We start from the raw sequence: 72089 nt of genomic DNA, 5'->3' as shown, positions 1-72089 counted from the left end.
GAAGGCTGATCAAGGGAGGACACCAGCCTGCCTTCTGGAGATCGATGGGCTGGCCTACAACGAGGCCTATCCGACCCAGGATTTCCTTGTTGTTCCTAAAGTCTACAGTAACAAATTTGACTCGGTTGCCCTTGAGGAACTTCTTAAATTCATCGCACTCAACGTCGGCATGGCATATGTGGTAGACCAAGCATAAGTCATGCACGCAAACCTGGATCACGGCGGGCTTCATCTTCTCTGCCTCCTTTAGTTTCTTCTCGCTTCCCAGGACTGGTGTACTCAACATCTAGCCCAGCAATCCACTCATCATTTGAGTTTTCGAACATGCGTTTGAAGCGAGCAAGGCATTCTTTCACCGTTGCGGAAGAATGGGTGTAGATGACGTCGAACTCATCGCCAGTGATAGTTCTAACCTTGTACTCACCGCCGATCATGGAGATTTGTGACGCCATGGATATGGGAGGACGGGACGACTAGGAGCGGTTTATCAATTGTAAAAATGTCGAGTGGGGGGCGCGTGCGAATGGCAGGGTAGTGGCTTGCCTGGTGGATAAATGGATTCATGCACAGTACTATGGGGGCCCAATTAGATGTCATGTCTACTCGACGCCCAATTAAATGGCTTTCGATGTCATGTCAAGTGTCGGGAAAATTATAGGTGATACAATCGTTGGGCCCAATTAGATGTCATGTCTACTCATCTTCTCACGTCTCTGTCGAACCGACTAGGCGGAACTGCCCCGCCTACCGCGCGGGAAAAGCCCCGCCCTCGACTTTTAAATAGTACAGTATACTAATTTTGTATCCATGGATTGCACCATGGAGCAAAGCCTCAAGAAAACGGCGGTACACATGTATGGAGTATACAGCACGCCCATCGCATTCGTGTCGCACCCCAGACGATCGGTCGGTCTGGCACGCCGCTCTCCGAATGGAACGCGTGTCATATTGCATTTGCACACACATTTTTTCTTGTCATGTGGCATTTTTTCGTGTTATATGTTATAATCCGGTGCTTCAGATCAAAATGACGACAACTGCGCCTCCGGGGCACGTGCATGAAGACTTCTCGACGGTCATTGGCAAGGTCAAGCCGGCTCCGGCGGGTAGACAAAAGAAAACTAGTACTCCACTATATAGGCAGGAGCCTCCGCGCTTTCATGCTAGTGTTGCTCTCTTCACACTGTCTCGTCCTCTCCATATCTAAACACGACAGCGGTGGCCACACTCTCTCTCTACTCACCGCTGGTCACAGATCCAGCTGGATCCTCTCCGCCTGGCAATGTTCACGCGGTCGTCCTCGGCGACGGCTCTTACCCACTGCTGGCGCATCCCGATCAGCGTGCCTTGCCGTTCTCTCCAAAGCATCGCCGGCGAGGGAGGGCCTCCCACCCCTTCTTCCTTGCTGCCGTAGTGTGGGCAGATCCGGCCTCCCGCCGCCCACCTAGCGACATCCCAGTGACCCTCAGGTATAACTTCCTTCGAAACCGGCCTTGCTCTACTTCCCGAGCTCCTGACATCACTGCATTTGTATCTTTTACTATTTCTCAGGCCCCCTCGTGTAGCTACGATCGATCGGCTGTTCGAAAACCACCTAATTTTTTACTGTTAAGAGGTAAAACTATTCATGCACTCGAATCTAGTAGTACTTGGTTCAAACAAGGAAGAAAGGGGGTGGGGTGGGGGAAGATTTGTTACCTGAATCTAGGACTTGGTCGAAAGAGGAAATAATGGGGGCGAAAAGTAGCACAGACTGGCTATCCAACTGGTCTCTAGGTCTAATAGGGAAATAAAGGGAACGCAGTACAAACTCAATATAAACCCGATCTATTGGTTGAAGAAGGAAAGAAAGTGGGGACTGGGGGGACAAGTCAACAGAGTAAGTCCAGCACTAGATTTGCTAGCCTCACACAGTATAAGGTGCCTATATACCGAACAAAAATGGGACCAACCCAGATATCATCTTCTGATGTTTGTTGCCCCGAGCCGGTCTTATGTAATGCCACTGGTAAAATGTAGCAATCGCACTATTAAAAGTAAGGGCACGTTAAACCAATGTTGTTTTCAATGTAATGCCTCCAGTAATATGAATCAATGGCACTTTTTTTCATGTCCTGCTAAATTTCCCATTAAGATAAGTTGCTTCTCTTCGTTAGAGATGCAACTGTCCTGGTCCGCCTACTGTCCAGGAGCTTCACGACCAACCTTGATGTTGCTCAATTTTGTTGCAAATAATGAAGAAGAAGCTCTGTGGGTTTCGTTTTCTGATGGAAATGGAACCGGGGCTGGAGCCCTTTTCCTAAAAAAAGAAGAAGAAGAAGCTGCTAGCTCATGGGACATTGCTTCATTTTAGGTGAACTGCACCAAAAGGTCCCATGAATTGAATCATCCATGTTGGTGACTGGTGGCATCCCTTCTACGATGGCGTTGACTGCAGATATGGTTCCCATCACAAGGTATGTTCCTTTTTGGTCTGACCGTTTGCCAAAGATCCTGCATGTTGATCCTGCTCTTGTGCTACTGATTTGGCACTGCCATGATAAGGCAGTAATGTTATTATTTTGCACCTTAATCTAGTGGCACTATTAATTTGAGGCATTGTTTTGGCACCGCTAGTGCCACTGTTTTTTTACTTATCGAAAGAGGGGGTTCCCTTCGATTTCATTAAAGAAACCCAACCATAGAGAACCATTATCCGACAACATCTCAGTGTAAATGGGTAGTTATGCAACTACTACTAGAACAGACTAAGTACTAGCAGGAGACAAGTTCGCCACATAAGCTAGGCAGGTAGGGGACACAGCACCAGCTCGACCAAGTTTGGATTACAACCCAAATGCTACCACAGAAACATCAGGGGGAAGATAGGGACTGAAAGAGCCAGCTTCAGCATCCCAGTCTAAGCACCCCCGGCCTTCATCCTTGCGACGCACGGTAGACCTCGTTTGCCAACTGCTCGACCCTAGTGTCATTGATAAAATGAAGTAATAATACAGTTAAAATAGAGCGAGTGTCCTCTCTATCATTTCATTTCCAATGTAGATAAAGAAAGTGCTTCTCTTTGTTAATGTATATTTCATCAACTAGTCCCATTGTTAACGTTTAAGCGTTTCTGCAAACTGGGGTGCTTAATTTTAGTTGATCTGCACAAAAATAGAGATTTGAATGTCTCAAGGCCCCTCCTTGTACTACCGCTGTACAGTGATGTTCATCACTGGTAGAAGGTGTATCGGGGAGACTTGGGTCGATTTCCAGTATGATGTAATATTTTCTTCTGTTTATTAGTGTATGTTTCACTCAACTAGTGCCACTATAATGTAATCACGCCTTTTCATTATCTGTGCAAACAGGGTTATTCAGCTGCATTTTGGTGGAACTGCACAAATGTAAGGATGGAACCGGCATATATGCAGAGTGCGAGGTGCCAAGTAAAAATTACCGTCACCAACCCTGCTCCATCTAAGCATTGGCATCCACCACCATCAGTGGGATGTGTGGCACTCACTGTGGACGGATCTTTCTCGGCAGAAAATCCTCTAACCAAATACTAGTAGCTTAGACTTAAAAAAATACTAGTAGCTTATATTGGCAGTTTTCTAGGGGTGTACTCTTTTCTGAAAGAAGCACCAATCTATTTTTCTTTATTTGTACACAGTGTCACAACTTTCACGCAAAGGTACAGAGCTATTTTAGGGTGATTGGCGTAGTACTCGGAGACTGATTGTAAGCATGATTTTTATTAGTTGTCACACTGATTGTAAGCATGAGCAGATGGATGATTAGGTTAGTGCGAAGCTTACCTTAAACCCTACCGACACCGTTGAAACGAGGCGAGCATTGAGGGAACCGTGGAGAACGGCGGGGAAGCGACGTTGTGCCATCCGGCCTCCTCTTGCGGTGGGAGAACGAATACTCCTGTAGCTCCGGCTAGCTCTGCACCCTCACGAATGGCACACCGTACTCGATCGATTCGTTATCCTCTGGGTGCTTGACCTTCGACCTGTATGCCCACCACCTCCGCCTTACTTTCGCCTCGGGCGAATCTGTCTGCTCCATCGCCCAGAGGAGATACTCAATGAAATCGAAGGACTGCGGCGTGACTGCCGCTGAGGAGTACATCGCCGCCCTCATCGTCGTCGTCTCGCTCTTTCGTATACATTGCCACATGGCCCTCACCGTCCTCGAAATCTCCCACTCATTGTCAAACCAAGTAAGGATCTCCTTCAACCTGGATAACTTTGCCTGGTCGCCGCCGGCGATCTGCCTGATTCGCTGCTGCATCCCCTCCATAGATGTCCTTCTGAGTGGTCCGGTGCTTGCTTTGGAAGATGGGAGGAGAGACGGTGGTCTTGCAATAGATAAGAGGGAGAGGCGAGACGGTGGTTTCGGAATGGAGATGATGCAGAGGAGAGGGGGTGGTTTTGAAATGGAGAAGAGGGAGAGGTGAGACGATGGTTTTGGAATGGAGATGATGGAGAGGAGAGGTTCCCCTGCCTTTCGGTCGCTGAGAGGTGGGCCCCACGCTTGGTGGGACCCATGCGTCAGTGTCTCAATGGCAGGATGGGCTACGTCAGGGGATCCTCGTCCGAGGAGAGAGGGGCTGGTTTTGCAATGGAGAAGAGGGAGAGGCGAGACGGTGGTTTTGGAATGGAGATGATGGAGAGGAGAGGAGGTGGTTTTGCAATGGAGAAGAGGGAGAGGAGCGTGCGGCAGCGATTTAGGATTGGATGAGAGGGCCGGCGCGCTGTGACTGGATCACAATCAAAATCAATTTACCCTTCAAATAAGAAAGAGACCCCACATTAACTAGTCTCCCTTTTATTCTGGGTCATAATTGACCATGATTTTCGCAAATAAAATATATTTTATACGTTGCAAAAATAATATAACTTGAAAGTACATTCAGATACGAACCAAACGATACAATTTTTGGTGACATGCATTCACATTTTGCTTGTCAAATACAGTACGTGGTCAAACTTTGACCCAAAATACGCAAAACTAAAAAAAACTTTCCAAGACCAGCGCCGCTCTTCCGCTCTTCTCGTCTTAAACCACCGCCGCTCCTCTCCTGTTCCAATCTAAATCCAGCGCCGTTCCTCTCCTCTTCCATTTCAAAACCACCGCCCCTCCTCCCCTGTTCCAATCCAAAACCAGCATCGCTCCTCTCCCATTCTAAACCAAAACCAGCGCTGCTCCTCTCCTCTTCCATTAAAAAAACCACCGCTGTGAAGCTAGATCAATGGAGGAGTACAACCGATACGTGAGGATCACAGACGGCGACCCTGTGAAGCTAGCTAGGATGTTTGAGATACAGTCTTGGTTTGACAAGAAGGACCAACTAGCGGCGACGGCGACATCCATGGCCAAATATTTGCAACAGGGCGAAAAGGTGGCGATACTCCCGGAGGGAGTCGCGCGGGAGTATATAAAGCTGCTCGTTTGGGCCATGGAGCAAACAGATTCACCGAATCCGATCATGAGGGAGCGGTGGTGGGAGTATCGATCCTAGATGGAGCATACGCCAGAGATTGAAGGATCGAGCATCTACAGGGTGCCGTTTGTGAGGGTGTCATGCTAGAGCGAGCCGGTGGAGTCTTTGTCGACCGTGCCCAACTGCAAGAGAAAAACAGTTGGCCCGACGACGCTTCCCCGCCATCCTCTCCCTCGCCGTTAACATCGTCTCACGGGGCGGCTGTCTGCCACCGAGGAATAGGAGGGATTGCCCCCCCACACCAATAGTCGGGCAGGTTGTGAATTGTCAGGAGGAGCTTAGGGTTGTTAGTATTTGCAGGTTGTGAATTGTGTTTTGTGTTGTGTATTTTGAGAGTACTTTCAGATATGAATGTCTTTTGAATTTCAGATTTGCAGTATTGAGCATATGAAGTATTTTATGAGTTCTAGAGATCTATTTTTAGCACTTAAAAAATATAGTTTCATAGGAGTATAAAAGTGTAGACAATGTGATTCTTAGAGAAGAAACTGCAAGTTTCAGTTTCAGATAAGAAACTCCAAGTTCAGTTTCACATAAGAAACTGCAACTTTCAGAGGCAGAGCATTTATATGAACACGGACTTTTCAAACAGTGTTAACATCATGCTGGAAGTTTTATTCATGGTCGAAACTGGTACTACCAGCCAGTTAACATCATGCTGATCAACATTCATGCATAGCACATCTTCATATGACGCACAGTCAAAAAGATATGCTATTTTCAAGATGCCCACACAATGTCGAGTGTGCGAAAAACAGAGAAAACAAGGGACGAAGTTTTGGCAAGTGTTGGACGTGGTGTGCGTAGATGACAATTGGGGCCCACATGTCAATAAAGGCAGAGGCAAAAATTTTGGAGATATTTTCTCTGCACAGGTGGAATCGAACCCGGGCGGAACAACTGTCGGGTAGTGTCACTCGGCCACTAGGCTAGTTCAGTTGTTTCGTTACTAATAAGGCACTTTCTCAGGTGGTCGGATCTCCTCCTGCGCCTTTGTGCGCTTGCCTCGACGCCGCTGTCTGCCGTTGTGAACATGCTGAACAAACAAGAGGAATCTGGAGAGGACTGTATGTGGAGAGGTGGACAGTCGGGACCCACCAGGTCTATGGCCGTACGCAAGCAAGTGCCTCATCGAAAAAATACTTCCTCCTAATGCTATACTGACGTTGGGGCCCACGGGTTTGTCAACATAGTTACATTTTTTTAGGTGCTTCAACATAGTTACTATAGGAGATAAATTCACAACGAAGCCGGGGAGCTGGCAGGTATCATTTATTATCACTGGGGCAGCAAGTATCAGCTGGGTTTTGGGCTGCCCCGTCTAGGCTTTCTTTTTTAACATGTGCAGCCCACGACCTCGGATGGGAGGTCCATAGGCCTATTTGTATTTTCTTGAGGGCCGTCATGTATCGACCGGCCTATGGACCTCCCATCCGAGGTTTTATTTTTCTGAAACATCGGCAGCCCAATTTATGTATTTTTTTAAAGAAAACGCAGAGGTATGTTCTATTTTTCTATATAAGAATAGGAACGCCTGGTCCAACTTATGTTTCCCTTCTAACTATATTATATATATTTAAATTATTTTATATGTTATTATATATTATTGTTATTGTCATCATATATTTAACAGATACTTACATATGTAAGAAAACAATATCCCACATCTTATTAACTTATAAAAATAATTTCTTAACAATAAAATCCTTGATTTTTTTGGCAACAAAAACCTTGGTGATTGTGTACAAAAGCTTGGTAAGATTTAAGGACCAATGTAATAATAAATCACTTATTATTTAAATATATATATATATAACAAAATGCTCAGCCCCTATTAATTTTTGATAACGCTGCGCCCACCCCAACCTTATAATTAGAATAAGCCCAGCAAAATCGTGTATTTCGAGAAAGTGCAAATGGCCTGTAATTTTTTAGGAAAAACATAAATGGGCCGCATGGACGCTACATTATTTGTTCACCCAGCCCAGCTAATGGACTGAATTAAAAAAAGATCAAATGGACTATAAATTCTACCCCACAAAAAAAGACTGTAAATTCTGAAAAAATGGGTTGAATACGTGCCAGATTATTGGATGCTGAAATGTGGGCCAATAGGTCGAAGCCAATGCAAGTCGTTGTCAACTTAGTCAAGAAATGATACTGACATCATTAGCCATTGGATTTACATCCAACGACCGACATCCATCTTCAATCTCTCGTCTTCTTCCCCCAGCGCCGCCGGGACCACCTGCTCCCGCCTCGTGCTGCTAGCAGCTCCGCTTAGCACGCTTCGCTGTGAAGCGCTACTCCACCATTGGCCAGGCCATCCCTCCACCCCTCCACACCTCCTGTTCTTCTCCACTGACTGCCGAACCACACCGCACCAGAACCAGTTAACCCTCGTACACCTCTCCGTCTGCGACTCTACTCCCGCGTCTTCCCATCTCCGGCTCGTTGCTGTCCGGGGCCTCGCCGTCATCCACCACCTTGGATGCGCTCGGCGCGGAGTGGTCAACATGGTCAACGAACAACACCATCGGAACTAGACTGAGCATGGAGAAGCTGACAGCTGGGTCCACGGCCGCACGCAAGGAAATGCCTCCTTATTACGCGGAAAATAATGATTCCTCCACCTGACAGCTGGGACCCACCGGAAGGGCCTCTGTATTTCGCGAAAAATGTTCCCACCGCTGACAGGTCAGACCCACCAGCTATATCTTCGCACGCAAGGAAGTGCCTCCTTATTACGCACAAAAAATGAATACCCCCTGCTAGCTGGGACCCACAATAGTGGGAGGCTGACTTGTGGGCCAACTAAGTTGACGGGGACGGAGGGCTTTGTCAACTTAGTCAATATGAACGATTCTAGCTCCAATGACCGTACCATGTCCATCCAACGGCTGTAGTGCTTCTTCAACCTCTGATCTTCTTGCTCCAGCCGCCCAAAGCAGCGTCGGTCGTGCCTCGTGCTCCTGCCTCCTGTGGCCGGCTGCGATGCTGTGGAGGCCTCAACGCCCCCTACTACTCCCACTGCTGGCCAGGCCATCCCTCTACTCACCCACACCCCATGTTATTCTGCGGTGAGGGCAGCTTCACACTGCAGCGAACAAGTGAACCCTCAAACTCATCTACGCACAAAAAATGAATACCCCCTGCAGCGAACCAGCCTCACACCACTCCCGCGTCTTCCCCGGCTCCGCGTCGTCCTCTTCCTAGGCCTCGCCATTGTCCAGCGCCCTGGTGCTCTCGGCGCGGCGTGGTCAACGTGGTCAAGGAATGGCTTCCATCGGACGTGGACTATACGTGGAGAGGCTGGCAGCTGGGTCCACGGCTGCAACAAGGAAGTGCCTCCTTATTACGCAGAAAATAATGATTCCTCCACCTGACAGCAGGGACCCACCGGACGGGCAACCGTATTTCGCGAAAAAACGTTTCCCCCCTGACTGCTGGGACCTACCAGCGACATCTTCGCACGCAAGGAAGTGCGTTCAGGCAAAAAAAAAACAATTCGCGCCCCTGACTGCTGGGACCCACCAGCGACATCTTCGCACGCAAGGAAGTGCGTGACAGTCAGGACCCACCTGGTCGAAGCGTACGTAGCATTGTCATTCTGGCCGCGAACGTGTACGTACATACTGGTCGATGTAGAGGCGCGCACGTGTCGTAGTAGAGGCGTGCATGTAGCATGTACACGTACGTACAACGGCCAGGGTGCAAGAAAGTAAATACGGCCACGTACGTACATACGGGCGGGGTCTCGAACGCCTACTCGCGCGTACGTACGACCAAGGCTCATGTACATGGCTGGGTCAGAACAGAGAAACTGCGTCGTCGTCGTGTTCATGGGGAGGCAACGGAATGCGTCGTGTTCATCAGGAGGCAATGGAATGCGTGGGAGCCAACCGGCTTGGACAGAACAGCCTATAGAAACGAGGCCTGGCGTACCGCAGAACGGAGGAAACGGCCTTGTGTTCGACCAACCACATTCGAAATGGGATCCTGTTCATCGGGAGGGGTCTGGCGTACCGCAAAACGGAGGAAACGGACCTCCTATGGTTGAAACGGGGGTCCTGTTGATCGGGAGGGGTGTGGCATACCGCAAAACGGAGGAAACGGACATGTGTTGGAGCGCTACGGTCGAAACGGGGGTCCTGTTCATCGGGAGGGGTGTGGCGTACCGCAAAACGGGACTGCACGAGATACTGTTCATCTCCACCGTCGAACCCCTCCAGCCTCCACGGGCTACTGTTCATCCACCGTCGACCTCCTCCAGCCTCCACCTGCGACTGTTCATCCACGGGCTCCTGTTCATCCAGCATCCACCACGCGCTACTCCATCGGCTACTGTTCAACCAGCCCTCTCCACGGGCTCCTGTTCAACCACCCCTCCACGGGCTACTCTTCATCCAGCCCTCCACCGTCTACTGTTCTTCCTGCCCTCCAATGGGTGGTCCTGTTCATCCAGCCCTGCACGGGGTCCTGTTCATCCAGCCGCAACCGGCTCAATCGATCGGGGTCCTGTTTATCCAGAGGCAACACCACGGAGTCCTGTTCATCCACCCCCACCGGGAGCTGTTCATCCAAACCCCCCCAGCAACGCTAACTGTTCATCCAGAGGCAGCATCAATCGGCTTCAGTTAGCAGCAGTAGCGAAGGAATCGCTCTATCAGGTTCAGTTAACAGCCATCGATCGATCCTCGGGTTCAGTAACGCGTAGCCTGCAGTGCAATCGCTCGGGTTTAGTTAGAGCCCAACGCCTCGCACCCACGCGCGTGCATGTATGAGAGAAACGCGCATCGCTCGGCCCCGACCACCCACCGTAACCGGGAACACCCCGATATTTTCCTCGCCCTCGCTTCTACCACGGTTTTTTCCGTCATTGACGGCCCAAAGAATGTCATGCAGCTGCGTCTCCGGACAGCCCAGGACGAAAAGCCCAATTTCTGTCATGATTTTTTGTCATAGAAGTAGGACCCCACCACATCTATGATGATACCATGTTTTGTCACAATTATTGTCATAGAAGTGTCATAAGTATGACATAATTTTTTTTCGTTCGGCCCAAAATGTCAGGGATGTGTCTTTTTTTTGTAGTGGATGGACCTCGTGCTAGGGGAGGAGCACCGCCACCAAGCCTCGCTCCATGCAGCGAGGTACCAGCAGGTGTTGTGGCGGTATCACTGTCGCATCGTCCGCTCCAGGACTCTCGAGGTGGGTGATCTCATCCTGAGGCGGGTGCTCTCCAGGGAAGGGCTTCATAAGCTCTAGCCCATGTGGGAGGGCCCGTTCAGGATCGCCCGTGTCTCCAGGCCTGGCACTGCGTGCGTGGAGACGTAGGACGGGGTCCCCATCCAGAACGCCTGGAACGTCCAGCATCTCCGGAAGTTCTACCCATGACCAAGGCCATGTGCCTGTGAAGATCTCCGCTCATGACACTTGCACATAATAATGAGTTGGGGTTGTACATGCCCCGGACTCTCCTGACTGCCGCCCCTGGGCCTCACGAGGGCTCCCACCCACATCCTAGTGGAGGCCCCATGCTCCGCGCTGGTGGGAAGACCAGAAGACTAGTCTAGGTGCCGGACGCGGCTGTTCTTTTTCTTGCTTTCTGCAGCTGGTTGTCGACTTGTTGAATGAAATTTGGAGCTTTCGTGTATTTCATTCGCAAGGGTTGGGAAATCTCTTTCTTTTCTCTCCCCACAATGTTCGCCCTTTGAAACCTTGTCTTAGGAAGAGTGGCAGTTGCCCGTCGCTCTTCCTCGCGCATCCCGCGCGCGGGGGCTGGGTACAGTGTGTGCACCTGGGCTCGCCCGCGACCACACCCCACCAAAACCTTGCTGCCCCAGCTTTGGCTCCTTAATCCTCGCGGGACGCTCTCAAACGAGCTCACGGGCTTGTGCGCCCTCTCGAGTCCGTGCCTCTAGGCATCGGGAAGTGGCGTACTAGTCGCGACCAACCCGCGCTAGGGGGCTTGCGTGAGGTATGGCGCCTCATAAGGTCTACTAACCCTGCAGCCACATGACGCCTCTGGAGGCTCGACGATTCTCCAGCTTTCAAGAAGGAAGCCCTTGGAAGACGCCCCTGAAACAAGGGGCACATAGGAAATCCAAACCCTGAAAGGGCATGCCCTCGAAGCATGGGAGTCTACCGCGAGCACATCCAGCGAACTCACCCTAACCACACCCAGTAGCAGTGCGGATATCACGACATAATATAAAAATAACAAGCATAGCATAATAGCACAAGCGCCATGGTTCATTACACGCCTCGATGGGGCCTTCTACTCCTATCTTGATGCAGGAAAAGAAAACGGAAATGGCTACGCAACCACAGAGGCTCATGAGGCCCGGCTCCAGCAACACTCGAGCTCAGTCGGGGTCCTCCTCCCGCTTTACCGGAGCACGAAGGCGGCACAGCTTGTCACCCTCCTCAGTTCGAGTCGAGTGATGCAGAGGCCTGTTGTAGTCACCGTCGCTGGTGCTCTCCCCGGAGGAGGAGCTGCCATCACTGGACGCGACGCGTCCGTCGTCAAGGGCAAGCTCGCCATCGTCGGCATCGCTGTCGCTTTCCGGGCAGCACCCCAAGCACTGGTCGCCTTCCCCGAACACCCTGACGTAGAGGGTCACGACGCTGTCATACCTGAGGTGGAGGGTGCATCTCCCGTGCATGCCACACGCACAGGCGAAATACTGCCACCCGCGGTATAGGAACACGTTGCCAGTGGCGGTAACTTCAACATCCACCCATGAGGCCCTGCTGCAGAAGCCGTCGGCCTATAGCCAGAGGCCACCAGGCCCCCCGCCCGGCAGCGCGCTCGCGAAGAAACGCGAAAGCTGTAACCAGACGCCCGCTGGCCTCCCCTACCACACGACGAATTCCGGAGATGCGTTGGCTGAGTGGGAGCACGGACGTGGTGGTTGGGCGATCGGCACGCACCTTCCCCATTCGCAGAGATCACCCTGTCCGCGGCAGCTCATACCGCGGGAAGAAGCACCACCGCAGCAGCCCAAGGCAATGCTGGCCGTTGAAGGGGCACGCCCGCGCCCCCGAGGAACCGCCGCTGGAGTCGCCGCGTGTTTTCGGGGCCGCCCACGTCCTCTTTTGGGTGGCGGCGAGACCCATGTTTGTAATTTCTCGCTCCTCGGAGCCTAATGAATAAATACTTTAATCGTAGAGTTTTGTTGTGATGCCATGTTGTATTTACACATATCGAGCATATTGTGTGTATGATTGAAATGCTTGGTATGTGTGGGATCCCACAACCTAGTTGTTTATCCTTGGTAGCCTCTCTTATGGGGAAATGTAGTCTTGTGCTTCCATGAGCCATAGTAGTCCGCTACAGCCCGGTTCACCGGAGTGCTGGTAGCCCAGCACTACTGCTCCGGAACACTTGACTGGCCGGCATGTGTTTCACTTCGTTCCTGTGTCTGTCCCTTCGGGGAAATGTCAAGCGGTGACATCCGGAGTCCTGCCTAGCCTGCTACAACCCGGTTCACCAGAGTCCTGTTAGCCCAGTGCTACAGCCCAGATTCGCACGCTGCTGACCGACATGCTCGATGTTGATTCATGTATGCCTGTCCCCGTAAGTTAGTGCCACTTTGGATTCATGACTAGACATGTCGGCCCGGGTTCTCTATCATATGGATGCTAGCGACACTATCATATATGTGAGCCAAAAGGCGCAAACGGTCCCGGGGCCAGGTAAGGTGACACCCGTGGGAATACCGTGCGCGAGGCCGCACAGTGATATGAGGTGTTACATGATAGATCGGTGTGACTTAGAATCAGGCAGGCAGGCAGGGAGGTGACGCCGGCGTGCGCGAGCTCGCCACGGCGCCAGCTGCTTGCCGTCCGCGCCCCTGGACACCTGGGCGAGCTCCACGTCACCGCCCCGGCCCCGCAGACACCTCGCTCACTCCCCCGCCTCTCTACCTCGCCCTCTCCCACCATGGCCGACCCTGCCGTGCCCACACCACCGTGAAACTCGCGTCCACCGTAGTCCCGAGCGCTCGCACGATCTGCTTCGTCTTCTTCGACCTCGTCTTCACCGAACACCGCCGGAGATCCCCTTCGCCGTCACCGCCGCACCAGCTCGTCCCTGACCTCGCCGTCTGCTCCGCCGTGACCGCTCTGAGCTCAGCTACCTCCCCATCCTTCCTGTTCTCGCTCTCGAGCCCTGCATCGACTGCACCGAGCTCGACCACAGCTACGTTGGATCGATTCCGAGCACGCCATCGTCTCCGCCGCACTCGCAGGAGCCCGTAGCACTCCCCACGCACCTCGCCGTGCCCCCTAGCGTCGGGGCCAACCTTGCCCGAACTCCGGCGACCGCCAAGGTCTTCGCCGGTGACGTTTCCGGCTACCCCAGCTCCACCCACCGCCACCACCCGACGCGGCTCACTCCCCGCATCACGTAGATGTGCTCCGCCATTGTTTTGGTCGCCGGAGCATGAATCCCGCACTGCCCCACCGCGTTTGGCCTCGCCGGCAGCTAAACGCCGGCGAGTTGACCCTGCTGACCGAGTTTGACCCCGGGTGGACCCAGTTTGACCCCTGGGTCTATGACAGGTGGGACCCGCCTGCTAATTAAGTTAGGATTAGGACTAACTAAAAATTAGATAGAATAATGACACTGACCCGCGGGACCAACTGGTCAGGTTTGACCTGGACCGTCCCCATTGACCGCTGACGTCACCCTGACGCGCTGCTGATGCAATAAAGCATTTACTGGATTTATTCTTATATAGGAAATTCCAGAAAATGTTGCAAACTTCAAACATTCATAGAAATTAATCTATAGCTCAGAATGAAATAAATTATATATGAAAAATGATCAGAAAATCCAATATATCCATCTGTACTGGTTTCATGCATGTTTAAACAACTTAACCTTGCTGTTTAGATCAAAACATGATAATGCACTTTATAAGTTCTTAGTTTGAATTTGAATTTGAACCTTTGGTTCAAATCAACGCTAACCCTTCTATTCTCAGCTGCATTAGCTCAAATCACAGCATATTGACATGTCATGATCATGCATCATATTGTGCATTGCATTGATTGTGTTCTTTCTGTGTTTGTCGGTGGTTGTTCCCCCTCGGTAGACGTATGTTCCGATGATGAGTTCGATGACACCGATGAAGAGCTATATCATCTTTAGAAGTGCCAGGCAAGCAAAACCTTCTTGTTCATTCCGATACAATCCCACTCTCTCGCTCCTACTATCTACTGCATTAGGACAACATCGATTCAACTGTTACATGCTGCGGTAGCTGAACCCCTTTTCCTCTGCATGACCTGTCATAGCCACAGTAAATAGATGAAACCGACTAGCATGAGTAGGAGTTGTTTGAGCCCTGATGTGCCTACTCATTCATGCTTCTTTGTCATGCCTGCTACTGCTTAGAGTTGAGTCAGGTCTGATTCATCGGGGATGAATTGGAATGGTGATGAACATGTCCTACTGGGTGTGAGCTAAGTGTGTGAACACGATTTGGTAAAGGTATTGATGAGAGGCCATGTAGGAGTACATGGTGGGTTGTTTCATTGGAACCTTCCTTAAGCACTGAGATCTGTATGTGTGATTTAAGATTCAGCTACTACCATGCATTGGGCCCAAAACCAATGGACCCTCTCGACTTCTTAACCACCCTTGTCCTCTGTCCAGGGGTTGAAGTAGTTTCTGGTGTTTGTAGTATGCTGGAGGCCGTGCGCAGTGCTGACCCGAGGGGTGGGCTGTGATGCGGTAGGCACGTGGCCGGGCATGCCGGGCGCCCGTTTGGTGTCTCGGAACCCTGTACACATCGTTCGGAAACCTCTGCCGGACTCCCTGCGGATGGAACCTGAATAGGCGATAAACCTGGACTAGAGGCTTGAGTGTTTACGTAGGTTGTGGCCGACACCCTCGCTGGGCTTCCGCTTGAAGGTTCCCGAGTACATGTCGTGTAAACGGCGATAAGTGGTGAGAGCGTGTGTGAAGAAGTACACCCCTGCAGGGTTAACATCATCTATTCGAATAGCCGTGTCCGCGGTAAAGGACTACTTGGTTGCCTAACAGTTCATAGACAAGTGAAAGTGGATACTCTAAAATGCGCAAGATAAGCGTGAGTGCTATGGATGGCCTTCTCGTAGGGAAACGAGAGCGGATCCATAGTGGTGTATTGATATGGTGAATATGTGGACTCGTGTGCGCCACCTCAAAACAGTTACTTGCAGTCATAGTTTAGGATAGCCACTGAGTCAAAGCTGGCTTGCTGCAGTCAAACTCCACCACCCCCTTTGTTGATACTGATGCATATGTAGCTTGTTCTGATGTAAGTCTTGCTGGGTACATTTGTACTCACATTTGCCTATTTTATGTTTTGCAGAGAGACGTCAGTCTCGCTAGTAGTTCCGTGTGGACTTCGACGTTTAGCTTGATACCTCAGCTACGATCTTGTGCCCTCGGCAGGATCTGGTAGATAGTCAGGCTTCTCAGCCTTTTTCATTTGTAGATGTCTGTACTCAGACATGTTAAGCTTCCGCATGTGCTTTGACTTGTATGCTCTGAATGTTCGGTCATGAGACCCATGTTTGTAATTTCCCGCTCCTCGGAGCCTAATGAATAAATACTTTGAGTCGTAGAGTTTTGTTGTGATGCCATGTTGTATTTACACATATCAAGCATATTGTGTGTATGATTGAAATGCTTGGTATGTGTGGGATCCGACAACCTAGTTGTTTATCCATGGTAGCCTCTCTTATGGGGAAATGTAGTCTTGTGCTTCCATGAGCCATAGTAGTCTGCTACAGCCCGGTTCACTGGAGTCCTGCTAGCCCAGCACTACTGCTCCGGAACACTTTACTGGCCGGCATGTGATTCACTTCGTTCCTGTGTCTGTCCCTTCGGGAAATGTCACGCAGTGACATCCAGAGTCCTGCCTAGCCTGCTACAGCCCGGTTCACCGGAGTCCTGTTAGCCCAGTGCTACAGCCCGGATTCGCACGCTGCTGACTGACATGCTCGATGTTGATTCATGTATGCCTGTCCCCGTAAGTTAGTGCCACTTTGGATTCACGACTAGTCATGTCGGCCCGGGTTCTCTATCATATGGATGCTAGAGACACTATCATATACGTGAGCCAAAAGGCGCAAACGGTCCCGGGCCAGGTAAGGCGACACCCGTGGGAATACCGTGCGTGAGGCCTCAAAGTGATATGAGGTGTTACATGCTAGATCGGTGTGACTTAGAATCGGGGTCCTAACAAATCAGTTCGGTTGATGGAATCTACCTCTGTCTTGGTTTATTGGTCCCCTTTGTAATTTGTGTTAAATTTTGACCAAAGATTTAACTGACAAAATGTTAGTGCAGGTCAGCAAAAATTATATCGTTGGATGAGTATTTGAGCATAGTGTTCAATGATATAATTTTGGGTGACAAGCGTAAACATTTCTTTGTTAAATATTTGGTCAAAATTTGGTAAAAATTACAAAGGGGACCAATAAACCATGACGGAGGTAGTACGTCAATCACACACGATTCCCAAAATTGGAACCGTGTGCAATGACTTTCATTTTGTCCGTTGCATCAATCACACATGGTTGGCTCTAGCAAACCGTCGCCTCCAAAATTCTTTGTGGGACAAAAAACCCTCACCACCCAATTCAAAAAAGAAAAAAGAAAACCCTCACCATCCCCACATCACAAAAACCCTCACCCCTCCCGCCACCCCCTCCGATCCCCATTCACACCTACACAAGCTCCTCTGCGTCTATGTATTGCAGCGCCTATCGTGGCGGTAAGCACTTAGCTCGACGCCTGCCGCCGGCGCTAGGCCGCCGGTAAAGCCCACCGCATTTCGCCACTTCCACTCGACGCTGCTCGCGGTCGAACCAGCTTCGCTCGGTTAGGGAATCTGCCGTACTAGGGTTCTTTCTCATGGAAAACAAGGTAACTAATTTAATGAGATATTAACTCATCTCTTATCCCAGTTCATCTGCCTCCTTTAATCACCCGGCCGAAATCGCCGTGAATTCATTTTTATTCGAGCTTATTTGAGGGTATTCTTTCGTTCATAGAGTGTACAGTGCGGGGACACATCAGGACCTTGCAGCCTCCGCCAGACATTCCATCTCACTGTACCAGATGACTTGAGGATGCACGCGGTATGTTCAATCTCACCCTAAATCGGCTGGCATGGCCTACTTTCCTGAACATATTCTAAATATTACTACATTTGGATAAAAGGTTCCACATGCACCATATACGTCAAAGGGGATTTTCCTCCCTCTTCTTTCTATATTAGGCAAGTTAATGATGTATTTTTCTTTTGATTACTCTCATATTTCCATGACATCATGTTTAGCCTATCTGTTTAATTATATATTTTTGTCCTTGAATTTCGACTGTTGTACAGTTCGTTCAATTTGGGCCCATATTTGCATGTTACCGTATTTTATTTAACAATCCTACCATTTTCTACAGCGCATCCCTTGCTATGCAACAGAATCTGTAGTGCAAAATCTTTCGCTTCACATTTATCAAGAATGCTGCACACAAACCATGGATTTAGAATCGTTGCTACTGTAAGACTTGATGAACGTGGTGACTCCTATTTTGGCACTGGCTTTTGGAGAGAAATTTCTATGTTTTATGCACTGATAGCTGGCACTAGAATTGCACTACACATAAAAGGGCCTGGTCATGAGATATATGGTAACTTCCCCGACGATATCATCCATAGAGACTTTGTTCGAAGAAAGTTTTGTTTTCAAGTATCTGCATGTTGAGTTACCCAGCAATATCAAATGAATTGTGTAGTATTTAAGCAACCAACTATTATTCCCTTTTCTTACTATATTCCTACCTAATAACTTCTAGTGACCAATACACTTTTCTATTGCCCAGTTTTAACTAAATATTCCCTATACTCCCATTTCTATCAGAAAGCGCCGCTGACAAGGAGACACCGGAGGTGGAGAACGGGGCTACCAACAAGCCGATGGGGCGAGCTAGAACTGCAAGGGACTCCACCAGGCCTAGACTTCATCAGTAGCCTCCCAGATGATATGTTGACAGTCCATCTCCCTCCTCCCAATCAAATATGGGGCACGGACAACCGTCCTTTCCCAGCGGTGGTGCCCCCTATGGAACTCCAGCCCTGGCAACCTCATCGACACCCACGAGCTTTGCCATGGCTACCACAAAAGCTTGGATGCGTTCTCCAAGATCCTCGGCAGTCACCTTGGACCAACCACAGGCCTTAGAATGGGCAAGTTCCGTTCCAACGGCAAGGACCGAGCCAAGCTTGACGACTAGTTCCGATCCCCCGCCCTAGATCAGGTCAAGGAGCTCACTTTTGATGATGGGCATGTTGCGTTGCTGCCAACGTCCGCACTCTGGCTCGTGTCCACGCTGCGCGTCGCCAAGTTCAGGAACTGCCATCCCCCCTTAATGACGCGCCCGCTCTTATTCTACCATGACTGAAGAACCTCGAGCTCGTCACCATCTGCCTCTCAAACGGTGACATGGAGCGCCTGCTCCGTGGCTGTACTGCACTCGAGTACCTTCATCTTCAGGCGGTCAATGGGTTGAGTACCTTCCACATCACCTCCATGACTCTCCGGACTATTTATGTGTGTTGCTCGTGCGGCAGGAAGACATCACAAGATGTGTACCACGGTATGGTCATCGAGGACACGCCTACACTTGAGAGATTACTTGTAGTTGATCAAGAAGGTCCAACAAGAATCAATGTCATTTTTGCACCGAAATTGGCAGTGTTGGGCTACTTGTCTGACAAATACTCCATACTTGTTATTCGACCCACACCCGTTCAGGTACAACAGCTGCCTTCTACCTCTCCTTCTACAAATTAACATTATTTATAATTTTGCAGATGTTTGTTCGTCTGTCATTCAGAAAATGATTCCGACAAGCTAGACCCCGAAACTACGCACAGTGAAGGTCTTGGCACTAGAATCTATCGGCCCCAACTTGGAGCAAGTTGTCAGTTTCTTGAGAGGCTTTCCATGCCTGAAGAAGCTATATATTGAGGTGATGTTCCTTTCCTGTTAAATATTAACCATAAGGGAGTTCAATTTGTGACACCTTTTTCCAAGTTTACAATGATGATGTACTAAGGTTTCTGAACGATTCTTTTGGAGGATTTCAGTACATACATGCCCCCCCCATATTGGTTGCTTGATCCATATGGTTACAATCAATAAGCATTTCTCCTTTGGATTCATCTGTACTAGTTTTCTTAGGGAACTTTTCATCCACTCCAACCTCTTGTGAAGAAGGCTACATTTTTCTAGAATGTAATCAAATGCCCATGTTAATCATGTCAGATCGAAGATGGCATGTTAGTGCATTTTACAAATCCTGCAAACCAAATAGGCATGTAGTAATGTTCAAAACTGCATGTAGGCACTAACACGTTTTCTTCTTTTGTCGATAAGACTAGGCCCAGTGGTGGATAATGTGATACAATATAACAATCACGTCGAATGCCTAGATCTGCATCTCTCAGAAATTACTTTGAACTCCAATCGAGGGACCTTACCAGAGATTATATTTTCCAGGTTCTTTGTTCTCAGAGCAAGGGTGCTTAAGGAAATGAGGTTTTCCCTACATTTATTTCGCAAAAATAAATGGTTTGTTGATGAGCGCCGGCGCCTGCGGCAGAATGCAGTAGGCTCCAAAATGCTGAATTTCATTTTGGAACTTCAGATGACAGAGTGATCGGAAGTCATCGTGTCAACCCCATACATGACTTCTCAGTGGCTGACCCCTTTCCAAAAATTGTGAGGTTTCAAAACAAGACTTAGAAGTGGTAATATTAGTTTGAACCTCTCTGATATCCATGTTCAGCGGATCAGCATGAGCGTTTGCACCTGATGAGCTGAATTTCATTTCTAATATCAGTTTGAACCTTGTAATCTTTGAATTTGAGCCATATAACTCTGGAATTTGAACCTTGTAATATTTCAAGCTTTTGTGGTACAATCGTTGAAATGGCATCGTATGAGACTCATATATTGCTAGTACTATTTTGACCTTAATATGCAATGGTCTTAGATTTTATTAACCATTCTCGAATCTGCTTACCTTGTCGATCTCACAGCGCATGATCTGTATAGCTAACTCGACCGCGATCTTCAACATTATTGCACACAGTTGGTTTCTTCCTCCGTGTGCACTATAGAGCACAGAATTAATTATCGCACTCGAGTGTCCATCATCACCCTTTTGTGTAACTTTGGCCTCATCACCCACGGGTAAACTTATGACCGAAGTCATTCCACACACTTCAATTTTACAAACCTTTTTGCCAATAAACGCCCACAATTTGTCCCTCTTGTAGCCGACGTGTGGCCAAACTAGCCGGGTGGGAAGCTTGCGCGGTAAACAGCGCGGGAACAGGCTCACCGATGATACATTTGGCGCCTCTTCGAGCCCACGCATGCGGTGCGGTGTAGTCAAGCGTGCACTGGAATCCTCCGCTATGAACGCCGTGACAAGACGTGACGATTACAAGCCGGCCAGCCCCCATTTATTACAGCGGCCATTGAACCCTTGTGTCTCTTCAACATTTCCATCAAGCCCCACCATTTTAAGAAGCACACCCACCACGAGAAATTCTTAGAGGACATCCTACGCGGCTCCAATGGTACTCCGAGCGAATGCCGACAACGAGCAGCAGTTCACTATGCGTGCCATGGTGGACACCCACAGAAGGTTCATGGACCTCTCGGTGGTGTAAAGCAACGACCCGGTCTGGTTGGAGCACTCCATCCACATCGTGAAGCTGTTGCTTGCCGAGGAGAAGTACAAGGTGGTCGGGTTCGACCTCGAGTACAGCCACACTCGTGCCGGGTCTCGTCCCAAGGTCGTCGTTGCCCAGATGTGTCTACGCCACCACGTCCTCGTCTACCACTACTGCCTGGCCACAAAGGCCTTGCGAGCATTTTGCCAGGTTTGTCAACAGCCCCCACTACATGTTCGCTACGGTGGACATCACCAACGATGTAAAGGCGCTCGAGAATTCGGGCATCGCCTGCCAGAATCTTGTCGACATCCAGGGCCAATACAAGATTTGGGGCAGCAAGGAGCATGAGAAGGACTCACTGGTTTACCTCGCCGAGGCCATCATCGACCCCTACTACAGACACATGAAGGATTCGTGCAACAAGGACAAGCGTGCCTGGCACTCAGCCTGGCTGGAGAAACTACAAAGCTCACGTCGTGTACTCGGCCAAGGAGGCGTACCCGAGCTATGACATGTACATGCAGATCGTTGACATGAGGAAGTGCCTTCTTCCCCAAAACAGCCAGGGATCCAACCGGAAGCAGAGCAATGGCAAGCGTCGTTACAACAATAAGTTGATGATTAGATCCTCGTTTCTCCTAGTTTAGTATGCATGTAATTGATTACTTTGGTGTGTGGAAATGTTATGTGTGTAGTCACTTTTGTAATTGTATGCTTAATTTGGTTATGCAATCCTGTCTTTTTAAGTATATATGTTGATGCTCTGTAGACAGAGCGTAGATGTTGTGCGGAAAAAGAAAATCACATCGCACACGGAGTAAACAATGGAACCCGTCGGTGATGTTTTCATCAATCACTCACTATTGTATACCAGCAATCGTTTGCTCACAACACACACGGCTTGTTACCAGCAGTCGTCTGTGTTGTTATTGGTCTTTGCACATGTTTCCGATTACACACATGTTTGCCATGTATCGCACACATCTTGTTAAGTTGTACTGTTTCTGTTCTCTTGTCTCAACACAAACAGTTCATCCTAGTGAACCGCATGCCGTATATCGCACACACCTTGATCTGGTTGACCGTTTCTTTTGTGTTGCCTAATCACAAATAGTTCATCCGAGTGAACCGTATGCTGTATATCGCACACACCTTCATCTGGCTGCCTATTTCTTTTGTTCCTCCTCATCGCAAACAGTTAATTGAACTGAACCGTATACCCTGCATCACACACACAACTAAAATCTGAACCGTGTTTGATGCATCCTCCATCGCAAACATTTTACACCTTTTTTACGGTTTTTGACACCACCGTTTGCGATTATTGCATCGCACACAGTTTCGTCGAAGGGTCTCTGATCGTAGTGTCGCGTTAGCAGCATCTTCAAGTAGGGACTGTACCCACACCACCGAACCCATGGCCTCGGACTCCCATTCGGGTGGACCAATGACGTTCCGACAGAACTAGCCTATTGCCATGACACTCTCCCGGCCACTCTTACCAACTCCCCTTTGGGCAAAGTCATGGGTGGCCCCGATGCCACTCCGGACATCCAACGACCACCGTCGTGACAGAACAATCGTCCCAAACAGGGACATGGTACCAAAACAACTACGGGCGCACAAGGTTATACCTGCCTACTGGGCCAGGGTAGCACCAGCGAATAACCTTCCATCGTTGGAGGCACCGGCGAGAGGCATAACAACAGACCGCGAAAGGCCCCCCCCCATAAAGGCTAGTGTGGTTGCACTTAGGGAAGCTCCATTCGGTGGCACCATGACTTGATCAACAACATGTTCAAGTTGGTTTATTATCAGGTTTCAACTTGCAAATAAATTTACCAAGTCACGGTATGCCATGAAAATTGCACTGAACCATATATTCATCATTTTATCATAATAGGATATGAACTAGATCAAGCATATCATCACATTTCTCTACTGTATAGACTTAGTTATTCAACTAAAATGCTACTGATAACAGAACAATATAGCATAAACATGAAACTAGCGTCAAATACTTTATGTGAATTTTCTATATGCATTTAAAATAACCATATTCAAGTAAAAAATCATAGTTATTGAAAGGACACTCTTGCAAATAATTGTGATGGCTTGCCTTAGTGCAGAGGAGGGTCACACTCCCTCTCGTGATCTTCAAGGCAAGAAATCCCTTATGAATATAATTAAAATAACAAAAGGAAAATGTCACATAACACTATTTAATTCACCTGAAAATAATCACAGCAAGCAAAAATCTCATATTTTGCATACTGATAGAGAATTTCAACACAAAACCAATGCAAAAAGAATCAGGTCATGTGGACTTATAGAATAAAAGTTATAGCTGGTCAAAGTTAAGTCAATATTTTGAATTTAAATTGATTTTTGAAAATTCCAGAGAGGGTGACATCGATGGCGTACTTTGGCGAATACGCCTCCACTCGTGTCGGTGTTCTGGGAACCGGGATACCCAGACATGCCTGCCTGCGGCCCGTGGCGTGGATCCATCGACGGCGTGGTTCGACCCATCTTTAGCACAAACAACGCAAGACCCTCGCGAGGCGGAGGACGCCAAGACCTCCAGAGTTATGATTTGCTTACTTGTGTTGATTAATTCCTTTGATTTAGAGATTATATGGAGATGCTTATTAATCATGTTTTGCCATGTATAACATGTACTTTAATTCCATGCTTTTGGTTGCTATAATCTTGCTGTGTAGCATCATTTGTTTCAAGCCACCATGTCGGTGGGAAACGACACCTATGGGATCACAAGAATCCCTACTACGGTTGCCGGGGCGCAGGGTTGCGAGAAGAGCAGGATTAGTAAACAACACAAGGATCGTTTACCCAGGTTCGGGCCGCGAGGATGCGTAAAACCCTAGTCCTGCTATGGTGGATGTATTGAGTGTTCTTAAGCCCTTGAACTAGCTATGGTAGCTGAGTAGTTCCAAAAAGCCGAATCCTTCTCCAGTACGCCATGGGCCTCCTTTTATAGTCAAAAGGGGCTGCCACAGTGGCACACAGGAGGTGGAAAGGCGTACAGTGCTTCGAGCTTATCAATCGTATTACAGGACAAGACACATTTAATGCATGGCTTATGTGTCCCCTTGCTTTATTGGGGACGGGAACGAGGCCCATCCCGTCCGTCGCCGCTCCTCCTTGCTTCGACACGCGCCCTGGTCAGCGATGCATGTGGCGCCCTGTAGGCAGGCAGGCAGCTGAGGTGGCGTGGTGGCAAAGGCTTCACGAAGATCTGCATGCTACCACGCAGGCACTTGCTGAGTTGGCCTGGGAGATGCATGTTGCCACGCAGGTGCCTGCCCAGCTGGTTGGGCTGGCAGCTGCATGCGAACGGCGGTGGAGACTTGGCTGGTGCGGGCCTGGAGGTGGCCCTGCTGGCGCCTTTGGCGAGGGCCTTGCCGGGTGGCCCGGCAAGGGCCTTGCTGTGGCGTGCTTTCGTCCTCGGCAAGGATCTTGCCAGGGGTCTCTTGGCTCTCCTCGGCAAGGATCTTGCCTAGGATTGTTGTCTTTTAATCCTCATCTGATATTCAATATTCCTTGTCTTGACAAAGATCTGCATGCTACCACGGAGGTGCCTCCCGAGCCCTAGTTCCAACATGATTGGTTGAGTTGGAACCCGTGGGCTCAAGGGTGGCTCACTCTGTTGGTGAGGACGAGCCGCCCCGACAAGGGTCTTGCCGGGGCCGCTGAGGCTGCCCCCGGTAAGGGTCTTGCCGGGGGAACCTGCTTCGCCTCTCTGCTTCTTTGTGTTCTTGGCCTTGGCGTTGCTCTGGCTGTCTTGGGCTTTGGTTTTACCTCGGTTCACCTCCCCTGTTCTGCTTGGTGCGGCCGTGGGCGTGGCTCCGACTGCCCGTGCACAGGTAAAGGGGTACAAAGGTTCGCCCCTTCTTTTGTACACCGACAGGAGCCCCCGGGCCTGGACCACACATAAGCGCGACATGTTGTTGGGCCAGGCCCAAAACATTGCGCGGGCAGGAGGGCTGGTTTTTACCATGGTAATTTTCCGTCTGCTGCGTTTCCCCACGACCAGCATTGAATGTGCGACGTGGAGGGGTGCGCATGACGTGGGCCGCATGCGTGGGGCGGTTCCCGCATGCATGCGTCACATCGTGGTAAAGAGGCGGCTCGCGCCTTCCCCGTAAAAAGAGGGAGGCGTGGAGGCGTGACTTATTTACTGGATGGACCCGGGTCGCAGCCTTTAAGGCGCCCACGCCCACTGATCACGGGGCGGGGAACGGTCGCTTCACCCATCTTTTCGACCCTGCACGCCCGCCACGCGTCCTTCATGCAGGTGGCGATCTGTGGAGGCGGGAAACCGGGCCGTCGTTGGTTGGGGCAGCGTGTCGGTCCTGATTCCCTGCGCCTCCGCCGGCTGGATTGGTTGAGCGGGGCGGCCCGGTGTCGACACCGCCCCTTTATAAAGAGGGGGAGAGAGAGAGCGCCACCCAACATTCTTCAGTATCCATCACCCTTCATCTTTGCTTCTTTCTTCCATCTTCCATGGCGAGAGGAGGTTCTGGGCCTTCGACGGTGGCAGCGAGGGTCCCTACTCGTCAGCGCGTCCCTCCCTCCCTCGAGCGCGTGGCGGCGGAGCGAGCCACAAGAGGAAAGGGGAGGTGGCGTGGCCGAGGTCACCGCGGTGATCGGGGGAGAGGGGCACGAGGTGGCGCGGCGGTCGTGCCTCTGCCAGCGGTGCCTCCCGCGATGGTGGGTCACGTCGGGGACCGGCCCCGCGAGTTCTTCATCAGGCTGTGCCGGCCACCGCGTCGTCGTCTCCGTCTCCCCACCCCCTTCGCAGCGGAGATGGAGCTCGATCTGCCCCAGACCCTCAGGTTGCACATGAGGGGCTGCGGGACCGGCGGTACACGAGTCGACGTCGAATTCCCCGCCCCTCACGTCATGTATCTCCGTCGCAGGTGGAAGACGTTCGCCCGCATCCATAGCCTGACGATGGGGCTCGTCCTCTACTTCAAATTAATGGAGGGCGGCCTCCTCTCCGTCAAGGTCTTTGGAGATCTTGGGACTCGCCTAAAGTGCTGCGTGGAGAGCTCTTCCGACGATGAAGACTCTTCCTCGAGCGGGAGTGACGAGGAGGACAGCGACAGTGGCGACGAGGGAGTCGAGCGGCAGGATGCCGACTCCGACTTCGACTGACCGTGCCGCTCCTCCCTCGGTCATGCGCCCTGCCGAGGGTCATCCTCGCCAAGCTCTCCTTCGGGGTGCTCTTCGTCGTCTCCTTGGGCGGCTGGCGTAGGAGGGCCGGAGAAGACGAAGAAGGCGGGTGGCGGCCGTTAACTCGGAGTACGCGGGCATCGACGCCTTCGTCGCGTATTGGCGGGCTCACCGTGGTTGGATCCTTACGTCTTCAGCCCACGACAGCCTTGCCGGGGTCGGAGCGCCAGTTCCTTCCCCTTTTTCCAAGTGGCTCAGCAGACGTGCCCTGCGAACCAAAGAAAACAGAAAAGGCGCACACCCGACCTCTGGGATAGGAGTTAGTCGCCGCTAAGCACTATCAACCCTAACCGAGGAAGAGACTCAACCTAGGATGCATCCTATAACTTAGGATGCCAGCGCTTCATTTATTTATGCTCAGGGTCTGCGCCTGGCTTTGTACAGAGGGTTACATGCCTTGCCGGCAAAGCTTGTACAAAAGGTGGCTTGCCGGGGGGCCCAGCAAGCCGCGCCTTATGGGTAAAACTTGCGAAGATGCTCGCTATTCCAGGAATTACTCACTGGGACAGCATCTTCGGTCTCCAGGCGGACTGCGCCGGGCCTGGTGACTTGTATTACCTGATAAGGGCCTTCCCTCTTCGGTGTCAACTTGTTGGTATTCTTGGCCGACTGAACACGCTGAAGAACAAGGTCGCCCTCCTCCAAGCTTCGGGCATGAACCTTGCGGCTATGATAGCGGTGCAAGGCTTGCTTGTAGCGTGCTGCTCTCACAGCCGCCCGAAGACGATCTTCCTCAAGGAGCGTCGCGTCATCTTGCCGCAACTGCTCTTGCTCAAGCTCATCATAAGCGAGCACTCATGGTGACCCGTATATGAGTTCCGTGGGGAGAACTGCCTCTGCCCCATATACTAGGGCAAAGGGTTTCTGACCAGTGGCTCGATTTGGCGTCGTCCTGATCGACCAAAGAACCGTCGGCAACTCATCAATCCAGCGCCTTCCGCTCTTGTGCAGCCTGTCAAAGGTCTTCGTTCTCAGGCCTCGCAACACTTCAGCATTCGCCCTCTCCGCTTGGCCGTTGCTCCGGGGGTATGCCACGGAAGCAAAACAGACCTTGCTGCCGAGGTCTTGAATGTACTGCATGAAGGTGTGGCTTGTGAACTGCGTGTCGTTGTTGGTGATAATTCTGCTTGGCACACCAAAGCGGCAGACCAGTCCCTTGAAGAACTTGACGGCTGACTGTGCTGTCACCTTTCTCACCGCTTCCACTTCCGGCCACTTTGTGAACTTGTCGATTGCAACGTACAAGTACTCAAAGCCCCTGACAGCACGGGTGAAGGGGCCTAGTATATCGAGCCCCCAGACCGAGAATGGCTAGGAGAGAGGGATTGTTTGAAGTGCTTGAGCTGGTTGATGAAGCTTCTTTGAATGGAACTGTCACGCTTCACACTTGGTTACTAGTGTCGTCGCATCCTGGAGGGCGGTGGGCCAGAAGAAACCTTGCCGGAACGCCTTGCCGGCAAGGGCCCTCAACCCTATGTGGGAGCCACATATGCCTCCATGTATCTCCGCCAATAGCTCCGGTCCTTCCTCCCGGGGGATGCACTTCATTTTCACACCGTTCGGCCTCCTCCTGTACAGGACGTCATTGACGAACTGGTATAGGGCAGATCAACGGGCTAGTTTTTCCGCTTCTTCCTGCTCCTCGGGAAGCTCCCCTGTTTGGAGGAATCAGACGGTATGTTGTGCCCATGCCGGAGCCTGGGGCTCGATGGCAAGGATGAAAGGCATCTCTTCTGCCATGGGAGCGGCTGTCTCCACGGCCAGGGCTTGACACCCAGCCGGAGCGAGTTGCTCTTTGGCAGGCTCAGTGTGCACGGCAACATCCTTGCCAGCAGTCCCAGGGGGCTCGGCGGGAAGGTACTTGCCGGGACCTGATTTCCTCCGCTTGTTCTGCCCCATTGACGGTTCGACAGATGGTTGAGCTAACCGGAGCAAAAAGGTACCTGGTTCCATAGGTAGCTTGAATGCGGCACGCTTTGACAGGTAATCGGCGATGTTGTTCTCCACTCGGGGAACATGCTCCGCTGGGATACCGTCAAAGCGCTCCTCCAGCTTCCTCACTTCATCTACGTAGGCCTCCATCAATGGGCTCTGGTAATCCTTGTTGACAAGCTTGACGACAAGCTGCGAGTCACCCCTGACGATGAGCTTCTTCACCCCGAGCTCTGCCGCGATTCTGAGGCCGGCAAGTAGCCCCTCGTATTCAGCAGTGTTGTTTGTGGACATCTCCTTGGGAAAGTGCATCTGGATCACATACTTGAGGTGCTCTCCGGTGGGTGCGACAAGCAGCACACCGTCACCGGCGCCTTGTAGCGAGAAAGCCCCATCAAAGTACATGATCCAGTCGCGGTCTGCTTCCTTGCCAGGGAGAGCGGTCTCCTAGATTTCTTCATCGGGCGTTGAGGTCCATTCTGCAATGAACTCCGCCAAGACTCTGCTCTGGATTGTCGAGGTACTTTTCAAACTTCAACCCAAAACTTGACAACTCCAGGGCCCACTCCACAATCCTTCCGGGTTATGCAGTATCTGTTGCAATGGGAGGCGGGTGACTACAGCGATCTCGTGGGCTTGGAAGTAATGACGCAGCTTCCTCGAGCCCATAAGGAGGCCGAAGAGCAATTTCTCCACACCGGAGTACCTCGACCTAGCCCCCTGCAAGAGGGAGCTGACAAAGCAAACCGGGTGCTGCATCATCTTCTTCTTTTGCATCAACTCACTTGACTACGCGGGCAATGCCTTGGTGGCATCAGACTCTGCCGGGGGCCTTGCCTTGCCGGCACCAGGCCCTGCCGGGGGAATCTTTCACTTGCCATCCGCTGGTTCTGCTGTCGCCACTGCCTCCTCGTCGACCTCCCTCTGTGCCACCAGTGCGGTGTTGACCACTTGATTCGTCGTTGCTAGATACAGCAGCAATGGATCTTGTGGTTTAGGCGCAACCAGTATTGGCGTGGAGGAAAGGTATTTCTTCAGATCCTGCAATGCCGCCTCGGCTTCTGGGGTCCACTCCATTGGGCCTGCCTTCTTCAAGATTTTGAAAAAGGGAAGAGCACGCTCGGCGGACTTGGAGATGAATCGGCTCATGGCGGCGACCCAGCCGGTGAGCCGATGCACATCTTTGATCCGCTTGGGTGCCTTAATCTGCTCAATAGCCTTGATTTTTTCTTGGTTTGCCTCGATCCCGTGCTGCGACACGAAGAATCCGAGAAGCTTGCCGGACGGAACGCCGAATACACACTTCTCAGGGTTCAGCTTAAGGTTGATCTTGCGCAGGTTGGCAAATGTCTCTTCCAGATCTTGCACAAGAGTTGCCCCGTCCTTGGTTTTGACCACTATGTCATCCATGTATGCTTCCATATTTCTATGGAGCTGGGGTTCAAAACCAATTTGGACTGCTCTTGCAAACGTCGAGCCAGCACTCTTCAACCCGAAAGGCATCCGTAAAAAGCAATACGTACCACACGGGGTGATGAATGATGTCTTCTCTTCATCCTCTCTCGTCATGAAGATTTGGTGGTAGCCCGAGTAGGTGTCGAGGAATGACAACAGATCACACCCGGCCGTGGAGTCAACAATCTGGTCGATGCGCGGCAATGGGAAGGGGTCCTTAGGACAAGCCTTATTAATATCTGTGTAGTCAATACACAGCCTCCACTTCCCATTTGCCTTGCGCACCACTACCGGATTGGCCAACCACGTCGGGTAGAGCACTCCTCTCATCAAACCTGCCGCTTCCAACTTCCTGATCTCCTCTGTGATGAACTCCTGCCTCTCCAGAGCCTGCTTTCTGACCTTCTGCTTGACGGGCCGCGCATGAGGGCAGACAGCTAGGTGGTGCTCAATCACCTCCCTGGGAACACCGGGGATGTCAGATGCTTGCTACGCAAACACGTCGACATTCGCCCGCAGGAAGGTGACGAGCATGCCTTCCTATTTGTTGTCGAGGGTGGAGCCATTGGTGAAGGCCCCTCCCGTTCCATCCTCCCTGACGGACACCTTCTTGGTCTGCGGTGGCTCGGCTCTGGATTTCTTCCTCTTGCCGGTAGAGCTCTCTGGCACATCCTCGACGGTAGCGCAACACTCCAAGGAGGTGCGCTTGCCGGAGTGGGTGCGAGAGGTCTTGCCGGGCTTCTTCTTCCCTCCCGGGCCTTCAACGGCAGGAGCAAGTGCCTTGACGGCAGCTACTGCAACTGCTTCCTGGTAGAGTTGGTCGGTGCAAATCAGCGTGTCCTTCTTGTCGGAGGGGACGGAGATGATGGTCAACGGCCCGGGCATCTTTAGCATGTTGTAGGCGTAGTGTGACGCCGCCATGAACTTGGCTAGTGTCGGGCGGCCGAGGATTCCGTTGTAGGGCAAGGGGATCTCGGCCACGTCGAAGACGATCCTCTCCGTCCTGTAGTTCAACTCTCCTCCAAACGTCACGGGCAGTGTGACCTTCCCCTTCGGCTGGATCCTCCCCGGATTGACCCCTTGAAATGTGTCCGTTTCCTCGAGGTCTCCATTAGGAATTTGCAGCCTTTTGATCACGACGGGCAAGATCAAGTTCAGGCCGGCCTCGCCGTCGACCAACATCTTGTTCACCTTGAGGTTGCGTATCATTGGTGAGACCAACAATGGCAAACACCCGACCGCGGTTGTGCGGTCAGGGTGGTCCTCGGCGTCAAAGATGAGGGGCGTGCTGGACCACTTCAGCGGCTTCTGAGCGTCGAACGACGGCTCCGCTGTTGTAATCTCATGCGCCCACTGCTTGAGCTAGCGGTGAGAAGTATGCAGCGAGGCGCCACCATCGATGCACATGGCCTACGTAGCCTTCTGGAACTCTTGCTCATCGGACTCGTCGTCCTCGTCGTGATCATCATCTTCTTGCTTTTTTTCATGGCCCCGGGCGGGCCTCTCTTGCTGGTTGTCCTTGCCGGGGCGGCTTCCTTGGCCCTCACGCTTCTTGCCAGATCCCTCGGCACCGTCCTGACCTTTCTCCTTGTCCTGCCTCTCATACTCGGCCTTTTGCTTTTTAGCAAGCAGCTCGACTTGCCGGCAGTTCTAGAGGTCGTGGCCCTTGGTGCGGTGGATCTTGCAGTACTGCTTGCCGGAGCCCCTTGGCTTGTCGGCAGCTGCTAAGGCCCGGCAGGCGGCGCACCCGGCAATCTCCTTGCCCGGGCCATCTGCCTTGACCTTCTTGGCAGCACTGGTGTCATCAAATCCTTTGCCGGCAAGTACGACCTTGTCCTTACGGTTCCTGTTGCGATGCCGGCCCTTCTTCGTCGGGGCGGCGGCGTCTTCGTCGGTAGAGTCGGTTTCCGCGCCGGTGTCTTCGCCGGGGTATTTCCTTCCCTCTTCAGCCCGGCCGCACCTATCGGCCAGAACGTAGAGTCTGGCCACATCCTTAACCTTGGTCATCGCCACCTCTTCGCATATCTTGCGGTTGCGCATGTTCTGATGGAACGTGCTGATCACAGCGGCGGGATGAACGTCGGGGATGTTGTACTGCACCCGGCCGAACCTCTGGATGTACTTGCGTAGGGTTTCCCCTTCCTTCTGGGGAATGATATGCAGATCACTGGCCTGGCCATGAGCTTGGTGGCCTCCTGTGAAGGCGCTAACGAACTCATGGCACATATGCGACCAAGAAGAAATGGAATCTGCCGGTAAGTGCATCAACCAAGACATAACATTGGGCTTCAGTGCCAGCGGGAAATAATTGGCAAGCACCTTGTCGTCGCGAGCTCCGGCAGTGTGCACCGCGATGGTGTAGATGCTGAGGAACTCGGACAGATGGGTCTTGCCAGTGTACTTCTCGCCGACGTCGGGCTTGAACATGCGGTGGGACGGCCATTGGAACTGCCGCAGCTCGCGGGTAAAGGCCGGGCAGCCCACCTCGTAAGGTAGGCTGCCGGAGCCCCCCGGTACTGGGTGGTCCATAGCGGGTCCCGCCCGCTTGTCCGACTCGTAGCGTGTATCACACTGGCGCTCAATAGTGGTTCGAGCATCTTTGTGAGCTCGTTCTCGAAGAACTTGGCGCTGGTCGCGGTGGGTCCGCGGGTCAGATGACGCTATAGAGATGTTATCACAAGCGTCGTCACGACGGGCTGACGCCCGCGGCGGCTGGCGAGGAGGAGGAGAATGCACCTTGACCGCAGGTCCCCCGGTCCTCCCAGCGCAGGCATGTGGTGGCTCGGTGGAGCGCCGGCCCGAGGGTCCCGCTGGTCGCGGATCGTCTTTGTTGGTGATGGCGACGAGGCTCCCGATGGTGGCCCTCCACTCGTCGAGCTTCTCCGCAGCAGGAGGGAAGTCGAGGAGCAGCTGTGCACCCGCCAAAGCTTCTGCTTCCGTGGGTGGCGCCGGCAGCTGCGTAGATCGTGGCGCGCTTCGACTTCTAACCACGTTAGAAGGAGCTCCATCACGACCCAGCGGCTGCGCGCCATTTTTGCCAGCACTTCGGCAGGCATGCTGAACTCCTTCATCCCGCGAACGACACACAGGGCTCTTCCCACGGCGGTGCCCAGGGTCACTGGCGTGGTGACGCTGCTCGTCGCGCACACCATGGGAAGAGCGCGCAGTGGTCGCCGGCGTGGGCGTCTTGGAGGTTGCTGCGCCGCCCGTGGGTGGCACAACGACACTCCTGGAGGGCCCCGCGCCGCCTGCAGGGGGCCCAGCCCCATCTTTAGACTTGGTGGTGTGCGGCCCGTCGCCTGGCGCGCGAATGGCGCCGCTCGCCAGGCTCTGACTGCCAGGGCGATGTTGGTGCTCGCGGACCGCGGCTCGGGTTCTGTCCGCGACCGGGCCGCTGCTCGCCCGAACTGGCACGGGCCGTTCGGCCCCCGACGAGCCGATCGTCGTGGCCGTCTTCTTCTTGGGAGCCATGGTGATGAAGAAACGCTAGGCTAACTACTAGACCAGATTCTCGCAATTGCGCCCCCTACCTAGCGCGCCAAAGATGTCGGTGGGAAATGATCCTATGGGATCACAAGAATCCCTACTACGGTTGCCGGGGCGCAGGGTTGCGAGAAGAGAAGGATTAGTAATCAGCACAAGGATCGTTTACCCAGGTTCGGGCCGCGAGGATGCGTAAAACCCTAGTCCTGCTTTGGTAGATGTATTGCGTGTTCTTGAGCCCTTGAACTAGCTCCGGTGGCTGAGTAGTTCCAAAAAGCCGAATCCTTCTCCAGTACGCCATGGGCCTCCTTTTATAGTCAAAAGGGGATGCTACAGTGGCACACAGGAGGTGGAAAGGCGTACAGTGCTCCGAGCTTATCGCTCGTATTACAGGACAAGACGCATTTAATGCATCGCTTAGTTGTCCCCTTGCTTTATTGGGGACGGGAACGAGGCCCATCCCGTCCGTCGCCGCTCCTCCTTGCTTCGACACGCGCAGCGATGCATGCGGCGCCATGTACACAGGCAGGCAGCTGAGGTGGCACGCTGGCAAAGTCTTCACGAAGATCTGCATGCTGCCACGCAGGCACTTGTTGAGTTGGCCTGGGAGCTGCATGTTGCCACGCAGGTGCCTGGCTAGCTGGTTGGGCTGGCAGCTGCATGCGAACGGCGGTGGAGACTTGGCTAGTGCGGGCCTGGAGGTGGCCCTGCTGGCGCCTTTGGCGAGGACCTTGTCGGGTGGCCCGGCAAGGGCCTTGCCATGGCGTGCTGTCGTCCCCGGCAAGGATCATGCCGGGGGTCTCGTGGCTCTCCTTGGCAAGGATCTTGCCGAGGATTGTTGTGTTTTAATCCTCATCTGATCTTGAATATTCCTTGTCTTCACAAAGATCTGCATGCTACCACGGAGGTGCCTCCCGAGCCCTAGTTCCAACGTGATTGGTTGAGTTGGAACCTGTGGGCTGAAGGGTGGCTCACCCTATTGGTGAGGACGAGCCGCCCCAGCAAGGGTCTTGCCGGGGCCGCTGAGGCTGCCCCCGGCAAGGGTCTTTCTGGGGGAACCTGCTTCGCCTCTCTACTTCTTTGTGTTCTTGGCCTTGGCGTTGCTCTGGCTGTCTTGGGCTTTGGTTTTACCTCGGTTCACCTCCCCTGTTCTGCTTGGTGCGGCCGTGGGCGCGGCTCCGACTTGTCCGTGCACAGGTAATGGGGTACAAAGTTGCGTCCCTTCTTTTGTACACTGACACACCAAGATGTCAACATGTTATTTCTGCTCACATGTATGCCCTGTTTTCACCAGGTCATAATCTGTGTTATGAAGTGGCTTGTTGCATTGATCATATTAGTGTAATATTGATGGCTATGAACCTGAACCTTAAAGATATTTGAAGTATGTAATCTGTACTTGAAGTGCATGTCAAGTTTGTGCTCATATAGTTCGTGTAGCATGTTGTTTCCTTGATCCTTTAAACTTGTTTCATGTGTATGTGTTGAACCGTTGCTCCGTTTGGAGCGTGATCTATATGAAACTTCCTTGGTTTTGCATGTAGAGTGATCATGTCATGTTGCATCCTTGATTTGAGTATGTGTGCTTGATGTTTGAATGCATTTTGCATCAATGCCATGTTTAACTTATTTTGCTCATATCTTCTAGGTCGTAGCTCCGAATTAAATGAACTTCATATGTAACTTGATTAGAAAAGCATGTAGATCATCATGGTGCACTTTAACTTGCTGTTTAACAACTTGAACATAATGTGTTATTCAGATCTGGACCAATTTCGAAATTTGCATATGGGGAGTTTCCGAAATTGTTGTATGTTGATTCCGGCCTCATTTAAACTTGCTTTGATGTGTTGTTCTTTCATGCATCGTCTGTTGCCATGTGTAGCTTCATGTAGCCTTGTCATGCATCATACTTGATTGTGCATCATGTCTTGATCATTCTTTTGTGTTTACCATGTTTTTTGCTTCTTTCCGGTTGTGCTTCTTCTCGAAAGTTCATATTTCATTGCGATCGTGAGGATTCGTTCGACTATGTTTGGTTCATTTATGCCCGTTCGTCTTCTTCATGGACTCATTCTTCTTCCTAGCGGGATTTCAAGCAAGATGACCGTCACCTTAGATCTCACTACTATCTTTTCTATGCTAGTTGTCTCGATGCTATCGCTATGTCGCGCTACCTACCACTTGTTATCAAGAATCCCAAATTGCCATGATAGCCTCTAAACTTTTTCCACCATCCTAGCAAACCGTTGTTTGGCCGCTTTCCTCAGCCCCTCTTATAGCGTTGCTAGTTGCAGGTGCAGTTGCAGGTTGTTCCATGTTGGGACATGGATATCTTGGGATATCACAATATCTCTTATTTAATCAATGCATCTATATACTTGGTAAAGGGTGGAAGGCTCAGCCTTTTGCCTGGTGTTTTTTCCACTCTTTCCGCCCTAGTTTCTGTCATACCGGTGTTATGTTCCTTGATTTTGCGTCCCTAACACGATGAGGGTTTATGGGGCCCTCTTGACAGTTCGCTTTGAATAAAACTCTTCCAGCAAGGCCCAACATTTGTTTTACCATTTGCCTAATAACAACTAAAACTTTTATGGGGACTTTCCGGACCCTGAGGATTCCTAATAAACCCCCGGGCCAGTGCTCCTCATGAGTGTTGGTCCAAACTAGAGCATCGTGCGGGACCGCCCCTTGGCAACTTGGGGTATTTTGGTACCTGTACGCTTAGCTTATCTGTCGTGGCCTGAGACGAGACACGCGCGGCTACTATCAGGGTGTTGGCACGTCGGGAGGTCTTGCTGGTTTTGTTTTAACATTGTCGAAATGTCTTGTGCACCGGGATCCCGAGTTTCATCGCATGTCCCGCAATGGAGAATTGTTTTCGTGGATCGTGAGCTTGTCATGGGTTAAGTTGGGACACCCCTGCAGGCTTTAAACTTTCGAGAGCCGTGCCCTCGGTTATGTGGCACATGGGAGCTTTTTAATATCCGGTTGTAGTGAACTTGAAGCTGATCTCATTAAAATACACCAACCGCATGCGTAACCGTGACTGTCTCTTTTCGAGCTAGTCGAGAAGAGAACACGGTGGGGTTATGTTTGAACATAAGTTGTTCAGGATCACTTATTGATCATTACTAGTTTGCGACCATTTCCGTAGTTTCTCATCTTACTCTTGTACTCGTAAGTTAGCCACCATACAAATGCTTAGCCGCTTCGTGCAACCTCACCACTTATCCTTTTCATACCCATTAAGCTTTGGTAATCTTGATACCCATGGCAATGGGATTGCTAAGTCCTCCTGGCTCACGGATTACTACAACAACAGTTGCAGGTACAGGTAATGCGATAATCAAGACGTGAGAGCGATGTTTACTTGTTTTGGATTTCTTCTTCTTCATCAATCTTGGGATAGGTTCCTGGTCAGCAGCCTGGGCTAGCAGGGTGGATGCCGTTTGAGTTTCTTTTTGTGTTTCATCCTCAGCTAGATGTTGTTCTCATGTATGATGTTTGATGTATTCTTGATGCATTTTTATGCCCTTTGTATGTATCCCCAGTTATCATCTAATGGTACGATGTAATGATATCCACCTTGCAAAAGTGTCTTCAATATGCGGCTCTATCCTTGGTGGGACCTTCGAGTTCCTCTCGGATAGGATCGTGTATTGGGCGTGACATTAATCCTCACAAGACGCTCTCGAATGAGCTCATGGGAATGCGCACCTTCCTCAGTCCGTGCCTCCGGGCATCGCGGCGCGTTGTACCAGCCACAATCAACCCACGCTCGGGGGCTTGCGCGAGGTAGGACAAGACGCCTCATGAGGCCTTCTAAAAGCTCTGCAGCTATACAACATCTCCTGAGTCGTCAGGAAGGAAGCCCTTAGAAGATACCTCTGGAAAGGCGCGCCCTCGCGACATGGGAGACTACCACAAGCACATCGAGGTAAGTTTCCCTAACCACACCTAGTAGAAACGCGGGTATCAAGGCACAATATCAAAATAACAAACATAACATAGTGGCGCAAGCACCGTGGTTCATTACACACCCGAGCAGGGCCCTCTACTTTTTTTTCAAATGCAGGAGAAAGGAAAGGAAAAACAAAAGCAGGCCGCACAACTGCAGCAGCTACCGAGGCCAGGCTCCAGGAGCGCCCGAGCTCAGCCCGAGTCTTCCTCCGGCTTCACCGAAGCATGGCGGCGAGACGGCTCGTCGCCTTCCTCGATCCGAGCCCAGCGGCGTGGTGGTTCGTCATAGCTGCCACCACTGGTGCTCTCGCTGGAGGAGGAGCCGCCGCTGCTCGAGGTAGCGCGGCCGTCGCCAAGGGCAACCTCACCCTCATCATCGTCGTGGCTGCCACCAACGGCAAGCTCGTTGTCGCCGCTGCCATCTTCCGAGCAGCACCCCGCACGACGACCGTCTTCCCCAAACACCCTCACATAGAGGGTCGTGTCGCGGGAAATCACGGGCACCTATGGGAACCAAGGGCCCATTTGCTGGTTCGGCAGGGGTGATGTCACGTTGCACAAAGAGTAGAAGAGCAGGGGGCAGCATGATAGAGATCACACAAGCAATTTTACCCAGGTTCGGGCCACCGCGAGGCGTAAAACCCTACTCTTTCTAAGTGGATTGATGGTGGAAGAATAGTGGTGGAGCGGAGTACACTTGCCCGGCGGGGGCCTCAACGGCTGCGCGCGTATGAGTGTGTGGTATCCAACCTTCCAACCCTTTCTACGGTTGCCATGGGCCTCCTTTTATAGATTAAGGGGTCACCACAATCGCAAAGTGGTCATTATGCACTAATAAGATAGCAAACAGTGCTATCATACCTAACTCTGCAGGCTGATAGGGGCGCATTAAATGCACTGCTTCACGTCACGTTGTCGCTTGCATGGCAAGCCTTGCCGGGCTTTTTTGCCAGCTTCACACCTGCTCGCTGGACACGTCGCAGGATGGGTGTCATTAGTAGGTATTTCCTATAGAGAAAGGCCGCCATGTGGCGAATGGCTACCACCCAGTCACTTTGCGGCTTGAGACCGCATCAATCGACGACGTGGGTCGTGGTGGAGTAGTTGGGTGAGGTGGAGTTGCTTTTGCGAGTCTTGGCAGGCCTTGCCGGGACGTCTTGGATGTCCTCTTCCGGGGGTTGGCCCCGCCCTTGCCGAGCTCGCTTGCCCGGCAAGGGAGGCTTTTCTCTTGGTGGTATCTCGCTTCTCTGGCTTGATCTTGGTCCTTCTAATCTGCATGATGGTTCTTCGAAGTTCTTGGTCTCTTGTGCTCTGACTTGGGTTGGTGTTGCAATCTCGTTCCCGTGCCTGTGCACAGTCTGGGCAACAGACCCAGGGTTTGTTGCACCGACAGAAGCCCCCGGGCCTGCCCCGAACACGTTGCCGAGCGTTGTCGGGGTAGGGCCTAATAAGTGCACAGGCGGGGGTGCTGAAGAGGCGGGCCAGTTTCCGGTTTTCCCGCGTGTCGTGTGAAGCCAATAGTGGTGGGGCCGCCCTTGTAATGGCCTGTGAATGACTTTAACGCATGGGGTAGAAACTGCCAATTCACTCTTCCCACCACGCTCTTATCCTGAGCCATGTATGGTGCATGCATGGCGTGGGGTAGGTAACGGAGGTGCGTGCCGTGGGAGAGCGTCAAGGCAAGGGCCCGGTCTACTTGAATTAGTGGACGAGGACAGTGGTCGACCATTGAGGGAGCGGCTCCCCTCTCCAGCTCGCCTATAAAAGGAGAGGCGGAGAGAGGGCGGAGTCATTCACCCTTGCGCTCCACCTCCTCTTTTTTCTGCTTCCTTTTGGTGATGCCGAAGATAAGAGCCTGGGGCCAGGCCTCGGGCTCCATTCTGAGGCTTTATGCGGATCCAAAGGGGGAACTCGGGCGGCGTGGCGACAATGCTGGAGGTGGCGACTCCGGCTTGCTCGCCGCTGGGCCGCCCGTAGCCTTGACTTCAGTGGGACGGGATGCGAATGACACCATTTCGGGGCCCGTAGTGGGTATGGCGCGTGGTAGTCGGTCGCTCCCCATTCTTCTTCCCTTTGCGACGATGGGGAGGAGTCATGAAAAATAGTCACCGTTAGCAAAGGCGAATCTGGCTCCTCCTGGGCTTTGTCCTATCACCGTGCAGGAGGGCTATTTGTTCCCATACACATCTCCGGCTTGCTCACCGCCAGGCCGCCCGTAGCCTTGACTTTGGTGGGACGGGACGCGAACGATACCATGTCGGGGCCCGTAGTGGGTATGGCGCGTGGTAGTCGGTCGCTCCCCATTCTTCTTCCCTTCGCGACGATGGGGAGGAGTCATGAAAAAGAGTCACCGTTAGCAAAGGCGAATCTGGCTCCTCTTGGGCTTCGTCCCCTCGCCGTGCAGGAGGGCGCTTTGTTCCCATACACGTCTTCAGAACGTTCGATGGCTTCTGACATCAGGGCTGCTAGGGACGACCATGCTCTCTGTTGGATAACCCATGGACCATGGTGTCCTATGTGGCTGTTGTGCTGAGGTCTTCGGGTGGTAGTGATGCGGATGGCAGCGGCAACCCATGACGCGTCAAGAACGGGGACGACCATTCTGACGAGTCGTGTTTGCCGGTGACTCCGTGTCCCCCATCTGGTCCCCCGGCAGCATCACCATCCACGCCTGCCCTCCGGTTTCATCCTCCTTGCCGGGGAGCTACGCCATCCTGATCCTGGAGAGGCGCCGAATCCCAGCTGGGTTCACCACCAACCTCCTCGACCTCTTCCTGAAGGAGATGGACAAGGGCAAAGGCATCACGGGGCACTTATCTTTTTTCAATCTTAAATCTGTAGGCACTTGCCAAATTTTAATTCAAATAATGTAATCTTTCGAGTCCATGTTTGTGTTCTGTAAGGCTAGTACTTGGATGATAGGCATATTAATGAAAAAGGTGAACCTTGTCGGGAACCCGTGCATGTATATGTCCATGCAGAGGTGAAATGCCTCTTTGTTGTAAATAAAAGAGTTTTCCCCGGCAGGCTATCTAGCCGGTACCCCTTTTCATTTGTTGCCAGGGGACTGATCCTACCGGGCAAAAAATAAAGGGTCCAGCCCCCCGCCAGCTCCTTCTCGCCAAAGGCCACTTCAACGACCCTGCCTGAAGCAATATTCGAGCCAAGGGTGGGGGAACCTAAGTTTCGAAGAGCGGCGAGGTTTTCTCATGCACAAGTTTTTAGCTTACAGAACACTAAGGGACAAGATGTAGAACTTATATGTTTGGCTTGCCGGGGATCGCAGTGCTTGGTCCATCTTTCCAACTCCTTGTAGAGGCCAAGTTCACGGCAGGAACGTGCAGCTTCATGTAGATGGGAATGATGCAAGATGCGATCCTATCTATATGCATATACAAATGCTTATATAGTGCTCTTGGAATGCTCATGCATGCATGCAACTTGGTTGGGGGCCCCCAGCGCTTCGTTTATTTCTCTGTTGCTCAGGGTCATCGCCTGGCTTTGTACAAGGGGTTACATGCAACTGAGGCAAGGCATGTACAAAAGGGTGGTTGCCGGGCAGGGCCCGATAGTCGTGCCTTACGGGTAGAACTTGCGGAGATGCTCAATATTCCATGAGTTTTGCAATTGAATGAAGTCTCCGGTCTCCAGACGGACTGCGCCAGGTCTGGTGACTCGTACTACCCGGTAAGGGCCTTCCCACTTTGGCGTCAACTTGTTTGTACCCTTGGCGGAACGTGCCTAAGGACAAGGTCGCATTCCTCAAAACACGGACATGAACCCTGCGGCTATGATAATGATGCAGGGCTTGCTGATAGTGTGCAGCACTCGTAGCATCCCGGAGACGGTTCTCCTCGAGTAGCATAGCGTCGTCACGCCGCTGCTGATCTTGCACTACTTCATCGTAGGCAAGCACTCGAGGCGACCCGTAAATGAGTTCCGTGGGGTTAACTGCTTCTGCCCCATAGACTAGGGAGAAGGGAGTTTGCCCGGTAGCTCGATTTGGTGTCATTTTGAGGGACCAGAGGACTACCGGCAGCTCATCGATCCACCGCATGCCATGCTTCTGCGGCGTATCAAAGGTTCTTGTCTTGAGTCCTCGCAGCACTTCAGCATTCGCCCTCTCAGCTTGCCCATTGCTCCTGGGATGTGCAAAAGAGGCAAATGAGATTTTGCATCCGAGGGCATGAACATATTGCATGAAGACGCGCCTCGTGAACTGGGTGCCGTTGTCGGTAATGATATCCTTGCCGGGACTCCAAAACAACACACCAATTCTTTTAAGAACTTGATAGCTGACTGTGCGGTCACCTTTCTCATAGCAGTCACTTCCGGCCACTTTGTAAACTTGTCGATAGCAACGAACAAGAATTCAAAACCCCCGATTGCTCGGGGGACAGGGCCGAGGATATCTAGCCCCCAGACCGAAATGGCCATGATAAAGGGATCATCTGAAGAGCTTGGGCAGGCAGGTGGGTGTTCTTGGAATGGAACTGGCATGCTTCACATTTGGTGACTAGATAAACCACATCTTGGAGGGCTGTGGGCCAATAGAATCTTTCATCGACTGATGCAGCCGGAATATCTTCAGCGTCTTTGGCTTGAGAATCTGGAGCAGTGACTGAAGGGATGGCTTCAAGAAACACTTGACGTGCTACTGAGCTTGTGGTGTGCACATCCTGTTCAGGAATGCTCGACATCGAGACTGTGGGCCTAGGGCCTCTGAGAAGCCTTCGTAAAGATGGCTATGCCTATGGTGAAGGAGTGTTCTTCTCCATCTATTCTGGTGTGTCTTGTGGAGTCTCAAGCACGGGAGTAGTGAATTGAGCTGATGGAGTGCAAGGTATGACTTCATGCAGCGGGGAGTTGGGGTGTTGCTCTTCCCAGAACTCATCATGTTCAATTGGCGTTGTGGGACCGCCAATGCATATCTGTTCACTGCTTGACAGAGCAGGCGATGATACCATCTTGGGCATGAGCTGGGGGAACTGAGGAAGGACTTCATCATCTTCAACATTGGCGTCATGACCAATGTCTTCAGCTATGGTGGTGTCAACATCTGGAATCTCTTCAGATACATGAGCCTCTATGGGAGCAGGCTCATGAACAACCGGACGACGCTCACGGTTGGAGGATGCGGGAAGGGCAACTGAAATAGGTTCCACAAGTAATGGTTCTTGATGTGCGGCATGATCTTTGCGAGAAGACTTTGAAAACCATGTCTTCAGCTGCTTCATGGATGGAGCAGCATCAGAAGCATCATGATGTTTTCGCTTCTTGGCTTCCGCTTCAGTCTTCTTCGTCTTCTTCTTCTCAGAAGCAACTGAAGGGACCTTTGGTTTCAAGCCATTCATATTGGTAGGGAAGACAATGCTTGGTCTTTCCTGCATTGGGGCTTCAGTTTCAACATTCGCAAGCTTCTTCTTCTTGGCAGCCAGCTTGGGGTCAATGCCTGGACGCCCATGCATCTTACGCTTCACAGCTTCATTGTGAGCCTGCACACACTTTTTCGCATAGTACTTCATGCGCTCCCTAGATCCTTTGCTTCATTGCGATGCTGATGGAATTCCTCCTTGAGATCGGCCATCATTTTCTTGAAGTTTTGAACATCAGTGACACTGAGCTTGGCCATGTGCTTCTTGAAGAGAGCCTTCTCATGGTCTATTTTGTTCTACATGTCAACAATCTTTTGAGCAATAGCAAGCTCTTTGTCTATGCATCCCTGGAATGTGACGCTGATATCAATTGGTAGCTACAGATCATCAATGGTGAGTGTAGTATCTTCGAACCATTCATCGTAGAAGTTGTTGACTATCTCAGCATCAAAGGGAGGCAAATCTTTGAAGATTTGAGCCTCCTGCTTGCTCTTCATCAGCATCTCCAGAGCATCATCAGCCAGATCTTCATCACTAGACAGATCTATGACATCCTCTTCATTGCGCAGGATGCTAGCTGGAGTGAGTTCTTGCCCAGAAATCTTCTTGGGCTTCTTGGACTTCTTGGAGATGCGAGACAAGTCCTCAGACTGCACACTAGATTCAGGAGGTGCAGATTTCAATGGCTTCACACTTGAAATATTTGGTGTAGCAGAAGATTTTGAAGCCTTAGCCTTTTTCTTTGGCTTCCGGGGCTCTAGTATGTCATCATGTTTCCTCTTCCTCGGCAGCTCCTTCAACAGTGGCCCTTTGAGCAGCGATATGTGTGAGAAGCCCATCGAAGCTATTGAAGGGACCAATGATATTTTGTTCAGCTTCTCGGCTGCCATCAGGCCTTGGAGCAGCTGGACCTGGGTTGAAGGCCCTTTGAGCAGCGATATGTGTGAGAAGCCCATCGAAGCTATTGAAGGGACCAATGATATTTTGTTCAGCTTCTCCGCTGCCATCAGGCCTTGGAGCAGCTAGACCTGGGTTGAAGTCAATCCCAAGTTCCTTCTTGTTTTGGACTATAGACGCCCTAGGAAATTGAAGATTGGCTTCAAACAATTTGTCCTCACGACACCATCGAAGACTAGATGGGTCAGCCATGTCAGGCATCAGGCCATGAACCATGCAAGGGAAGAAGCCTTTTTCAGTGGCTTCAACCTTGGTCTTTGGGTGAAATTTCCTGTATACAATATCCGCCCAAGGTGGCCTCACAACATTCTTCTTTGCATATTCAGGAGTTACAAAGTGATACTGAAACCATTGCTCTGCCCAGTATCTTTGAATCCATTAGACACAAGTTTTGTATTCACCATAGGATTCTTCAGGGTCAGACTTGTACTGCTCGTAGAGATCTGGGGGCAAGTCCAAAGTAGTGTTGTCACGGTGTTGCCTGCGACCCTTCTTTGTAGATTTTCGTCATGCCATTGGTTTCAGACTTAAAGGCTTCACAACTCTGTTTGGCTTCAGTCAGCTGGTCAGACAGGAGCTGGCTTCACGTGATTCAGTGTGATGTTGTAAGAACTCTGCAAATGAATGCAGACTACGAGAACCAAGGGATTCTCCCATAGACATGTACCTGTGACAGCATTAGAGATGTGAGGAAAGGGGAAGAGGTCATATGCATTCTCAAAAGATTTTGAAGAAAATTAGTTTGAAGAAAATGACCTCACATCGCAAAGACATTCACTTATAGATTTAAGTTTGTTCCAGATTTGTACGAATCCAAAAATAAGTACAAGTGAGGAATCAAACTAGATGTGAAGCATTCATAAGTGAAATACTTTGCAGAATATGAGATTCAGAATAGGCAAGATCCATATTTGGAAGTGTTAAAAACAACTTTTGGAGGGTATGGATAGTTCAACAGATCTAATAAATGGTAAAAGGGAGTTCGTATTTACCGCACGAAGAGCTACTAGACGGGAAAGGTGGAGGCCGAGCAGTCCAATCTCCCGCGCCCTAACTTGGCGGCGGAAGACACCTACGGCGGTGGCGGGAGGAAGATGTCTGCAACCAGCGTGCAGACAAGGTCGGAGAGGTCGCGGCAGCGAAGCACTTCGTCTCCGGCGACGACGGATGCTAGCAGTGGTGCTGGGGTTTGAGCGAGACGGCGAGGGGAGAAGAGATAATGACCGCAGGGGGTGAAGTATTTACAAGGAAGTGGGACGGTGCAGTGTAATTACTCAGGTGCTCCTGGCGGTTCACATTTGAAGGACATGTGGCAAACATGCAACTAATTGAAAGTTGAGCCACGACCCCACGCACGCCTTGTTTGTCGGGTGGTCCTTCCGGCTTCTCCGGTATTCAGGCAAAAAGGATAGAGATAATAAAAGCAGTTTTAAATGTGTGTCTCTGTATCTTCAGCTAACAAGGACATAGGAAGACAATCAACACGTGTTAATAGAATGCATACGAATAGACAGAGAGAATTTGGGAGATAAGCACAAAAAGGGTTTGGGTCCGGCCACATTCACTTAGCACAGAAAATGGCAACTTGAAGACATACCTATAAGTGAATGCTGTAGAGGACAGAACACACACACACACACAGATATATATATATATATATATATATATATATATATATATATATATATATATATCGATGATGACCAAATCAAACATTGCAAAGATAAATCTTGAAGATAAACCAATGATGAAGACAAACTAACTATGAAGATAACGCAAGATGACGCCAAATGAAAATCATCAAGAAAGGTTTGTGGTGTCGTTACCCACCGTATAGGAAATATTAGACCTAGATACGGTGTACCATTGTCGTGGCTCTCTGAAGTCAAATTCCACATTAATGTATTCACACTCAAAGGGTAAGTCTTCATGAATTGACAATATATGTGACTTCATGTGTTGTGCACCTAAGTCATCAATATGCATAAGCGTCAGGATGTGTGTCCATTCGGAGGACATTCGAGGATTCTAAGATAATTACCTCACACCGTAGCTTGCAAAACCTTTTCTCATCCAAGGGCTTCATGAAGATATCTGCCAATTGCTCTTGAGTGTTGACGTGAATGATATCACTGTCTTCCTTCAACACATGATCTCTGAGCAAGTGATGACGGATCTGAATATGCTTTGTCTTCGTGTGCTGAACTAGATTGTGAGCAATCTTGATGGCGCTTTCATTGTCGCAGTAGAGGGGCACATGCTTCATGTTGATGCCACAATCCTTGTGGGTTTACTTCATCCAGAGAAACTGAGCGCAACAATATCCAAAAGCAATGTATTCAGATTCAACAGTGGAGAGTGATACACAGTTCTGCTTCTTTGAAGACCAACAGACAAGAGATCCTCCAAGAAAGTGACATGTGCCTGATGTGGACTTGCGATCAACATTCTCACCAGCATAATTAGCATCTGAGAATCCAACTAGATCAAACTTTGAGCCCTTTGGATACCATAATCCTAGCGTTGGGGTGTGGGCCAAATATCGAAGTACTCGCTTCACCGCGAGGTGATGTGATTCCTTTGGCACCGCTTCGAATCGGGAACACATGCAAACACTAAGAGCGGTAACCCTTTTGATCAAACTCTTTACCATTGTTGTCGGGGCCCAATTGGCCTTTAGTTGGCATTGGTGTCGTGTACCCTTTGCAGTCTTGCATTCCAAACTTCTTCAGGCAATCTTTGAGGTATTTTTCCTGTGATATGAAAATGTCATTTCTCTATTGACGGATTTGAAGACCAAGAAAGAATTTCAACACCCCATCATGGACATCTCATATTGCTCTTGCATCATATGCCCAAACTCATCACTGTATCTTTTATCAGTGCAGCCGAAGATAATGTCATCCACATAGATTTGGCATTCAAACAATTCTCCATCATATGTCTTCATGAACCAGGTTTGAAGCGTTTACTCTTCAGGGACTCTTTGAGTGTGTCATACCAAGCATGAGGTGCTTGTTTGAGGCCATACAGTGCCTTGTTGAGTTTCTAGACCATATCAGGATGTTTTGGATCTTCGAAACCAGGTGGTTGAGCTACATACACTTCTTCTTCAATTTTGCCATTGAGGGAGGCACTCTTCACATCCATTTGATACAGAAAGATGTTGTTGTGGTTAGCATAGGCTAGCAGTATGAGAATGGCTTCAAGCCTAGCCACGTGAGCAAAGGTTTCATCAAAGTCAATTCCTTCCACTTGTGTGTAACCTTGGGCAACGAGATGAGCCTTGTTTCTGAAGACTTGACCATGTTCATCTTGCTTGTTGGGATAGATCCATTTGGTGCCAATAATATTGTGCTTGGGAGGATCGGGACATTTGACTAGCTCCAAGACATTGTTCAGCTCAAATTGTTGAAGCTCTTCTTGCATAGCTTGAATCCATTCAGGATCCATGAAGGCTTCTTCAACTTTCTTGGGTTCAGATATAGAGACAAATGCAAAGTGTCCACAGAAATTTGCTAGCTGTGTTGCTCTTGATCGAGTGAGAGGAGCAGGTGCATTGATACTATCGATGATTTTCTCAATCTGAACATCATTGGCAACCCAAGGATGAACAGGGCGAAGACTTTGCTCTTGCCGATTGCTATCTTCATTTTCAGCATTATCTTCAGGCTGAGCATTGTCTTCACGTGTAGTGGGTGCTGGAACGACAATTTCCTCTTTTGCATGTTCCTTAGTGGGTACATCTAGCAATTTGGCAGGTGCTCTCTTTGTGAGCCGTTAGTCTCATCGAACCGCACATCTACAGTTTCAACCACTTTATAGTGAAAGAGGTTGAAGACTCTATAGGTGTGTGAATCCTTTCCGTAACCAACCATAAAACCTTCATGTGCTTTCGGTGCAAATTTTGAAGTGTGATGTGGATCCTTGATCCAGCACTTGCCACCGAAGACATTAAAATAGCTAACGTTTGGCTTCTTATCAGTGCGCAGTTCATAGGATCTCTTCTTGAGGAATTTGTGAAGATAAACTCTGTTGATGTTATGGCATGCAGTATCAATGGCTTCAGGCCAGAACTTCCTTGGAGTCTTGTACTCATCAAGAATCGTACGTGCCATCTCAATAAGGGTTCTGTTCTTGCGCTACACGACGCCATTGTGCTGAGGGGTGTGTGGAGCAGAGAGCTCATCAGTGATGCTCAGTGTATCAAGATAAGTGTCGAGGCTAGTGTTCTTGAATTCCGTGCCATTGTCACTCCTGATGTGCTTGATCTTGATGCCATAGTTGGTCATGGCACGATTGGCGAATCGTCTGAAGGCATCCTGCACTTCAGTCTTATAGAGAATTATCTACACCCAGGTATATCTTGAATAATCATCAACAATAATGAAGCCATAGAGATGTGCGGTGGTAGTAAGGGTAGAGTAGTGAGTAGGGCCAAATAAGTCCATGTGTAGCAGCTCAAAGGGGTGTGATGTAGTCATGATTGACTTCGAGGGATGCTTGGCTCTAGTCATCTTCCCGGCTTCACAAGCACCACATAGATGATCTTTCTTGAACTTGACGCCCTCGATGCCAATGATATGCTTATTCTTCATGAGAGTGTGCAAGTTCCTCATGCCCACATGTCCTAGCCTTCGATGCCAAAGCCAACATTCTAAAGCTTTTGCTAGAAGACATACGGCAAGCTTTGGTAAAATCTACCATATACAGATCACCTCTTCGATAACCTTCGAAGACTAGAGATTTGTCAGATTCCATACAAGACAATGATATTTGCCAAATATCACAATCATGTTTAGATCACAAAGCATTGAGAAATACATTAAGTTGTATCCAAGGGATTCAACAAGCATCACTTTATCCATGTGTTGATACTTTCAGATAGCAACTCTACCTAGGCCCAATACCTTGCTTTTACCAGTGTCAGCAAATGTGATGTGGATTTTAGTAGATGGACGTAGGGTTGAATCCATGAGAAGTCTTCGATCACCAGTCATGTGGTTAGTGCATCCACTATCCATCATCCACCTAGTAGCTTTCGGAGTCATACCCTACAGTGCAGTTAGTGGGATAGGCTTCACCAAGAGTATTGTGAAGCACAAACATATATCAAACAAGCATACTATCAAAGTTAAGATTCTTGGAAGGTAAGATAGGATGCTCATCAAGAAACCCAGGGACGAAATAAATGGTAAGACCATTTTGGCACTTAAGCTTGCGTCCCACAAGATGTTTTAGGTCTCCAGCATTGTCTTCAGAAGTCAATGATTTACGGCTGGAGACCTTTCCCTGGAAGAGAAGTTAATTCTTCTTAACCACCCACATCTTAAGGGGTGGCTTAGAGGCAATGAGTCTAAGTGCAGCATCTGAGAACTTTGGCTTTGGAGCCCTAGCAAATAGTTTTGCAGGAGGTGAATAGTACTCAAAAGAATATGCAGACAAGTTCTTTGTTTTGTGAACATAGCGCTTAGATGAAACATGCTCATATTCATAAGTCTGATGACAATTTCCCAGTAAAACATTGGCGTTAGGGTGACCTTGTCAGGTCCTCTGTCTGTATGAAGCCTTTGGGCCATATGAAGCCTTTTGTCTAGGGTTTATCTTCTTCCCAGGTGGTGTCATGATGACATTCACGGGAAGCTTTTCAAGACAACTTTTCAGTAACCAGATCTTCTTCAAAGGTGGCCGATTCCTGCAGTTAGTACCAATAAACCTGGCAAACAATTCACTGTTCTGATTCTTAAATGGCTTATAATTAGCGTCAAAGGACTCATCAATGATAATGGGGTTAGCACAAGTGAAGCCATATAATGTGGATGGGTCCACTGAAGGGCCCTTTGCAGCAACCAATGTTTTTTGGGGTACTACTCAGGTTTCTAGTAAGAACCATCAACATTCATTTTCCTCTCGAACCCAACCCCCTCTTTCCTAGCTTTTGGTTCAGAATCTGTTTCTTGACGACATCACATAGTGTCTGATGCCCTTTGAGGCTTTTGTACATGTCTGTTTCAAGCAATGTCTTCAACCTAGCATTCTCATCAGCAATAGTAGTGGTATCCTCAGAAGAGGGGTTAGTTACCACATTAAAAGTTGAAGATATTGCAACTTCTGAAGCAGTAGAGCATTCAACAACAGAGACAACATTATCACGCTCAAGACATTTTAAACATGGTGTGTCGTGTGAAACCATGGCCACCTATGGGGCCATGAGCCCCTTGTGGTTCGGTAGGGGGATGAGCACATTACACAAAGAGCGGAGAACGTTGCGTAGCACGGCAGAGATCAAACAGGCAATATTACCCAGGTTTGGGCCACCGCGAGGCGTAAAACCCTACTCCTACTTTGGTGGATTGATGGTGGATTGTGGTGGAAACGCAGTGCTCTAACCCGGCAGGGTTGCCTCGGGGCGAGAGCAGCTATGCGCGTATGAGTGTACAAGGGTCCGAATAATCTCTATGGTTGCCACGGGCCTCATTTTATAGACCAAGGGGTCACCAAAATGGCATGTCAGACATTGTGTACTGATTAGATAGCAAACAGTGCTATCATACCTAACTCTGCAGACAGGGCAGAGCGCATTAAATGCGCCGCTTAGTGTCACAGCATGGCCTGCTCGGCAATCGGCCACCTTCTCTCCTGCCTTCATGACACCTCTCTAGATGGGTTTCGTTTGGAGGTGATTTACATAGGAAGTGGCTACCATGTGGCAGAAAACAGCCACTTAGTCACTTGGGGGCTTGACACCGCACCGATCGATGACTTGCGTCGCTGTGAGGTGGAGCGGTGAAGCCTTGGCGGGGTAGTTTTCCTTTGTAGGGCATGACAGGCCTGCCGGGACGGTCTTGAGGATTGTTTCCAGGGTAACCTTGACCTCGCCAGGCTCGCTTGCCCGGCAAGGGAGGTTTTCCCTTAGTGGTGTCTTGCTTCCTTCGGCTTGACTTGGTCTCCTAGATTTGCCCTTTGAAGAGCTGATCTCTTCTACTAGGTCTTGGTCTTGGATGCTGCAATCTTGTTCTTAGGCCTGTGTAAGGTCTGGGCAACAGACCCAGGGTTTGTTGCACAGACAGGAACCCCCGGGCCTGGCCTGAATGCGTTGCCAGGCGTCGTCGGGGTAGGACCTAACTTGTGCACAGGCTAGATGGTAGTAGTTGCTTGTCCTTTGAGATCTTCTTTGCTTCTTTATTTACCTGAGACCATGACAATTTCGAGTTCTCCCGCGCATCACATAACGCCAATTGCAGTGGGGCGACCTTTTTAATGGCCCATGAATGACTTTAACGCACAGGTGAGTAACTACCAATTCACTCTTCCCACCACGCTCTTCTCCTTGGCCATGTATATATGTCGCATGCATTGGGTGGGGTAGGTAATGGAGGCGCGTGGTGTGGGAGAGCGTCAAGGCAGGGGCCTGGTCTTCATGGGCGGAGGAGGACGGTGGTTATCCACCGAGCGAACGGCTCCCATCCCCAGCCCATCTATAAAAGAAGGGGTGGGGGAGAAGTGGGAGTATTCATCCACACACCCCTCCTCCTCCATTCTCTGCTTTCTTCTAGGTATGCTGAAAGGGAGAGCCCGGGGCCAGGCCCCGGGTCCTAGCTTGGGGTTGATGATGTCGAATGCTCGTGCCGACGCTTGGGGAGTGAGTCTGGTCCGGGCTCCGAGGAGATGCGGCGGGCGAGTTGCTCGTAGTGTACGAGATATCAAGCTTTCCCTTTATGGTGGAATGCTTGTCTCCTCCGCTCAGGGCGGCCATATGATGGGGAGTGCTGGAGCTTGCTGCGAGCCATTGCGGCCTGGCGCTCCAATGCCGGAGCTCCCGGGGTTCTCGGTACCTGTCTGGGGTACATTTCTCGGGGCTCGTGGTAATCCCAGCACTTCTCCCTTTGGTGAGGTTGGGGTGAACATTGAAGATGGCGGTATCTCCCTGCCCCCCGAGGAGGGGAGCAATGCCCCTCACGCGCCTTGGACGCCGCCGTCGCCAGCTACTTCTCCGGGGGAGGTGATGACCCGAGGGGCCGATGTCCTCCCGGAGCGGTGGTGATAAAGAAAGAGCTAGGGAAGACGGAGAAGGCGGGTGGCAGGGCGTCATGTTGGAGTACGATGGCACTGACGCCTTCGTCTCGTATTGGTGACCTGCATCCTCATCTTTCCGCTCTTCCTCTCCCTCCCCGGCATCATCATCACCGGCCTCCGGGTTGCCGGGGAGGGGGCCACTCTCTTGGTGCCTTCGCCTCCTCCAGCAGTCTTCCAGCTGAGGTTCGGCAATTCTCCCTACTGGTGCTCACGCTGGGGCTTCTCACTGGTCCTGCAGGTGGTGACCATGGCACTGCCGAGCTGCTCCTTCCACCCTCTCCTTTGCAGCCTCTCCACTCCCGATCTTGTCAGGCAACGCCCGACAGGCCCCTGACGGGATCGGGTCGGGCATCTGCTTAGGCACTCCTTCTGCCCTCTTCTCTTCCCACCGCAATACCTGGGTAGGAGGAACGAGGAAGGGGGATTATGGGGCACTTAAATTTTTTCAATCTAAAATGTGTAGGCACTTGCCAAACTTTAGTTTAAATTATGTAATATGTTTTATCCATGTTTGTGTTCTGTAAGATCTATACTTGTTAATTAGCATATTAATGAAAAAGATAAACCTTGTCGGTCACTTGTGCATGTAACATGTCCATGCAGAGGTAAATTGCCTATATACACTCAAGTAAACAAGTTTTCCCCGACAGGCTATCCTACCAGTACCCTCAGTTTGCTGCCGTGGAGCTAGGCCTGCCGGGCAGAAATCGTAAAGAGGGACCATCCCCCCCCCCCCCCCGCCAAACCTCTTCGCCAAAGGCCTCTGCAACCACCCTAACCAAAGCAATGTTCGAGTCAAGGGGTGGGAGCACCTAAGTTTTGAAGGTGGCGAGGTTTTCATATGCACAAGTCGCTACTTACAGAACACGTATGGACAAGAGAGAGAAATTATCTGCTTGGCTTGATGGGGATCGCAATGTAGGCTTGTCTTCTCTCCTCCTTTTCGGGACCGAGTCCACGGTAGGAGCATGCAGTTTGGTGCAGATGAAATGATGCCACATGCTATCTTATCTACAAGAACATGCTATGCTCATGATATGCTTATGCATGCATGCGATTTGTCGGGGGCCCCCAGCGCTTCATTTATTTCTCTATTTCTCAGGGTATGGGCCTGGCTTTGTACAAGGGGTTACATGCAACATTGGCAAGGCCTGTACAAAAGGGTGGCTGCCGGGCAGGGCCTGACAGCCGCGCCTCATGGGTAGAACTTATGGAGATGATCAATGTTCCATGAGTTTTGCAACTGAATGCCATCTACGGTCTCTAGACGGACTGCGCCAGGTCTGGTGACTCATACTACCTAGTAAGGGCCTTCCCACTTCGGCGTCAACTTGTTGGAACCCTTGGCAGACTGAACGCGCCTAGGGACAAAGTCGCCTTCCTCAAAACTCCGGGCATGAACCATGCGGCTGTGACAGCGATGCAGGGCTTGCTGGTAGCATGCGGCACACGTAGCAGCCAAGAGATGGTTCTTCGCGAGTAGCACTGCGTCGTCACGCCGGTGCTGTTCTTGTGCGACTTCATCATAGGCAAGCACTCGAGGTGATCCGTAATTGAGTTCCGTGGGGATAACTTATTCTACCCCATAGACTAGGGAGAAGGGAGCCTACCCAGTAGCTCGATTTGGTGTCATTTTGAGGGACCAAAGAACCACCGGCAGCTCATCGATCCATCGCCCGCCGTACTTCTGCACCTTATCAAATGTTCTCGGCTTGAGTCCTCGCAACACTTCAGCGTTCACCCTCTTAGCTTGTCCGTTGCTCCTTGGATGAACACCAGAAGCGAATGAGACCTGACTTCCGAGGGCATGAATGTATTGCATGAAGGCGTGGCTCGTGAATTGGGTGCCCTTGTCAGTGATGATTCGAGCAAGGACCCCGAAGTGGCAGACCAATCCTTTCAAGAACTTGATAGCTGACTGAGCAGTCACCTTTCTCACAGGCTCTACATCGGGCCACTTTGTAACCTTGTCGATCGCAACTAACAAGAATACAAAGCCCCCGGTAGCACGGGGGAAGGGGCCCAAGATGTCGAGCCCCCAGACCGAAAACGGCTATGACAAAGGGATTGACCGAAGAGCTTGGGCAGGCATATGGATATTCTTGGAATGGAACTGGCAGGCTTCACATTTGGTGACCAACTCAACTGCATCTTGGAGGGCTGTGGGCCAGTAAAATACTTGCCGGAAGGCTTTTCCAACTAGAGCCCTCGATCCGATGTGTGAGCCGCACATACCCTTGTGTATCTCTACCAACAGTTCCTTTCCTTCTTCTCGGCAAATGCACTTCCATTTCACACCATTGGGCCTCCTTCTGTACAGTCTGTCGTCAATGAACTGATACATACTAGCCGTCCAGACTACTCTTTCAGCTTCTTCTTGCTCTTCGGGAATTTCTCTAGGTTGGAGGAAATGTACTATGTGCCGCGCCCAAGTTGGAGCTTGATGCTCGGTGACGAGAACTAGCAGCACCTCCTCATTCGTGGGAGTGCATTCCTCGACCGCGGGGACCGGTGGTTTAGCGGGAGGGTGAAGCTCAGCGATGGAAGGGGAGTTGTTCGTGCGAAGCTCTCTGCCGGGAGCCTCAGGAGGTTCTACCGGGAGAGGTTTGCCAGGGTCCAGTTTCCTCCTTTTCCTGGCCATTGTTGCCGAGGATACGGAGGGCTGAGTTAGATGGAGAACAAAAGTCCCTGGTTCCACAGGGAGTTTTGGCGCAGCGCACTTAGACAGATGATCAGCAATGCTATTTTCCGCACGGGGCATGTGCTCTATTTGCAACCTGTCAAAGCGCTCCTCCAACTTTCTCACTTCCTCAACGTATGCCTCCAATAATGGACTTTGGTAATCCTTCTTGACTTGTCTCACCACAAGTTGCGAGTCTCCGCGGATGATCGGCTTCTTGATTCCCAGTTCTGTTGCAATCCTAAGCCCGGCAAGGAGCCCTTAGTACTCTACAGTATTGTTGGTAGCCTTCTCCCGGGGAAAATGCATCTGGACGATGTACTTAAGGTGTTCCTCAGTGGGAGGAAAGAGAAGCATTACAAACCCTGCACCTTGTAGGGAGAAGGCACCATCGAAATACATGATCCATTCTTGGGGCGCTTCCTTGGCGGGAATAACTGTCTCCAATACTTCTTCATCAGGAGTTGGCCTCCACCCTGCAATAAACACTGCCAATGCTCTGCTCTGAATAGTTGATGTGCTCTCAAACTTCAAACCAAAGCTGGGTAACTCCAAAGCCCACTCCACTATCCTGCCGGTGGCCTCAGGGATTCGGAGTATCCGTTGCAAAGGGAAGCGGGTGGCAACAGTGATCTCATGGGCTTGGAAGTAGTGGTGGAGTTCCCTTGAGCCCATGACGTAGCCAAAAATCAACTTTTGCATGAGAGAGTACCTTGACCTAGGCCCCTGCAACATGGAGCTGACGAAGTACACTAGGCCCTGCACCACTTCTTCCTTACCGCTACCTTGGGATTGTCTCCGCTGCTTTGCTCTCCTTTGTCTTGAACTGCATCTGACCTTGCCGGGACATGTTCACTTTCCTCTCCTGAGGGGACAGTGGCGGTGGCTACTGCTTCATCCACTTCCCGCTACGCCACCAGGGCTGCACTAACCACTTGATTAGTTTCTGCTAAGTATAGCAGCAATGGCTCTTGTGATTTGGGAGCAACGAGAGTGGGCACAGAGGAAAGACATGCCTTCAAATCTTGCAGCGCACCGTCTGCCTCCAGGGTCCACTCCCACAGGTGCTGCCTTCTTTAAGATTTTGAAGAACGGCAAGGCGCACTCGGCAGACATGGAAATGAATCTGCTAAGCGCGGCAACACATCTAGTCAAACGTCTCACATCCTTAACTGTCTTGGGTGCTTGAATCTGCTCGATAGCCTTGATCTTGTTGGGGTTGGCCTTTATCCCCCAATGGGACACAAAGAAGCCAAGTAGCTTGCCAGAAGAAATGCCAAACACACACTTCTCTGGATTCAGCTTCAAGTTGATCTTGCGAAAATTAGCAAATGTTTCTTCCAAGTCTTGAATGAGGGGTGATCTATTCTTTTTCTTTACAAAAATATCATCCATGTAAGCTTCAATGTTTATGTGAAGCTAAGACTCAAAGCCAATTTGTACTGCCCTTACAAAAGTTGATCCGGCACTCTTCAACCCGAAGGGCATCCGTACAAAGCAGTGCGTGCCACATGGGGTTATGAACGCGGTCTTCTCTTCGTCTTCCTTGGACATGAAGATCTGGTGGTCTCTGGAGTAGGCATCGAGAAAAGAATGTAGGTTGCACCCAAAGGTGGAATCCACAATCTGGTCGATGTGTGGCAAGGGAAATGGGTCCTTCGGGCATGCCTTGTTTAGATCCGTAAAATCTATGCAAAGCCTCCACTTACCATTAGCCTTGTGTACCACCACAGGATTTGCTAACCACGTTGGATGTCGTACTCCTCTGACCAAACCAACTGCCTCAAGTTTCTTGATCTCCTCGGCAATGAAATGTTGCCGCTCTAAGGCTTGCTTCCAGACCTTTTGCTTGACGGGTTGGGCATGTGGGATATCAAATGGTTGCCAGGCAAACACATCGACATTCTCCCACAGGAAGGCAACGAGCATGCTTTCCTATTTGTCATCAAGGGTGGCACTGATAGTGAAGGTACCGTCAGCGCCAGCCAGCCTTGCCGGGACCTTTTTCACAACGGGTGCAGCAGCCTTAGGCCTCTTGCTATTGGAACTATCTGGATCTATCAACAGGCGCAGCGTACTCCGAAGAGGTATGCTTCCCGGATTCCTTGTTGTCATCCTTGTTATCCTTCTTCTTTCCTTTACTTTCCTTGGCGAGAACAGTGGCTTCAACGGCCTCGGCCGTGACTGCTTCCCGATACATCTTATCCATGCAAATGATTGGGTCCTTCTCGTCTTATGGAATAGAAATGACGCCTATCTTCCCTGCCATCTTCAAGGTGTTGTAGGCATAGTGGGATGCCACCATGAATTTGGCCAGAGCTGGGCGACCAAGGATTCCATTGTACGGCAGGGGGAGGTCAACCACATCAAACACGATCTTCTCAGTCCGGTAATTCAACTCTCCCCCGAATGTCACTGGTAGTGTGATCTTCCCCTTAGGACGACTCATGCCGGGGTTGATCCCTTGAAACGTACCAGTAACTTTGAGCTCTTCCTCTGCTATCTGAAGTTAGCTAATGTCCTTTGGAGAAATCAGATTCAACCCGGCCCTGCCGTCAACCAACATCTTCGTGACTTTGAGGCTGCGAATTGTTGGTGAGACCAACAACGGCAAGCACCCTACCGCAGTGGTGTCGTCAGGGGGATCCTCTTCGTCAAAGATGATGGGCGTGCAGGACCACTTGAGCGGCCTCCGAGAATCTGCCGCTGGCTCCACGACATTGACTTCACGCGCCAACTGTTTAAGTTGATGGTGAGAGGAGTGCAGAAATGCACCCCCGTCAATACATAGGGCGTCAGTGGCTTTCTGGAATTCCTGCTTGCTTCTTTCCTCTTCATCTCCTCCATCACTCTCATCATTGCAATCCCGCTTCTCACGGCCTCTAGCAGGTTTTCCTTGATTCTGAGGAGCTTTGCCGGGTCAGCTTGCTCCGCCGCCTCGGCCCTTCCCGCCAGCGCCACTCTGACCTTTCTCCCAATCATGCTTCTCATACTCAGCTCTCTGCTTCTTGACGAGCTGCTCAACCTGATGACACTCCTGGAGATCGTGGCCCTTGGTCCAATGAATCTTGCAGTACGGCCCATCACCTTTCCCAGCCTTCTTGGTAGCCGCAGCTTCTCGACAATCAGTGCATGCGGCAACTTCCTTGCCGGGTACCTTAGTCTTGGCCTTCTTGCCGGTACTAGGCGTGCCCGATCCTTCAACGGTCATCACTACCTTATCCTTGTGCCTTTTATTGCACTTCTTGTTCTTCTTGTTCTGACTAGTGTCCTTGTCATCATCCTCTGAGTCGATGTCGACGCTGACCTCTTCTCCAGGGAGCCGCCTCCCCTCATCTACCCGAGCACACTTATCCACTAGAGTGCAAAGCTCCTTCACAGTCTTGGGCAATTGAACGTTTATCCTGGAATGTATCCGATGATTGCGTACGTTGGACTGGAACGCAGCTATCACAGCTGTCGGGTGGATGTCTGGAATATCCCTGTGCACTCGACTGAATCTCTGCATGTACTTTCGCAGAGTCTGTCCTTCCTTCTATGGGAGGAGCTGCAGGTTGCTGGGCCGCTCTTGTTCTTGATGGCCGTCCGTGAAGGCGCCAACGAACTCATGGCTCAGGTCAGCCCAGGTCCAAATGGAGTTCTCTAGAAGGTGCATCAGCTAAGACCTCACATTTGGCTTGAGTGCCAAAGGTATGTAGTTGGCGAACACCTTTTCGTCTCTTCCCCCGGCAGCTTGAACAGCGATGGTGTAGATGCTCAAGAACTCTGCTGGGCTCACTCTCCCATCATACTTCTCTGGTATCTCTGGCTTGAACATGCGAGTGGATGGCCAACGGACTTGCTGCAACTCACGGGTGATGGCAGGGAACCCAGCCTTGAAAGGTAGGTACCCACCTACACCGAGCGCGGGCTCGTCGACGTCTGGGCCATCGCGCGTATCGGACTAGCGATGGGTGTCATGGCGTCGCTCGATGGTGACGCGCGCGCCTTCCCTTTGCCTCTCCTCCGGGACCCTCTATTGTGTCGGCGTTCTGGGAACCGGGGTACCCAGACTTGCCTGCTTGCGGCCCGTGGCGTGGCTCCATCAATGGCCTGGTATGGCCCATCTTTAGCACAAACAACACAAGACCATCGCTAGGGGCCAAGCCTCCCGAGGCGGACAACGCCAAGACCTCCAGAAGGAGCGGCCTCCTCAGGCTGGCTCCAGAGGAGAAGAGATTTCTATGCATGCCCCCACCTCATGAGATTCGGATGAAGCGAGCCATGACGACCGAGGCCAAGCGGGCACGAGCGGGCGTTGTACAATAGGTTTCATCTTTGGTGCTAAAGAGGCAAGCGCAGGCGCGGAGTCCCAAGGCATCAACCAAAGGTTTCCATTTAGACCGCTAGGACGGCAGGACAGAGGTCATCGCCGAGCCCACAAAGGCGTCACGACCAGAGACTTTGTAGGCGAAGACCACCTTTCATCAGGATAAGCTGTACTGGTTGTCTCCCTTTGAATTTGGCCATTGTGGGATCCCTTCCCACCTTCATTTGGGGGAATAGGACCAAGGCCACTATAAATAGAGCCTAGCCACCACCGTAGAACAGGACAGAGGATTCATTCATCCAAACCCTCACGAGCTCACACAAACACAAGAACACACCTCCTAAGGTTGTTCTCCCACTGTACTAGTTCATCCTCGGACCACCTCGAGGCTAATCCACCACAAAGCAGGAGTAGGGTATTACACTGCAAGGTGGCCTGAACCTGGGTAAACGGATGTATCACATTCCTTCTAGTTCATCGAGCTAGGCCGTAAGATCGACGAGTTGGCAGACTAGGAGGTTGAGTTCTTCGCACCCCAGAGTTCGAATCTATCCAGGGTCTGTGGAGCCCCGAATCCAACATTTGGCGCACCAGGTAATGTTGCGTCGGAGCCTTTCTTCCTCAGGTCGATCCGCCCCCGCTCCACCGTTCTAATGGCTGACGCTCCTCGAGCTCACGCTGAACACTGGGCCGCTCGACCTACCCAGGCAGCGCCTACCGCCCAAGAAGATCTCAACTCTGCACTCCTTGCAGCCCGCACGCCACCCAGCGTCGTCGGCCACGGGTGGTCCGGGCCGCCACCGCTCGCTCTCGCGCCGCGCCGCAACCGCGCCACCATGCAATCTTCGAGCTATGCCGCGGCAATAGCACTACACACCCGCCGGGAGCAGGCGAACACGCGAGCCGCGCTCATCATGGCACCTGAGCTGCTACGATCTTGGCTGGCGGAAGGGGGCCACGACGCACTACTGGAGCGGGTCGCCGAGCTGCTCGATGCCGCATGCAGGGGCACAACACCTTTCTGCACCCTGCCTACGTCGCAAACGGTGCCGGGGGCACGTGCCGACCCCAGCTACACCCGCGCGCCCTTCCTCGAGGGGCCCGGAGGGCCACGCGGTGCCGCCCATACTACCCAGGACACGTTACCTCTGGGCGTGGAGACGCCGGACGGCCCCTCCTGGGGCCATCCCGAGATGCCACCCTACGGGCGTCATGACCTGGTGCTAGGCCTGGCAAGCATCGACGCCAGATGGCCGTGCGACGACTCGAGGATGGCGGCTTCACGCACCCCTGCGCCAAGAAGAAGCCCATGCCAACTTCCCTCGCCAGCCTGGGCGTTGAGGCCACACCAGGCCGAGGGTCTTCGCGAGCCGCCCCGGAGCTTCGCCAACATCTTCAACGAGGATAGCCACCGGGTACAGCCAACTTCTCAGGGGCACGATTATGCTAACCATGGACCGCAGGTGAACCAAGCCATGGCAACATCCATGGACCTCGGGATGACGGTCCCGCTGCAGGCGAACGCGATGCGCTGGGAGCTGCGCGGGGGGAGCCCGGCGCCAGGGCCTCCCCCGCGTCGTGTGGAGCAAGGCGCCGCCACGACGGCGAGGCATGTGATACGTCTCCAATGTATCTATAATTTTTGATTGTTCTATGCTGTTTTATTATCAATCTTGGATGTTTTATAATCATTTTATATCATTTTTTGGGACTAACCTATTGACATAGTGCCAAGTGCCAGTTGTTGTTTTTTCCATGTTTTTTACATCGCAGGAAATCAATATCAAACGGAGTCCAAATGCCGCGAAACTCCACGATGATTTTTTATGGGCCAGAAGGAAGGCAACAGGCCCTGGTCACATCTAGGGAGTGCCCCGAGGGGGGCAAAACCCACCAGGGCGCGCCAGGAGGCCCAGGAGCACCGTGGTGGGTTGTGCCCACCTCGGGTGCCCCCCGGACCGCCTCTTTGCTCTATAAATACCCAAAAATCCACAAACCCTAGGGGAGTCGACGAAATATTCATCCAGTCGCCGCAGAGTCCAGAACCACCAGATCCAATCTAGACACCATCACGGAGGGGTTCACCACTTCCATTGGTGCCTCTCCGATGATGCGTGAGTAGTTCTTTGTAGACCTTCGGGTCCGTAGTTAGTAGCTAGATGGCTTTCTCTCTCTCGCTGAATTCTCAATACAATGGTCTCTTGGAGATCCATATGATGTAACTCTTTTTGCAGTGTGTTTGTTGGGATCTGATGAACTTCGAGTTTATGATCAGTTATATCTTTTTATATCCATGAAAGTTTTTTGAGTTTCTTTGATCTCTTATATGCATGATCTCTTATAGCCTCGTATTTCTTCTCCGATATTTGGGTTTTGTTTGGCCAACTTGATCTATTTATCTACCAATAGGAAGAGGTGCGCGGTAGTGGGTTCGATCTTACGGTGCTTGATCCCAGTGACAGAAAGGGAACCGACATGTATGTATCGTTGCTACTGAGGATAAAAAGACGAGATCTATATCTACCGCCATATAGATAAACTGATCTTGTCTACATCATGTCATCGTTCTTATTGCATTACTCCGTTTATCCATGAACTTAATACACTAGATGCATGTTGGATAACGGTCGATGTGTGGAGTAATAGTAGTAGATGCAGGCAGGAGTCGGTCTACTAATCTTGGATGTGATGCCTATGTAATGATCATTGCCTGGATATTGTCATGATAATTTGAAGTTCTATCAATTGCCCAACAGTAATTTGTTTACCCGCCGTTTGCTATTTTTCTCGAGAGAAGCCACTAGTGAAACCTACGGCCCCAGGGTCTTCTTTCTCATATATTTGCCTTGCGATCTACTTTTCCTTTGTGTTTTTATTCAGATCTATTAAACTAAAAATACAAAAATATCTTGATGCACTTTATTTTATTTGCGATCTATTATTTCAATCTATTATAATTTTCTCCCGTCATCGTGCCTTCTGGCGCCGTTATGCGAAAGGGATTGACAACCCCTTTAACACGTCGGGTTGCGAGTTGCCGTTATTTGTGTGCAGGGGCTGTTTACGTTTTGTTGCTTGGTTCTCCTACTGGTTCGATACCTTGGTTTCACTACTGAGGGAAACACCTACCGTTGTTGTGCTACATCATCCTCTCCTCTTGGGGGAAACACCGACGTAGTCTTAGCAAACATCATCAAGGGAATTTCTGGCACCGTTGCTGGGGAGGACCTTCAACACAACCAGGTTCCTAATCACAAATCTCATCTCCTCGCAATTTACATTATTTGCCATTTGCCTCTCGTTTTCCTCTCCCGCACTTCACAAAAAAATGCCGCTTTATTCGCCTCTCTTTTTCCGTTCGCCGTTTTCTTGTTGGATCTTTTTTTGTGTGCATTCTTGTTTGCGTAGTCATGATGCCTCAAAGAAAATATTATGATGTTCCTTACCCAAATATTTTGCTTGAAATCGAGAAGAGTACTAAGGAATATATGACTACACAATTTGAGCATAATAAGTATTTAACTGAAGAACTTAAGGAGCACTCTGTTGTGCTAGATGCTATCACAAAACAACTTGGCGATATTAGTAGAGAAGTTTGCAATCTTCAATCTAAGTATGGCTTTGATGAAAGTTTGTTGGGAAAAATATCCGATGCACAAGCTACCTTAGTAAATCAAATGGCTACCAAACCAATCTCGTTAGAAGGCAAAAATGATGAAGATCTTAAAATGATTGGTGTTTCTTCTATTGATTCCTTGTTTAGTAAAATTAAGAATGATGAAAAAGGGACTGGAGAAGAGTCAACTTTAGGTGGAAGGCGTCCCAAATTTCGGAGGGTGAAAATCTTGTTGACAAAATTGATGAAAGTGGGTTTGGAGTGGTCAAAACTTTAACTATTATGTGCCCACTCTTTTGGATTACAAAGACTTTAATTATGATAGTTGCTCTTTGATTGATTGTACTTCTTTGTTGCAATCCATGATAAATTCACCCCATGCTTATGAACAAAACAAAGCTTTTACTAAACATATTGTTGATGCTATGATGAAAGCTTTGGAAGAAAAGTTGAAATTAGAAGTTTCAATTCCTAGAAAATTGTATGATGAGTGGGAACCTACTATCAAATTCAAGATTAAAAATTATGAATGTTTTGCTTTGTGTGACTTGGGTGCTAGTGTTTCTACAATTCCGAAATCTCTATGTGATGTGCTTGGTCTTACCAATCTTGAAGAATGTTCCTTGAATTTGCACTTGGCGGATTCTACTATTAAAAAGCCTATGGGAAGAATTAATTATGTTCTTATTCTTGCAAATAGGAACTACGTGCCCATAGATTTTATTGTTCTTGATATTGATTGCAATTCGTCTTGTCCAATTATTCTTGGTAGACCGTTTTTACGCACCATTGGTGCCGTGATTGATACGAAAGAAGGCAATATCAAGTTCCAATTCCTTTGAGGAAAGGTATGGAACACTTTACTAGAACAAAAATTAAGCCACCCTATGAATCAATCATGAGGGCATCTTATGGATCTCGAACCAAAGATGACAAATCTTAGATCCTTGCTATATGCCTAGCTAAGGGCATAAAACTATAGCGCTTGTTGGGAGGCAACCCAATGAATAAAATATATTTTTGATTTTGCTTTCTGTTCTTGCGTGTTTACAAAATTATGCTACTGGTATGATTGTGCTTTTTGTGTTTTAATTAGTGTTCGTGCCAAGTAAAGCCTATAGGATCTTCTTGGTTGATAGTTGTTTGATCTTGCTGAAAAAGATAGAAACTTTGTGCTCACGAAAATAATTTTCATAAATCACAGAAAAGAGAATTTTCCCTGATTCTTTTTGCAGAATATTAATATACAAATTACCCAGGACGTCCTATTTTCTTAGAATTGTTTGAGTTACATAAGTATTCGCCAAAGTCAGATGACTTCAGACTGTTCTGTTTTGACAGATTCTGTTTTCTTTGTGTTGTGTGCTTATTTTGATGGCTCTATGGTTTTCTATGATGAGTTTTTTCATAATAAAAAACAAAATATGAATTGGTTTGATACAACACTTATAGTAGTGGTTTGCTTTCTTATACTAACGGATCTCATGAAAGTTTTATTGAGTTTTGTGTGATTGAAGTTTTCAAGTTTTGGGTTATCTTACGATGGATGAAGGAAGGATGTAAGAGCCTAAGCTTGGGGATGCCCCGGCATCCCAAGCTATTATCCAAAAATGAGCAACCAACTATGCTTGGGGATGCCCCCGAGTGGCATCCCCACTTTCTTCCAACAACTATCGGTATTTTACTCGAGACTATATTTTTATTCGTCACATGATATGTCTTTTGCTTGGAGCGTCTTGTATGACATGTGTCTTTGCTTGTTTTATTTTGTGTTTTAAGTCATCAATCCTTGCTTGACACACTTATTTTAGAGAGCCAAAATTATATCATGACTTGCTAGAGATTCTCTCTATGCTTCACTTAAATCTTTTATGAGCTAGGACTTGCTCTAGTGCTTCACTTATACCTTTTTGAGCACGGTGTGCTTAGTATTTTTGAAGAAATGCTCTCTTGCTTCACTTAGATTTATTTGAGAGTTAGTGAAATTTTAAAGAAATTCTCTCTTGCTTCACTTCAATTATTTTGAGAGAAAGAAAATTTGTTATGCTCATGATCTTCACTTATATTTGTTTGAGCTTATGAAAAGCAACACATAAAAATTAGTCCGAAAGTGATAGATATCCAAGAAGGATAAAGAAAAGAAAATGTCATGAAGATCATTGGACAAAATAAACTTCATTCTTAGTAATAGTTTTGAGATATGATGATGTGATGTGTGAGTTATGTTGATGCATAATTGTGCTCTAGTAAGAATATTGGTGTTAAGGTTTGTGATTCCCTATGCATGCACAGAAGTCAATGATCATGCAATGAAAATTAAATCCTACTTGTGGTGCATTATTCGGTGTTAATTATGCTTAATACTTGCTTATGAGATTATTCGTTTCTTGGTTGGTCGCTTCTCAATCTTTTTGCTAGCCTTCACTTTGCACCAAGTATGATCTCTCCTTGTGCATCCAAAATCCTTTAAACCAGTTTTGCCACATGAGTCCACTATATCTACCTATATGCGGTATTCTTTTGCCGTTCTAAACAAATTTGCATGTGCCATCTCTAATTTTCAAAATAAACTTCTCTTTTGTTTATTTGTTTCGCTCGCGGAACGGTAACGGTTGGCTAAAATTTTCCATGTTGGATGTGTTATTCTCACGATGAGTGTTTATTCACTTGTCATTGCACGAGAGTAAGGCAAAGGTCTTAGGGATGCCCAATCCTGAAATGCAAAAATGAATTTACATTATGTTGTCAAATAATAAATTTCTTGTAAAGTGTTGGTATGGAGGGTACCCGTGGATATGCCTGAGGGAGTCGTGGACTAACGGGTCCTTGGGTGTCCGGCCTGTTATTCATTGGGCCGGACTGATGGGCTGTGAAGATACGAAGGCCGAAGACTATACCCGTGTCCGGATTGGACTTTCCTTGGCGTGGAAGGCAAGCTAGGTGACCAACTATGAAGATTCCTTCTTATGTAACCGACCCCATGTAACCCTAGATCTCTCCGGTGTATATATAAACCGGAGAGCACAGTCAGGATAGGCGGCATTTTTCATTACCATATTCACATAGGCTAGGCCCCTAGGGTTTAGCCATTACGATCTCGTGGTAGATCAACTCTTGTAACATTCATATTCATCAAGATCAATCAAGCAGGAAGTAGGGTATTACCTCCATAGAGAGGGCCCGAACATGGGTAAACATCATGTCCCCCGTCTCCTGTTACCATCGATCCTAGACGCACAGTTTCGGGACCCCCTACCCGAGATCCGCCGGTTTTGACACCGACATTGGTGCTTTCATTGAGAGTTCCACTGTGCCATCGGCAAAGGACTCAATGGCCCCTTCGATCATCAGTAATGACGTCGTCCAGGGAGAAACCTTCCTCCCCGGACAAATCTTTGTGTTCGGCGACTTCGTACTGCGGGCTGACTCGCTTGGCCATCTCGAGCAGGTCGACAGCTATGCCCCTGGCCATCAGGTCAGATTTGGAAGCTTGAACTACGTCGCGGATATCCGTGGAGACTTGATCTTCAATGGATTTGAGACCGCGGCAATTGCTCCCCCGCGCTCCGATGAACGTGACTTAAATCTGTTATCGGATTACGTCCAGGAGATAGATCCTATTGCTGCAACGGCTTCAGAACCAAAGTAGATCGTGGCCTCCGAGGCCACAAAGTCCGCAGCGTTGGAGCCGCACACGGACTGGACATCCTGCAACGAGCGCGTCAATGGAACTCCAGACTCATCTCCGGCTATACGTTCTGGATCAGGTGCGCCTGCGGATAGCGAGCTGGATCGGTTATCGATTTTTGAATTTAGCGCCGCAGACATCTTCCAACACTCACCTTTGGGTGACGTACTAAACTCTTTAAAGAACTTTTCCTTGGAGGAAGACCCACAGCCGAACTATGTTCGGTTCGAGCTAGAGGCGGACGATGAGGAATTTTGCTTCCCACCCGCCACCCACTTTATAGCACCGTCGATGACTTAACCGACGTGCTTTACTATGGCTCCGAAGACATCGGTGATATGGACGACAACGCCAACAAGGAGAAAGGCCAAGACCCGCCATTTACTGGAAGTTGGACGGCCAACTCCTCGTATGATGTGTACATGGTTGATACACCTAAAGGATCTGGCGACGACAAAGAAGATCCAGACATGAATGAACCCTCTGAGAAGCAGTCCAAGCGCTGGCGCCCCAAACGCCTCTCTAAGCCTCGTCGCTCAAAATATAGCAATAATGGCACCAGAGAAAATAGTACTCCGGGACGCCAAAAACAACGAAGACCCCGTCAGAGTTACATCCGAACAGGAGGAACATGACAACAGGCAAGACAACCCTGATGAATAGTCCATAGAAGATGACTCGGAGGACGATAGTTACCGTCCACCCTCCGAGGAGGACACAATCCTCGGCAACGAAGACTTCATCGTGCCTGAGGATCCTCTGGAGCAGGAGTGCTTTAAGCTTCAGCTCGTAGCCACTGCAAGGAGCCTAAAAAAGAAACAGAAGCAGTTTCAAGCTGAACAAGACCTGCTCGTCGATAGATGGACTGACGTCTTGACAGACGAAGAATACAACCTCAAGTGCCCAGCCCAGAGCTACCCGAAATGCAGACTGCTACCTCAATTCAATGAGGAAGCACCGGAGCACACGTCTCCCTCGCGTAATGCGGAACGACCACCACGTGGTCGAGACAGGGTGGCCGAGATAAAGCGGCATCTCAGGCCGAACAGCAGCCTGCCCCACCACCCCACAAAGATAGAGACGAAAGAGTTCGGGTCACACGTACGACCTCCGGCAGACACTGGACAGTAGAACAGGACATACAAGATCGATCTACGGATCGCGAGGACGTGCTTCGAGGCACGACGACGGCTACCTATTCGGACGTGACAAACCTAACCACACCCGGGCCGAATGCCACAGACGGACTCCATCAGAGCTCCGCCGTGATCCGGCCCGCTATAGAGGCGCCGCACACCCTCTCTGCTTCACAGACGAGGTGCTGGATCACGAATTCCCCGAGGGGTTCAAGCATGTCAACATTGAATCATACGATAGCACAATTGATCCTGCAGTATGGATCGAGGATTTTATTCTCCATATCCACATGGCTCAAGGAGATGACCTTCATGCCATCAAATACCTCCCATTAAAACTCAAAGGACCAGCTCGACACTGGTTAAATAGCCTGCCTGAGAATTTCATCGGCAGCTGGGAGGACTTGGAAGAGGCTTTCCTTGATAACTTCGAAGGAACTTATGTCCAGCCACCAGATGCCGATGACCTCAGCCACATAATTCAACAACCTGGAGAATCAGCCAGAAAATTCTGGACTAGGTTCCTAACCAAAAAGAACCAGATCATTGACTGTCCGGATGCCGAAGCCCTAGCGGTCTTTAAGCATAGCATCCGGGACGAATGGCTCGCCCGCCACCTCGGCCAGGAAAAGCCGAGGTCCATGGCAGCCCTCACGGCACTTATGACCCGCTTCTACGCGGGAGAGGATAGTTGGCTGGCTCGCAGTACAAACAAAACCAACGAAACAGGCCCCTTCGAGGCCAAAAGCAGCACCGGCAAGCTCCGGCGCAATAGACACAAATGCCGAAGCAATGGCGATAACACGGATGACACTACAGTTCACGCCGGATTCAGTGGCTCCAAGTCCGGCCAGCGAAAGAAGCCCTATAAAAGGAGCAGCGGAGGACCATCCAGCCCTGGCAGTAGAAGTACAGAGCGGCCTTCTCAAGCAGCATTATAATCCGGCTGACGAGCCCCTGGACATCATTAAGAGGGTCCGGACCACGCCGCAACAGGACAGCTCGGCTCGTCACGAGCCAAATTAGCAATTTGGCCTCCGTCCCAGCCCCGATGACGCCATGGCATTAAATACCGCGCGTACATAAATTACGCACTCAAAACCCCATGGGTATTGATGGAGGCATAACTCGTTCGCAATCCACAGTACGGCTTGACCGACCCTGGGATTCGCATGCTTTTACTTTTTCTTTTTTACGGGTTCCTTCTCTTTTCGAGGTCTACACAGACAACCCGCCAGCAAAACACACCAAGGAGGCAGGGAGCTCTGGCTTACAAGGGAATCCCCAGGTGGTCTCTACTAAACTATTGCCATAATTGCTTTTCATACTCGCATGTAGCTCGCCCTTGGTGGCGGCGTGTTAAATAGCCTTACTTGCTTATCGCATTACTTGTACAAAGTACGCCTTGATGTACTAGTTACACCACAATGGTGAATACACGGTAGCGTCAGCTTATTACTTCATTTTCCCATTTCCTCAACTCGGTATTAATTACTCATTGCACACGTACACCATAGTACGTATTACTACGCCAGGGGCTTCATTACACCCCACATCACGACAATAAAAGTCCGAACACTTTTACAGTATAGTTCGGCACCCCGAACTTATAGCATTATATGCATGGGCTCCGAATCATGTCTTTGGTTAATGGTTGGGTTGCCCGGCTCCTGTGCTTACTAGGGTAGTAAAGGGAGAACTACTGCAATTGTGTCCCGGTTCTTCCAGACGAGCACCTCAGTAGAGAAAGCCGAAAACTGACTGTCATGATGCGGCGAGAGCCGGTCAGCTATTCGAGAGGTTCCAAATCGTTGGAGATTTTTCCGCTTCTTGCGAAGAATCGGTTCTTCCGATTAGGCGTGAATAAATGCCCCTAATTCGGCCTTCCGAACACCAGGGGCTTTGTCAACTTTCTTAATTGTCAAACTCCTATGGCTAAGTGAGGGCGGTAAAGGCTGCATAGTCTGATTGCCTTGTTCGTTGCCCTAAACACCTCCTTTAAGGACCAGAATGTGGAGTAAAGAGTGTTTAGATTCATCCCGAACACCCCCGTACTATCTACGTGGGGGCAGAAGCCGACGACTGGTCAACCCTCAGATTTAATAAACGGTCGCACAGGAGGTAAAATCTAAATCATAAGCATTATGCTACATAACATCCTTGTTCCATATTATAGGACAAGGTAATATACATGTTCTCATGGGAATATAACATCCTTCGAACATTGCTCCGCCACAAGGCGGGACCCCTCCAGAAGCCCATCAAAATAGTGCTCGGATCGACGATGCTCCTTGCCTTCTGACGGTCCCTCGGTCATCAGCTTCTTGGCATCTAGCTTTGCCCAATGCGTCTTGACGCGGGCAAAGGCCATACGCGCACCTTCAATATAGACCGACCGCTTCACGGCTTCGAGCCGCGGACAGGCACTCACAAGCCGCTGCACAAGTCTGAAGTAGCTGCTAGGTATAGGATCGACAGGCCACAGCCGGACTATCAGGTCCTTCATGGCTAGCTCTGCCAACCTGTGCAGCTCGACCAACTGCTTTAGCTGGTCACTGAAGGATACCGGATGTTCGGATCCTATATGTTGGGACCATAATAGCTTCTTCATAGACATCCCTTCTTCGGCTCTATAATGCTCGGCAGCATCTGACACACTGTGCGGCAGATCCGTAAACACCCCTGGAAAATCCAAATTCAGGATAAGTACAAGGAAACGTTTCTTCTACATACTTGCTACGCATGGTGACAGACTTACCCGCCGTAATCTTCTTGGCTGCCTGAATTTCCTGGAGGGCGTTTTGGGCTTCGGCTCGTGCATCCTGCGCGCTCTGGCGGGCCTTGGCCAATTCGGACTCTTGTGCCTTATAATTACGCTCCAAGGACTCAAATCTCTCTATTGCACCCTGGAGCTCTTGCTGCGCCTCGCCAATCCGGGCCTCATGCTTCTCGCGCGAGGCGCGTTCCTTGGCCGCCTTGTCCTCGGCCTCGGCTAGCACCTTTTTAAGGGCTACCACCTCGGTCGTAACCCCTAATAAAGTTTATGCTACTTTAGTCCGGACGGACTATTCATTTTTTTCGAAATGTACCCACAGGTTACTGCATACCTTGGTTATCCTCCAGCTTCTTCTTCACGAGGCCGAGCTCCTCCTCGGCCCGCTCAAGTTTCTACTTCAGTCCGGAGACCTCCGCAGCATGAGTAGTGGCAGCCTAAAGTGATACCTGCTCATTCACATAGACAACTCATGTTAGACTCCTGCGATATTTATTCTTGATCCTCAGTTCGGCTTTTCTTCCTGAACACCAAACAGGGCATCAGGGGCTACTGTCTATACTGTGATATTTTTCCTACAATCACATTACTTACCTGAAAGCCCGTTAGAAGGCTAGTGCAGGCTTCGGTTAGTCCGCTTTTGACAAACTGAACCTTCTCTATCACCGTGTCCATAAGGACACGATGTTCATCCACAATAGAGGCGCCTCGTAGCACCTCCAGCAGATTATCCGACGCCTCTGGTTGGATAGAGGTCACCGGTGGAACAGGCACATTCCCTCCTTGCAGGGAATGCCGTTCGCTGGACCCTGGAGCCGTGTAGATCACCGGAATGGTATCCGGCTGAGGTCCAAAGGGAACTCGGGCCCCGTCACCAGTCCCCATGGGGACTTTTTTCCCTGCATGTCCGGCGGCCGAAAAGTCATCCTAGGGCGTCATCCCGATGATCTCCAGAATCCCCCTGGCCTGGGAAAGTCTTTTTGCACACCACCTCGTCATCACCCTTGGGTGAGACGGAATGAGCAGGTGGCGGAGATATGCTAGCCATCTCCTTCGAGTCCAGCGAATCCTTAGTCGAGGATTGCGGGGAGCCATCGCGTGCCGGACTGCAGTAACAAGGCTTACAATATGTCAATACTACAAACCAGGAAGGCCATACGTTTGCGGATTCTGGTACTTATGAACCGGCCCGAGGCTTGGTCCGGCGAGGTCGCTCCGGACTGCTATCAATATCCCACACGGAGTTATCCGCTTGGGAGCCTTTAACCCTCTTAGGCACTTTCGCCTCCGGATCCGGGGGGGCCGCCCTCTTCTTCCTCCCCACCTCAGGTGGGGAATCGTTTTCTTCTTCGTCCTCTTCATCGTCATCATCGGACGAAGAGGAAGTCTCATCCTCGGACGACATGTCCGGAGCACCTTTTTGGCAAGGGCCTTTCTTGGCCTCTTTGGCCGCTTTCTTGGCCGTCTTCTCTGGCACGTCATACGGCACCGGAAACAACATCTTCGTCAGAAGTGGGAATTCTTCCTCCTAAGGACGCGGAGCCGGACAATTAATCTGCTCTGCCACCTCAATCCAGGCCTGGTAAAGTAGGTGGAGGAGCTCAGTATCCATCCTCAAAAGAGGCCGGTGAAGGGTATACCTCGAAAACATTAAAAGACTTACCGGATTGGCCTGGCACTTTGAGCTAAGCCCGCGATTTTCAGTCGTGGGCGGGGGCGTCTCGCCAGCCTTGAAGAGTGCTTTCCAGATGCCTTCGTGCGTTGTGCCGAAGAGCCCTCGCAGCGTCTGGTGCTCGGCAGGGTCGTACTCCCACAAATAGCAAGTCCGGCCTTGGCACGGAAGGATCCGGCGAATGAGCATAACCTGGATCACATTCACAAGCTTGATCTTCTTGGTTATCATGTTATGGACGCATGTCTGGAGCCCAGTTATCTCGTCCAACGATCCCCAGGTCAGGCCCTTCTCTTGCCAGGAAGTGAGCCGCATCGGAATTCGGGGGCTGCTACCCAATCGGCGTCACGCGGCTCAGTGATGTAAAACCACCCCGACTGCCATCCCTTCACCGTCTCCGCGAAGGAGCCTTCGGGCCAGGTGACATTGGGCATTTTGCCCACCATGGCGCTTCCGCACTCTGCTTGTT

This window comes from Triticum aestivum, chromosome 3D (assembly GCF_018294505.1).
Source record: "Triticum aestivum cultivar Chinese Spring chromosome 3D, IWGSC CS RefSeq v2.1, whole genome shotgun sequence".
NCBI lineage: Eukaryota > Viridiplantae > Streptophyta > Magnoliopsida > Poales > Poaceae > Triticum > Triticum aestivum.
Note: the sequence above shows the minus strand (reverse complement) of the source record.